The following is a 71,762-nucleotide window of genomic DNA, read 5'->3' on the forward strand; positions in this document are numbered from 1 at the left end:
TGACTTATGACAGCATGAATAAATTCAAATATTTAATGGGAGAAACTATACAGTTATGATGTCTTACACTATAAATCGCCACAGTATCATGTTAGTGACAAAGTGATTGTAACTTATTTTGGATGTTCTTGCACAGTGATTTATTAATGTATAAATTTTGGCGTGAAAAGGCTTGATGAAACAGTACATTTGCATTACATATCATACTTTCTAACCCTGTACCACTATCTGCACACCCATCTAAATTAATACAATTAAGTTGCGTGTTGCTGTTAAATAAAACTGTGTTTTTGTTTTTTATTGGTGCACTTGTGGCTTCATGTCTTACAGTGTGAACAGCTTTTCCCTGTAGCTTACAGTAGTTACTTCTCATTATTTAATACAATTTGGCTGAAAATGACACGAAACAATTGCTGAAGTGATATCAATAATCAATGGATTGATGGATCTACAGCTTGTCTAAACGGTGCAGCATTGGTCACCAATTATGCTGTAACTATTGGTAAAGTGTGCCAGCAATCAATAACAAGATTATCCTGCTGCACCTCTGTGGGAGGTCAACATCATCATTAACTGTCTGCCTCTCTTTGATCCTGCTGTGGTCTCCACCCCCTGCAAAGCCACCCGCTGTGTGCATTCCTGTGTTTGTGTGTCGACAAGGACAGCAATAGTAGCTCAGTCACCCGGTCAAAGATTAGATCTGTCCTTACTCGTATCCCATAAAGTCAAACAGAGTGATGGATGCCAACTGGGTAAGTGTGAGGGGATGATAGCCAGGTCAGTCAAAGGTGAACAAAGAAATATGAAGGTGGAGGAAAACAGTGTTGCAAATGTTAATTTGTTTCACTCCTTATTTATACAATTTATTTGCATCCTTGCTGTCCTTAGTTTTATTTAGCATTTTTCTTATATTGGGTTTTTGTTGTCACTTTCCATATTTACATCTATTTAAAATCTTATTTTATTGTGTATTTTTGGTCAGTTTTGGATTATTTGCTTCTTAGTCTGTTGTTATTTATTGTCTGAGGGCATTTTACACCCATTCATTTTCTATGGTTGGATTGTAGAATCCAGGAAGGAAACCCAGCCACTCCTTTCCTCAGAGGCACTCTCCAGCTCCACCTGAGAGATCCAAAGGCCTCCTAAAACAAAGGAAACATCATCCTTCCTTCTGGGTTTGGCCTCCAGAGAGGAACCCCCAGAAGGCATTCTAATGAGATGCTCCCACCACCTCAGCTGATTCCTTTTGAAATGGAGAAGCAGCCACTCTACTCCAAACTCCTGCCAAAGCTTCTCACCTTGTTTCCAAGGTTGAGCCCAGCCACTTGCTGTGTATCTAGGATCTTTCTGTCATGATCCCTCTGCAGAATCACCCTAATATGTTTGAGGGACGTGAGTAACCCCATGATCCTTATGGCTATCCTGTCTGGGATAGGGTCTCTGTGGTAAAATGGCCTCAGGGAAGGGGTCAGGCTAAAAGCAGTTCAAAAACTTGATGGAGGACCACATACATGCGAAGACCTCGCCCAAATCAGGGAAACTGGTGCACCCTCCTGGAGGCAGGTTGGGTGAGACTTGGCTCCTGGGGCTTGGTCGAGCTGAGTCCATAAAAACAACAGAAAATCACCTTAATATGTAAGCCAGGTGGCAGAAGGGCGGGGCCCTATATGCATGCTGACTCCTGGCATCATAAATTGGTTCTCATCTATAGCATTTTGCTTGCCTTAAATAATTTAGCAACCTTTTTTTTGTTTGTTTTGTAGCCGTTTTTGTCTCTGAACTGACGCTTTGTTAATGTTACTGCATTTCTTTCTCTCGCTCTTTTTTTTTTTTTGCATCGTTCTCTTATCTCTATAGTTTAATTATTAGCATTCCACAGGCATTTTATCCACTGTTCACTAAAAATAACAACCCCAAACTCCTGCTACACCCAGGAGCCCTCGGAGTCTGCACCCAGCAAGCAGCAATCAGTCAGAGATTGACATGATTATCAGCAAAACATTGGGCAGAGAGAAACAGCTAACAAGCAAAGAAGAAATGCAAACCTCGTTGATGTAGACGCTAACTTCCTCTCAGTGGCTCTTTTGCACACTCCTTCTGCTAAACTTTTGTGACACAAAGCGGATTTGCAAAATCCAGTAGACTGCAGCTCATGGATGTGTGCGTGCACGCACACATGGGTTGTAGATGTTAAGCTTTCCTTTTAGCATGTTTAATAAGCTGCACAGTGTCAGGTCAGGACTCAGACTCACATGTTAGCACACATAGCACACTTCTTTAATTAATCTTGTCCTGATTTTAAATGATCTGTGCGTACACTGCTTTGGTGTGCTTGTTCTTGTGCATGTGCGAAGGCTCATTTAGAGTCACTGGATTTTAGTGGATTAGCCTGGTTCAGGGCTGATGTTTTCATCACAGCGGCTCCCAAACATGTTGTATGACGCACATTTCATCCAAGTGCAGCCGATGACATCACCGTACATCTCACAGTGGCTGTTCTCTCTGGAGCTGTTTATCCAAATCTATATTTATCGTCTTATCACACTCAGAGGAACCAAGTCTTAACCTGCGCGGTCGATTACCTATATGTCATGAAGAGCCCAGGAGCAGCGTTTAGCTTTCATGAAGACAGTAAGCCAGTGAAAACCCTCATATTTTTTATTGCAGCCACAAACTTGAAGTATAGATTGAAGCAAACTGGCTCAAAGAAAAAAAAAATCTTGATTTAATCTATAATGTTCATGCTGAGACAGCAGCATCAGACTCAGATTCCTCTTCTTCAAAGGGAAGGATGGGAGAGCTATCGGCAATGCCTGAGTTACTTTTTCTGTTGTAGGACTGAAAGTTGAAGATTGTTTAATAGTTCAGCCGAACACTGAAATATTCAAAATTACATCAAAAATAATTTATTGCCTCCTTTTAAATATTTATTCAGTGGGGCCTAATATTTATTATTCAATGACAGAGTCCCCGTATGAAGTAATTAGAAGTCCACGGCACTGTGCAAAAGTTCTAAACCACATTTTTCTCTTTTCTTTTTCTTTCCAAGAGCCATACTTTCTTGTAATCTTTTAATGTGGTTCTTGATCAGTACCTCTCCAAGCGTCCTGAAAGTCTTTCAGAAGTTTTTATTTATTTATTTTACTTGCTTTTTTACTCAGTTTTTGTTTCATCCTTGTATTTGATCCAAACAGCATATTGTGCAGTATGTTCCTAAAAAATTAGGAAAGTAAACAAGTGAAAAACAAATTATGTGTAAGGCTAGAAACCATGTGTAAGAGACAAACAAAAAGCTGCTTTTTTATGTCTAATTGAGTTATGGGTCAGAAATAGCTTAACAAACAACAACAACAACAAAAACATTCTTGTGAAAATGGTCAGGCACAAAAACGGGACTGAAAATATTCAAAAAAGCAACAAAAGTGTAAAGGAAACCTTTGAAAGGCATTCAAAAAGCCTGAAGAACTATGGGTTCTTTTAGATTTAAAAGATGAAAAGAAAGTCTGTCTGTCTGGAAAGAAAGTATAAAGAAATGAGGCATGACTCAGGACTTTTACTGTATTAAACTTAGTAGACGTTTAGTGCTGCATGTCTTAATTTACTGATGAATGGTTGATTCCAAAGTAATGAACTCAACAGTTTTTCATTTTGAGAAACTCTGCTGAGTTCATTGAAAAGAGCAGGTTTTCAGGGTAATTCAAATATAAGACTGAAGGGTTTCAACATGTTGATCTTTTCTTACAGCCATCTTGATTGTTTCTTTAAATTTATTGTCAAGTCTCTCATTGTGCTGAGGTGTATCTTGTTTTCTGTATTTATGTTCTGCATTTGTGAATTGTAGGTTTTGTAGCTTTCCTGTTCCTTCTTTCCTGCCTATTTTTGATATAAGCGATCCCTTTTGCTTAAGTTACTTTTTGTCTCTTGGTCACATCAAATTTCTGTCATCAGTTTACCTCCTGTCTATTGTACTTGTCTCAGTGTATATAGTTTCTGGTCAGTCATAGAGCACAGAGTATGAAGAAAAGGGCAGGTCTTCCTTCAGATTGGGCTAATGGCTAGCCTAACCAGGGCCCGTTTTGTATTGTTTACCAGGCTTTTATAGCAAATCTTTCTCAAAAATTCCTCACAAGTGTGAAAGAAGCCTATATTAACTAATATTAAACAAAATACCCTTTTAAATGACACTGTTTGTTTAGCTTGTTGCGGTTTTCTCAACTGAACAAGGGTTGTTACTACTTGTGATGGGATCTTTTGTGAAGTCCCTAAAGCTGGCTCAGAACTGGTTCTTTAGGAGCTGCTCATACCTGTGGTATCCTTCACTAGTTACTAAGAATGTGTGTCACCTGAGAGTTGAGTAAACTTTTCAGCTGCCCAGAGGTGCTGATCAGGTGGACCAATACGTTCGGCAGCCTGAGGAGATCAGCATGTGTGTAGTAACACACATCTACACACCTTTCATTTGTGAAAATTCAAAATGTGGCAGAAATGTTTTCTCCCGCATCATTAAAGCAGCAGCCTCATTCAAATTTCAAAGCTTTTTCTGAAATGGGTTCATCATAGGAGGTAACGGCACTTTTCTCAAACTATCAAATCGAAATGAGATCCTGTTTTGTAGCTAGCAGACACATTCCTTTTCCATCTAGGAGAAGAAAAAAAACAACATGTTCGATATGAAAAGGTTGAAATTATTTTCAGTTACTCTGCACACAAAGGTACCAGCATAAATAGGATTTAGTTCATTACATTTCTCAGTAATCCCACAGTCAAACTGAACACTGAAGCTGACTCTACTGAGCCACTCAAACTGACCTGCACATCAGCACATCTGCACTCAGACATTTTAGTTTGACCCCATCCTCTTTGTACCTCTCTGCTGAGGTCGTATGAGGTTGCAGGACACGGCCATCCAGTATGACATCGGTTTCTATTAATCTAGCTGTGAGGAAAGTGTTAAAGGCAACAAAAGAAACCAAAAGAAACCTCCTGTTGTCCACAGAGGGAAGCCATACAGAGAGACACAGCTGGATAGTATGAGTCAGTTGAGTCTTATGGACCATTCAATGTGCTGAATTAAACTGAATGTCATTAAGTTTGTGTCCCAACAAAACAGACTTTTCCCTACCTTTACACCAAAAGGCTAATCCTTTTTGTGATGTAGGGAAGAAGCAAGGTGGCAGGTGTATCTAACAACAAAGAAAATACAATTTAAAGTTATAATAATAACCATAATAAGATCTAGTTTGATGTATTCCAGTGTATTACATTTGGTATCAAGGTCAATGTTCTTTAACAGGCATGAACAAACAGCACTGTATGTCAGTGTCTGTAGCCATCTTGATAACAATACGCAGCTTAATGGATCTCAGACAAAAACATGTCACATCTGTGTCTGTTTACAACAACTGATGACAGACTGACGTTTTAAAAGGCTGTCTGATTTTATAAAGGAATGTTTTAATGACCCTCACTTGAGCTACGGGGGAAACTAAAACCAAAACTGCTTTGTATTGAGCTCCACAATATGTGTGTGTGTATGCAGTTATATGCAGACAGCTGTATCTATGAAGGGACAGTATGACCTTGATTATAAATACTCAACTGAATGTGGTTTAGTTGCAACATCAGATCTTATTTTTATCACTTTCCACCATGAAGGGGGCAATCAAGTAATTGCCTTTGTGTGTGTGAGTGTGTGCATGTTTATTGGTGTTTACAACAACAATAATCAATCTATAGCTACTGTTGCTAGCTTTTTAGGTTTGTCAGTTTCAGATTTAGCAGAGGTTTTGCTGATCTTAGCTTCTGTTCTGCTTGTTTTAACTTTAACAATTCATTCTTCAGTAAAGTCATCCAGCACTCAGCATTCGTAACACATTTCTGCAGAAAATGCGATTTCACAGTATAATAACATTCCTGCCAGTTTTTATATTCACACACAGCATCACATTTGCCATTTCTGTGAACAATAAATCAAGCTGTTAAATGTAGAGGCTGCTTATAAATAGCGTGTTTCTAATGTCATAATTTCCAATACTGAAATGCAAATGTTTAGTGAACTCATTAACACTCAGCAGATGCAGCATTGTTTCTTTGTCTCAAAGTATTCAGTCCTCTTGGTCTCCATTTGCCTCCAGTTAACCCTCTGAATCATATTTAATGGTTTTCAGAATGTGAAGTCATTGCAACATCAGTAATGACACTTTACATAAAGACAGTCTGGCAAAAGCAAACACACAGTCCTTTATCTCTCTTCTTATGGGTGATAGCCTAAATTTTATACCACCACCATAAAGGTTTATCTAAACTATAATCGACAGTGTATGACTATAATTATTCTTTTTTTCTGCTAGCAATATAATCGCATTATTGCCTGAGAAGACTCCAGCACAATCGTTTATCACCACTTTCATCGTCGTAATTGTTATTGATGTAAGTGGCTGGATATTTAAAGCACATTGAAGCATTATTCATCCTCAGGAGAATCACTTAGTTTGAGGATATGTTGTAATTATGGCAACACAGTCACAGATTAATGGATAAACAAATCGTTTATGCCCTGGCTGAGTTTGCCGAGTCAAAAAACAACAGAACATGACTTAGACATGAATAGGGAACCTCTTATAATAATATTAATTAAAAAATCATTTTTAAAAAGCAACTTTGACAAATTAGCCACTCACCATCACAACAGTTATTTATATCGGTGTGGAGGACTTAAAAAAGGCCAGTTTTAGATTTGCTTTGCTAAAAATATTACAAGCTCGCTGACAGACATTTTGTCAGGATCCTGCTGAAGAAAACCCAGAGGCAGACTCAGAGACTGACAGTTCAGTTTATAGAGTTTATTGTGAATCTAAATCCAAGAGCTGATCCAGCTGGCAGAGCGTAAAAGATAATGGTTAGAGGGGTCCGTGGAAGCTAGGGCAAAAGGAGACAGACTAATAAGATTCAGTTTGCAAACATACATAAAAATCTGACGGCGAGAACTGGACTGAGTGTAGAGATGGGATGCTGGTCTTTTGGCATCTAAAACTGATTAACTTTTGGAGTCAATCCAATTCAAGATGGCTGCCACAGCTAATCAACATTAGCCAACACAAAAATGGTCTTAACTCAGACAATTTGGCAGATGTGGTGGCAGCTGAGACTCATTCAGAACACACACTCCGAGCGTGACATCTTACGATATCACATGAGATCGTGCTCAATGTTATTTTCAAAGTTTGACCAAAATGGCTATAAGTGTGTCACTTCTCAACATAAGATAATCTTAATCTAAAACTCCAGCAATATGCATTCTGTCAAGGAAAGCTAGGCTCCTAATGTTATGTTAGGTTTGGCAAAAACTACTCAATTAAGGCTTTAAAGTATTCTGTCAATTAAAGGTAAACATGCATATGTAAAATAACTAAAGTTAAAAAGGATTGTTTGCCACAGATTTTTCCTACAGACGCTGTAGGAATAGTGTGATACCAGCTCATTGGAGGAGTTGTTGAATCAAGGAATGCATAGAGATTGAGAAATAACACAGAGAAGAGCAAAGGGAATGGAGAGAACTGGGTGAAAAGAAGGTGCCTTTCGACTTAATTAGGGGTGGAAAATTAATTAGCAGCAGAATGTGAATTAATTAGAGTTCCAAAGGCGGTTTAAAGACAATACCATAAAGAGCCACTGCAGAAGTCCCATAAGACTTGATAGTTTGTTGCAGTCCAAATATTATCCTATTAATTTGCAATTAAATATGTCTCAAGTCCCCTTTCCAGCAATGTTTTTTTTTCTCTTGCTAATTTGCATTGCCTCTGCTTTGTCGCTATCACACATTTACATCCCTGCTAATAATATGGTAGGAGTTCTTTTTATACTTGCCACACACTCATTAATCACAGTTTGTTGTATGGCTTGTTATCATTGAAATAATTCACCTCTGATCTTTCGTTTCATCAGTGGACAAACAAAAGTTTTCCTATATCTTTATCGTCATATTTGAATTTCAATTCATCAAAGGAAGTATTATGACACTGAATAATGTTCATATTGATTTTAAAAAGGTTTAAATTCCCCATCCAACTCCAGTAGATTTCGCTTGCAGCTTTAAAACATGAAACAAGCATGTTTGAATGAATGACAGGTCAGGTCATGTTCACATCCACAATTATTAACAAAATAATACCCTGGTGGGATTTTACCAATACTGTTACCTAAATGAGGTCATTTTCAGAGTAATTGGTCATCAAGTTAAGCGGTGCGTATACCAGTCAGCGCGGCATTAAGTGGACAGGTATATATTTTAATTGGTACCTTTTCCTGCTGCTTTACAACAATTGTTTCAATCACTAGGTCTGTCTATTAGAAGCACCCACTCGATTGTTTTGTGATTGAGACGATGCTGCTTGTTTCTGTCGCAGAAGCTGGTAACATCAGCTCCATCAGACAGTATCTGTGCAAAACTAGATAGCTGCAGGTAAAACGATAACTTTTTAGGGCAATAAACTCACCTGGCAATTTACAGCCAAGCTGATCCAGACTCACTAAAATGAAAAAAGTAGCCTAAGTGATGACAAATATAATACCATATAATTTGTTACAATGCCAATCTTTTTATTGAGGAGTTGAAAATGACACTCTTACTTAATTTGTTGATTCAACTCAATTAGGAAACCCTATAGAACCGTTCCTTGCTTAAAGCTCTATTTTAAAGAGAAACTGACTGTAATACACCAGAATATAAGGAAACCTGAACACATCAGAATAACCTGAAGGGGATCATTCAAATCATTTAAAGTGGAGTTATGTGAAAAAGTTATGAACAGTTATTATCTTCTGTGGTCTTTAGAAATACTTTGATTCTGACTCGACTGGCATGTGGCTTAAAACAACTCCAATCTAAAATATTTTATAGGGGTTCATGCAAACTCTACGAAAGTTTTGGCAGAGCTATCTGAAGGGACACAGGCTGCACAGAAGGTGCTACAGCCAGCTGCTGTTGCCACTTTTGTGCTTGTAAACAGCAACAGGAATCTAAGTAAATAATTGCGTAATGAGAAATGATGTTGTAATATAAAATGTGATATAAAAATGATTTCCAAAGAGAACATGAATGTTGTTTCCTAATATTGTGAAAATATTCAGTCGGCTGAGAAAGTTTTCTCCATATGTGGAACTGCGTTAAAATTTAGGGAGTCATAAAAACCCCTTTCTATCAAATATCAACCATAAATGCTCATATAACATGACATGATGATTTGACTAAATAGAAGCAAGAGTGCAAACTGGTGAGCATGAAAAAAAATGTCTTCCAATAATAACTGGATCTTTATGAGCAATATAATCGATTTGGACACAAGTTATTGCAGCATAACAATTGCATGGCTGCCTTTTTATAATCAATAAAGTACAGTTTGTATTAAAAGTTTGTGGGGTTTTTTGCATATTGAAGTTCTGAATTCCCAAAGGTTTACATCCTCCACAACCCAGTCACTGCTTTTATATGAGCCTTTCTTGATATTTATCCTTTCTGGCTCTGCTCCTCCTCGATGTCAGGGTCAGAGTTGAGTCTGTTGTCTGTTTTCATCTTCCTGAAGAAGCGGGTCACCCTCTGCCCTCCGTGCCAAGTTGTGACCCGTGGCACTCAGTTACCATGACAACCAGGACAATCAAAAAGACATTATGAAATCAAACAAAAAGGATTGCTCAACTGATTCGAATCTCTGTTTTCTAAGTATTATCCTTGGCATTTGTTTCATTGCTTGTTTTCTATTCTGTAACAGCAAGATTAGCTTTTAGTATTTTTATTGTTTGTCTCCGTCTGTTTACAGTTTCTTTGTCTAAGAACGCACATTCTCTTGATGAAAGACGTGCGGAGGGTTAGACAGTGAGAAGTGAAGTCTTACTCACAGAAAGCAAAACTTTCATGTTACAGAAAAAGAAAGCGTTGCATTGTTTGATTTCACAACTAATGATTACAGTAAACATCTCTCCTGATGACATGACAGCACATACACTCTAGAGCAATTTTAGTTTGAGCTTTCACTGTATTGTAAAAAACATCTTCCACCTATAAAGCTCCTGTTGTGTTTAGTTATTGACGAAGCTCAATGTATAAGTTAGAATATATATATATATATTACATTTTATCTCAATTCATAATAAGTCTTGGTGGTGAACTTGTGGTTTCAGTTGAATAAAGAAAGAAAAAGTTGCATTTAATGTTCTTCCTGTTTTTTATTGGCTTATTTAAATTAAAATTAAATTAATTAAATTAAATGCGGATATTTCCTGGACCCTAAACAATGTTTTCTGTCCACATCAAATCAAACATCCACTGTAGTGCAGTATGTTTTTTTATGACTGCATCAGGAGACTTGTTAAACTGTTTAATCTTATTGTAAGTATTTGTTTACTTTCAGCCTAAATGAAGCAACTGAAAGAACTGGAACAACTTATAGTTTAAATTGATTTTTCAGATGCTTTAAAATAGGGTTTAATGAAAGATTATGGACAATTAATATCTAACCTGTTGTAGATAGCTCTACAGACCTCAGTTTGGATAAATTTCCTTTAATTCTGACCGAACTGACAAGCTAAAGGTTCAGTCTGAATGTAGCCAAGTCCAAAGTGGATGGCTACCTTCCTAAGATAACTCCAATCTCAACTTGTACAAAACGCTGTTTTGTAAAAGTTTATTAGTTTATTATTAGCTAGCCAGGGCAGACTGAGGCACTTTCAGCAGGAGTATCATAATATTTCTGCCAAAATAACCATGTCAAATGTAAAACTACCATCAGTGCAAAGGTTTGCAACAAGCATTCACATAAAACCTTTATGACATTTTGTAATTTGAGATTGGAGTTATTTCCAGCATGGTTTCACCCTCCCAAACTGGCCATTAGCTCATCAATTTGTTCAGAATTTGAAGACTGTATCTCACTATTGGTGACTAGTTGGAGGCACAAAATTGCAAGAAAAAGGGCAAACACAACTGATATGATACTTAATTTTAAATAAATGGAAACATTGGCACAGTATTTTTGTGAATGACAAAATTCCTTTTGTCACAGTTTAGTCATACATTGTATTATTATGTCTTAGTTTGATCACAATTTATTCTTTTTTGTCTAAAGTCAGTCACAATTTGAATACATAGGTCCCAAAACCCTCCTAAGGTTATCTCATGTGATAGTTTCCAAGATGCAGCAACATAAGTTGTTACAAAAATGAGTATACCTGAAAAAGGTAACAACTGTAGTTTTTTGGCAAGTTTGAAAAACATGATGGAAGCATAAAATTCAGTCAATACATAATATTTACATGGAATTTTGCAGAATGGGGTCTCATTCTGTTCGAGTGACACTAAGGCCACCAAAACAGGGAGATTGGAGGCGATGATAATAAGACGACTGGAATCAGCAATAAATCACAGACTGATAAGGTCAACTTTTGAATAATGAAGGCAATAATGAGATGAGTCCTATCAATGAGATAGAGCCGGTGGACAGTTTCCTGGACATAAAACCAGTTTGAGTGAAGCTGGTAAAGTATGAGCTTATATTGTGTGTGTGTGTGTTTGTCTGTATGTTGGATTTACAAGTGCATGGATGGGTTTACTGAGAAAGCTTTGGCAAACCATCCAGCTTCCCCAAAACCCCCCATTCAGTAAACACTAGCTCCTCGGCTAAATATAGAACGTCTGCATTTTTACCTCACCCTTTCTTCTCGCTCTGTCCCGCCGCGCTCCAACGCTCTGTTATCTCTCCAACAGATTACACAACTCTTAACTCTCACCATTTGTCTTTGCAATCTCCCATCTTCTTGGCTGCGATAGAGGCGTAGCTCCAGGGAGAGTTAGCCCGAATCTAACGCTTTAATCCTCCCGGAATGCTGTGAAATTTAGGCCAACCTTTATGATCACAAAGAGATGATTCACCAAGTTGTTAGCTCAGTTTCACACGAGTCAGCCACAACATTCAAACCGCCTGCTGGTTTTCGGTGGTCCACCTTGCACTTGTATCAGAGCATGGAAATAGAATCGGTGGAAGTACTGTTTGGAATTTGTGAACTCACATCATGTTCTGTGGATACACTGCTATTTATCTGTCAGAAGTTTAAAAGAAATGCAATGCTAGGTAAAGCACTCTGAAAAAAATCAATGACTAAAAGGTGACTGGAACTTTCCTTTTGAGCCTTTTGACTCCATGAGTCTTTGGCATTATTTCCATGTCTAACAAGACAATAAACAGTTTTATATATATATATATATATATATATATATATATATATATATATATATATATATATATATATATATATATATATATATATATTATAACGTTGTGCTTGTAGACAAAAATTATTAATTATTGATTAGGGTGACATCCAGGAAGCATTCAAATCAGGTGCCTGAACCACCTCAGCTGACTCTTTTCAATGGGGAGGAGCAGCAGCTCCCCTTTTAGTTCCCCCCGGTTGAAGGAGCTCCTCAAACTATCTTGAAGTTTGAGCCCAGCCACCTCAGAGAGGAAACTCACTTTAGGCTTGGATCTGTTTCTTTCAGAAAATACTTCATAGCTGATCAGACTTTCTTCTTACACAACAGGATCCTGACATTTGAACCTGTTTCCAACAAATCTTCTTTCTCATGGTCTCACAACCTTTTTTGAGTGCTGCTGGAATCAAACTCTAGATTTGTTTATATTTTCTTAATACATTGAAGAAATTGGAAAATCATATCCTTGTGTTTGTGTCTGTCAAATAAGGATTTAAATAATTTCTGTTTTAGATTTTTCTAGCAGTTTTTCTTTACTTTTTGTCATTTAAAAGGCTACATTATCATTCTGAAAACCAATTTAGTTTATCTCATTTTTATCAGTATAATATATATCAGTATGATATACATAAAATATCATATACACATGAGATATATTCTTGATATTTTATGTTTAAAAAGACACTATTAAAGCCAAGTTATATTTGTAAAAGAAAATCAATTGCATCTTAACACAGTCTGTCCTTGAATTGTGTCCTTTTTGGTCCTGCTTCTCTGTATTTTGTTCACTGCAAGCTCAGCTTGTCATAGCACCCAATGGGGTCACAGTGACACTAATAACTTTAATGTAAGTTTTATTGTTGCTCTACAATCAGCCCCGCTGCCTGTTACCCACACTCACTGTGTCAGCATTTTCCCAGCCTGCATGTTGCATTGGCACAGGCAAGAAAGGGGAATGCATCTGTGCACACGTAGGCAGAATCGTGTTCAATTTTATTACATGTCAATGTGCATTGATTAAACTGCGTACCATTTGCATTTTGTCTTTTGTCCATGTATTCTGATGTGGGGTTTGTTTATATATTATTACCAGTGCTAATGATGCAACACCAGACATGTTAAAGACAAAGTTAAAGACATCTAATTATTAGAAGCTGTAGAATATCCTTTTCTGTCTGTGGTATGAGCTGATGCGTACAAATGTGCTGATGCAATGAAGCTTCATTTTACTTCTATTGAGCACCGGACTGTGACAAATCTCATCTGGTCTCCTGGTCAAGTAACATGAAATGAGCAGCAACATATATTATCAATTTACACCTCTCCTATTGTTAAAAATGAGTATTTCTTTTATACATTATACATTTTATACTTTTTCAAAACTGGGTTAGAGAAATATGGTTTAATTCTGAAACTGTTTCTCACACAAGTATTGCATTGATATTGAACCATCTGCTTACATTACTTGTTTTAAACTGTATGCTGTTAATAGACACGCAAACATTTGAAAATTTGTTGATTTCTCATTTATCAAAAGGATTTCTATAGAACAGAAAGCATCAAATGGTGCAAAAATGAACACAGATTGTTGAAAAATTTGATGCGATTAGAAGCTGTTTACAGACTTTTTCAGGGAAAACAATTTGACAGCAACTGCAGAAAAAGATTTTACACTACGAGGATGAATGTACAAACACGGTATTATTATTTTTGTGCCCTGCAAATATGAAAAGGTTGACTGTTCCTTCAGTAATCAGTCATTTAAATCCTTTGTTACAAAACATTTTGCTGTGCACTGCTTAATGTCAATTTTATTTCTGTAGCACATTTAAACACTGAAGTTCACCAAAGTGCGTTTACAATTCAATCAAACAAAAGGTTAAAAACAAGCAAAAGGAAATTTAAGCGAGAGAGGGTCAGCCTGCTTGCTGACCACAGGAGTCCCTCAAGGATGTGTAATCAGTCCTTTACTCTTCCTTCTGCTGACACATGGCTGTTACTGACACATTACTGCTAAATTTTGCACAAGTCAACTCATTAAGTTAGTTGATGACACAATGATGGTGGGACTCATCAGCAACATTAATGAAACATTTAACAGAACAGAGGTGGAACACTTATTGAAGTGGCGTGGAGAACCAAAACTAAAGTCCTGTCCAGCTTTTCCTTTTACTGGAGCACAAGAGCATCATGACTGACCGGAGAGTGACTCATAGAAAGATCTTATAACATGTGGTGAGAATTGCAGAGAATCATTGGGGTCTCGCTCCCCTCTTTGGAGTCAATTTTTATGGAGCAATGCAAGAAAAATGCCCTCAGAATAGTTAAAAATTCCTCTCACTCCGCCCACAAGCTGTTTCATCTCCTGTTTCATCGTTTCAAGAACAATCAGAATGTGCAACAGCTTCATTCATCAAGCAATAAGGCAGCTGAATCTCCATTAACACTATGACAAACTGCTGGACAAGAGGAAGACAACTTAATGTACATGAAATTGCTAAATTAATTATGTGTTACTTACATTATAGTGAATCCTCCGGCATTCCTTTGATATATAAAATTCTAAAGTCCAGCTCCATTTTTTCCTGCTTAGTCCAAACACCAAGCACTTTTGAGGATTTTCCACACTATATCTCTAAGGTAATGTCAACTTTTCTTCCCTCATTGTGTCTCTAAATCCCTTTGCTGTTCCCTATCTCAGCTGCACTGAAGCAAAACATGTTTGACCTTTTCTGGTTGATTGCAGAGTGCACACTGCAGCCCAATTGGATGTTTTCTGTGCAGTCTATGGTTTAGATCTCTGTGTATCCTAACCTCAAACATGTTATAATTTCACCTTTCCTCCAGTCACCCTGAATTTCCCCTGTGCCAACACGACTTTGAAGCAGTGTCTTTCACTGAGCATGTTGAAAGTTGGAGGACCCAGTATTGGACCATTCAGGCAGGTGATGGGCAACATTTGATGACTTTGTTAAAAGAAGAAAAGAAACAAAAACTAAACACAGAAGTATGTGACAAGCAGTGATAGAAACACAAAGAAGGTTATTTAAAGTGAAGAATGAGATGATAAAAAAATACATACGCATTTGAAAAACCATATAAACAATTCCAAACTCAACACCTGCAAACCATAATAGTGTCCTAATATACTTATCAGTAATCTTGCAAATGTGCAGGAGTCTTACAGAAACACCCAGACATCTGTGGCGCAGTCTGTGGAGCAGATTAAATATATCAAACAAGACGTATCCTGTCTGCATGATGGCTTTCCAGACTTGATTTATGATTTCTTTTTTTGATACCTGCTTCATTCTGTTCAGGGTTGAAGGGGGCGGAGCCTATCACAGCTCTCATTAGGCCAGAGGTGGGGTGCTAAAAGATCATGTAAAATCTTTGTTGAAAACTTAGGCAAGACAAGGGTAAATATTTTTATATATCATCATTTAGTTGTATATTTTTACACTTCTGTTGGATAAATACATGTTTCAGGATGCATTTTTGTGGCACACCTATCAAACAATGTAAATGGTCTAAATAAAAACCTGTTAAACAGACATGTTATCTTGGATAAATGATCTTGAATGCACCCACACAGGTGAGGTGATTTTTCTTCCATTTTTTAAGTCCCTGTTTTTGAACTTCCCGTCAAGTAACTGCAGTTCTGTTTTTAATTCTCTTGGTTGAGATCTAGTTGTTGTATTGCACATGATAAATGAGTTCTAACTTAAGTGAAAATTTTAATGCATTTTTTTATTGTGAGGAAATCTACCTTGGAACATATTTCACAGCCAGACTATCACTGCATCCCACTCCGTTACACAGGTTTGCCTCCTCTGCTCAACTTTGGCACTTCACTTAGATTAAAAAGATGTGTCAAAACGTGCAATCATTTGATCTTAGTAGGCTGGCTCAACTGAAGGACAAATGAGTTAATGGTTTGAACTTTGTGCTGAACTCATTGCCCCAAATTTCACTTATATTTGCTAAACCAGCTCTGTAGGCTTTTGAACAAATCACCTTTCAAGTCATGCTTTAAAGCCTCCACTGCTCATTTGTGTAATATGTGAAAGTAAAGAAACGTATTTGGAGGTTGAGCAATCTGTGACACCTGTCTGAGCCGGCAATAGAGAATGAGTAATGTGTAAAATAGAAGTGCTAAAAGCGGTGCTACTGTGCTGCACCACAGCCAGTTGTGCATTAGCTGATGTGCTGCATTAGTGTTTTTTTCCTAATTCCATGGTTGCAAGTTAAACAGCATGCTGCGTGGCACAAATCCCCCCTGTCTGCTGACACACGTATTGAAAATCAATGTTGCCTGTGCTGGAAAACTATACAGGCAGCACAGTGGAAAGGCTTTTCAGTTTCCCGACCTGCTTCGTGTGTTAAAGAGATGAATACAGCTCCCATAATAAACAGTCTGTTTGGCTTCCACTCTTCTATGTTCACTGATGTTGGGAGTTGTGAAGGTTCAAACAGGTTGAAACTACTTAGAAGTAGAAAAATCTGGTTTAAATCATACAAAGGAGTTCATCTGTTGAATCAATCAAGACATGATCAAAAGTATGAATTAATGGTCCGTTCACCAGTTAACCTTAGCTATCTACTGACAGACCTGATCACCTACAGTAAATAATATGTTCGGTTTCTCTAAACTGAAGCCTTCTTCGAATAGTGGTAGCCGCAGCTAGCTTCTTAGGACACTTCTTGCAGGAATACCATCTTATTTTTGTGCTGAATTTACTGTTACTTTAGGGATTTTGTTTTCTCAAAATGAAAAAGACATTGTTTGAGTTTGATCTCAATAGATTGCAAGTTATCAATGATAGTGCAGACATCGGTAACGTGAAGAAAAATGTGAATATTAAAATATAGAAGAACATTACGTGAATTCAGGACTCAGAAAACACATATGAAAAAGCAATTATTACACTATTTAATGTGTGATCGAAGATTTAGACACCATTGACACATCTGGTGTCAATGAATGCTTTTTTTATGAGTGAAGGCACCCTATTTCAATGAATTAAGTTGCATAGCTTGGTTGCATTAGAAAAAGCAAGTGATTATACAAACAACCAGCTTTAAAAGCAACAACCAAAGCCTTGTAGGTAGGGCTTAAAACTTTTGCCCTCAGGAGGAAATAAAGCGATAAGGGGGAGAATAAGTTTTAAACTCCTCCTTCAGTTTGTTGTGATGGGAAACATGCATTTGCTGAACAGGAGGAGGATAAGCTCCCTGCCTTGATCTTTACTCTTTGGGAGTATCACAAATGCCTCCTAAAATGCTTGACTGAGAGAGGGGGAAGAGAACGCAACAGTCTCACTGATCACACCAGAGGATTTTCAGACACTGTGGGCAGACAGAAGGTAAAGCAGACACTCTTATCATTCCGTGGTTGAACGTCTGAGTTAATTTGTAGCAGCCCGTGGAAGCTGTGAAGGTGTTGGATCTCAGAGGAGTATTATAGAAAATGTGGGCAGGATAAAACGACTGTTGTACTGAATGACATCTCTACCATCAACTCTCGCTGAGTCGAATAAAAATTCCCATCATGTTAATCCTTCTAACAAGCTTGTGTAGAGCTTCAACATTTCTGTATTTTAACAGTTTAAAAAACAGCTACAGTCAAAATTGTACCTCTCTGAGCTGTGACTGTTGGTGACTCGTTGGAGACACAAAATTGCAAGAAAATATGTGAATTTTTACTTGGAATCACTCTGGAATGACATGTTTGCAACATTAACTTGCAACATTTAGGCAAACGATGTGCAGTTTTTTCCCCATTGCAATTTAGTAAAAGGTATCTCAGTTATGTATCAATTTGGTTACAATTTATTCTCTTTTTTTGATTTCAATCAGACCAAAAATTTTTTTTGAGAGATGTCAAAGTTGAGAGTGTTTTGTAAGGCCGTCTGCTGCAGCAAAGCGGAAGGAGTTACTGGCAAAAATAATGGAGGTTTTGGGAACGATGAACTTGATATATATTCCCTTGATGTAGTGTTATATTTTATGATGGATGAGGTGAAGTAGAGATAATGGATAAAACAACGTCTTACTCTGTATTGTCTTGTAGACAAAGTAAAGCTAGTGATAGAGCCGTCGGGTTTGAAGGGAAGGCCAGCCCACCAGTTTGTCGAGATTACAGTGGTGAGCTTGGAAAGGTGTATTGGTGGCAAAACGAATAGAGTGACAAAGAGTGTCCAATTTTATTTGAGGGCAGTGCTTGGTGCCATTTTATAGATGATGTCACCATGGTCCAGAATGGGAAATATTGTCATTTTGACCAGAGTGAGCTTAGCTGCATGAATAAAGGAATCATTGTTGTGAAAAAAGAAAGCTAGTCTGGCTTTAACTTTTGTCTGAAGGTTATTGATCATCAGCACGACTTATCTTTGGAGGACTTGAGACAGTGCTTTTCTGATCAAAGATGATGCATTTTGTCTTACTGACAAAATAAGACATCAATAAGACTGTTTGGTCTTATTGGCAACCTATGAAACTTCGATTTCATCGGCCACCAAAGTTGTCTCACATTTCATGCCTTAAGGTTACAAAATTGATAAGGATTCAAGACCGGTTCGAGACACCAAGGACCACTTTGTGCCTATCATGAGAGTAAATCTGTTATACTCTACGTATCCACTTTCATTTATTTAATCACACACTAAACAGTAGCTGTCATATTGTCCAAAGTCAAAGTAAAAAGAAAAAAACAAACACTTTGAAAGACCTTTCAAAAACTTAAAGTACAACTAATAAAGACAAATTAAAATATTTACAAGAAAGTCTGTCTCTTTGGAAGAAAGTGTAATAGAACACGAAGACTTGTTTGAGTTTTCTATATTTCTAAGGTTAAGAAATATATAAGCACGGACCTTTTATGGTTAGACAACAACACCACTTTATCACTTCATCACCCAATGTCATAAACTCTGATCCTGACAAAGCAACAGTACATTCCTGCTGATGAATTGTAAACAGACCACACAGCGCAGCTCGTTCTCTGTGATAATAAAATGCTGATCAAATAGAATGCTCTATTTCAATGTCTTCAGCTCCGCCCATTCGTGATTGTTGCCCCCCACCACACCCACACACATTTTTTTTGGTTTTCTGCTCTCCTCTGTGCTCTTAAGGGGGTGAGGGGGTGGTGTTGGTGGGTGGAGGAGCAGCGTGTTCCACTTAGGGAGGCAGGTCAGGCAGCACCTGCATCAGAGCCATACATCTTACAACTCCGAACTGTTGTGAAATAACAGATAGGGTGGAGAGAATACACCGCTTCCGAAGGGATATCGCATGCATTCACCTGCATGGAAAGAAATTAACCTTAATACGGTTTTCTAGTGATTTATGATGTTGTTTATAAAATATTTCTACCTAAAAATCTGATGATAGTTATTTTTAAAAAAGGTATAAGCTTGAACTGTAGAACTATGTAGACCATAAACAAATAAATAAAATACCCTCTCTACACACTACAGAGCTCAGGAAGTGCCAGATGTGGAAGAAAATACAGAGACTGAGAAAAATCTGCTTCATTAGTTTCGTTCACTGAGAAAAGATTTTGCAGTTTAAGTTGTTTGCACACATGTTTTTCTAAACCACACACCCAGAGGGCATGGTTTACCAGAGAGCTGGTGCTTCAGCGGTCAATGGGCAGGAAGTGAGGAACATCCCGGATCAGTTGTCAGTCCATCACAGGACCACATCAAGACAAACAACCATACATGCACACAATAACATCTAGGGTAAATTTTTAATCTCTAGGCAACCCAACTTGTTCATTTTTGGGCTGTGGGAGGAAACTTAAGTAACTAGAGACATCCCGTTCATGCAAAAGGACAACATCCAAACTCCACAGAGAGGCTCCAGCTGGGTGTCAAACCTGTTAGCCTTCTTGCTGTCTGATGATGATGATGATGATGATGATGATGAAAGATTTAATTTGTAGATGACCTCTAAACCCTTGCTTAACAGCTAGCCTTGTGTTAACTCTCTATTCAAATTTGTTCCTCCTTAAAAAAAACATACAAAAGTCACAGGTCAAAACAACAATAGCTGTATATACTGATATCAATATCAATGCAAATCCATGCATACAGTTTACAAAACTAGTTTTACTTGATCTTTGTTTTTATTTCTACATCTGGCACTTGCTGAGTTCTGTAGATCGGACACACTATTGCATTCTTTTTGAACATCAGCAAAGGCTCACCTTCTGCCTCTTTTACAAAGCAAAGCAATCTTTACAGCTGAAGGCAGTAACTTCATAATCAAAGGGACCAAGTCTTATGAGACTGAACAGAAACCTGAAAGAAGCCTGGAGAAGATAAAGGGCTCATCAACACAAAACAGATGGGAGCCCTGGATACAGAGCTCCTTGTCTTGATTTCTGGCAAGAGTTCAGCTGTTTTGTTGAGCTGAGGGAGGAAGTATGGTAGCTGTCAGGGGCCATTTGATGCTGCCTCTGCAGTTTACACATAAACACAGACAGTAAGATTGATGACGAGGTTACAGGAACATTAAGAGCTGTCCCAGAGGACATTCAATTGCAAACAATGAGGTTGAAGGTGAAGATAAAGCACATAAACCAGAGTGAGACTCATTTAATTTTGAATCTCTATGTGTTTCTACATTATCCTTGTAGCTTTCTTGTCCTTTTTCAGGTTCTGTGTGCTGTTTATTGTAAAGGTCAGTAATGTCTCCACCTTTTGGCTGACCTAGATTCAAATGCCCTTTTTCTGTTTGTATGATGTAGCGCACATTTGGATGTGAGTTAAAATGAGTGGGTGGCCTGACTCTGTCTCTGTATAATCCCTCTGGTAGCAGAAGTCAGGGAACAGTCAGATTCTTCGTTTACAATACGCCTGACCTACATCGGCTGCTCAGCGTGCTTATAGGGACGACGCACGAAGTCACACTTGACGTATCCTTCTGCAAAATTTCTGCTGTCAAGATTGCGGTTGAGTTCTGCTTAAACACACACACACACACACACACACACACACACAAATTCAACAGTTTAGTAGCGTTAGTATTTTCATAGAAATGCTGCTGTCACATTACAGCAAGGATTTTATTCTTCTTAAGCTTCTCTCACCAGGCTGCCTCATGCTAGGTGGTTAACATGAGACGTATAATCTCTACCACACACATACACACAGAAAAAAAATTACTATCACTGAAATATAAAGATGTGCAGCCTTTTCAAGGCAGTTGCACAAAAAATGTCTTTTAAATACACACTAGAAGTAAAGAAAATGCCTTCTGCATATAAATATTTATTATTGCCAGTTACACTCACGTTCAAAAATGCTACGTACCCTGAAAGAATGATCCAATTTGGACATAGTTTTGTCCACATGCAGACCAGTGATGGGTAGTTTGCAAAGAGCTGACACGTCCAGAATGGGCACCAGTGAGCATAAGAGGGTAGTTACTGCAGCATTCAACAGTCAACCAAACAATAATGAAAGGTCACCAGACTGAGGATACCTCATTAGCAGCACTTGATGGAGTTTGACAGGAGTGGCATTGTTGGTTTGGCCAGGTGATTGTATTGTGTAACTGTCTAAACTGTGGCGTGTTCAGATGTCACAGTGGCCTAATGTTGGAACCAATGGGTATGCCATAACACACGGGTCATGAACGTTCCTGTCGCCTGAGAGAGACAACATCAAGAGAGGGTCATTGTATTGTTGACCAAGCTTACAGACCTCATGACATCTGCCATCCAGACACAGGTACTGGACTCTTTACAGCACCCCATGTGTCTCACAGCATGTTCTGATAACTGGCATTGATTGGACTATGGGTGTACCTACCCCTTCACGTCTGGGACATGCTGCGACCTCATGTCGTAACCCTCCTGAGACAACACTCTGGTACAGTTTTCAACAACGTCTTCCCACACATGGCACATGTGCTAATGAACTGCCTGCATCATGTTGAGATCCTCCTCTGGTCAGCCACGTCCCCTGATCATTCCCTAATTGAACATCTGTGGGGAACAGCTTGGATCTCTCTTTTGACTCAGTGCCGACCTGTTGGATCTTGACGGCCAGTTGCACAGCTGTGAGCCAACATGCTACAGGACAGGATACAAAATGAATGATGCCGTTCTGCACCATATCTCTGCTTGTACCCAGGCCAGACGGGGTTCCACACCCTACTAACATGGGACCAGCAGTTGGCCTGTACTGCCAATTCTGCCAATTCATTCAATCTGATATTGCAGTCATTGCAATACAGTCATATGAACTTTCAACATTTAATTTTTACCACTTTCTACACATAGATGAATGCACACACACTTTACGCATTGTGTGCTATTTGGAGCAGTAGTTAGAGGTGTGACAGCCAGATAGGTAGAGGTGATGATAATGAGTTTTAGCTATTTCCGTTATCCCCCTCCCCTCCTTTTCACATAATTTTTCAACTCTCAAACACCCATCTCATTTTAGACTGGAGCGGAAATTTCCCTGAATACACACAAAGACATGAACACGCAAATACACTTCAACACATATGCCTTTTTTTCCTCACACGCTCCTCTTTCTTTATTCGTTTCCTGTTCGTCTCCTACAGCACTCTCTCGCACCTCGAGTCTTTGCTTCAATTATCTAAACTGCATTTTCTTCCATGTGTTAAACCGAAGTGATGCCAGTGTTTCCTGCAGCATATATACATTTTCAATTACATCTACAGTTTTTCCAAGAAACCTAAAAAAGAAAACAAGCTACAGTTTAAAAGTAATTTAAACCCCACAGACAAACACACACCCACACAAAATGTCAGCATCTACTGAGGTGATGCCACAGCCTAGCAGCTTTTTTATTCTGCTGTGAAATGGAAACAAAAATAAAGAGTTTTGTGAATTTTCAGAAGATTTAGAAAAGAAAGGGCATCAAAACTACATCTAAAATTTACATTATTTTAGATTGACAAACACCTGATATAAGGCCTAACATATTAAATTCCTAAGCTGCTAAAAAGATCATAAAGAATATTAATATTGTAATTTGTGTTGATTTGCACATAAAACAATCACGCTGCAAGTAAAGTTGAGTCTTCTATCATCTTGCAAAAACAACCCATTTTTTTTTCTTTTGAACAGGATATATTTAAAATGTTCTGTTTTCTGTTGACTTAAAACGAAGTATTGACTTAAAACTTGATTCGAATGAGTTTCTTTTTCTCAAGTTTCCCTAATAGTCATTTTTGTTTTGAAACTGTGTATCTGATTAGTTTGATCTCAACACATCTTAGCTTTCAAGATCACTTTAATGGGTGCTGAATCGAAATTCCAAACATAATACATTAAGGTATATAAATATATTTCGCTTTTGAATATTTTATTTCCCATAGTAGGAAAAGATAAGAGGTTTTGCTGATCTCTTTATTTCAACCAGCAGCTGATCAGAGAAAATACAAATCAAACCTTTATCACCTAAAACCAAGCTTGTCCGAATATTTTAGTCATTAACTTCACAGTTTTTTTCTCTTCTGTATTCATCGATAAATAAAACTCTGTCATGACATGCAGCAAAGAGGCAGCCTCGTTCAGTTACACTGGAATCAAACATCAAAGCAGCATACTTGGCTGACGCAGTAAACACATTATGTACACTGGTCTTCGCCTAAGCCTCAAACTCTTCTAGTGTTGCCTCGAGCTTGGTCATCTTTGATTTGCAGTTTTCCTAAAGCGACTTGGAACAGGAGACGCTGGGCTTTTGCAATGGATAAAAATGCCTGGTGGATTTTCTATCAAGCTTTAACCCCAAATCCAGAACTAGCAAAAATGGTGAAATCATGGAAGTAGGAAAGAGATTCTTAATCACATTATTTTTCAGCCTTGAAACCCCCATGACAGTCACTCCTGGACTTATGGTGGCCCATCTTAGCATTGAAATGGCTGTCATGCAATATTGCAAACAGAGCAGCAAAAGATACAAAACATTTCTGACACCAGCCAGACACCAGTCTGCTAAATTACAGCTATAAAACAGTTGTTTAAACTGGATTATTAGGGTATGTGACACTTTGAAATGTTTTGCTGAAAAGTACTAAACTCAAGGTGTTCACCAATAAAATCACCTGTCAAAATATTCTTCATGGTGCATGCAAATTAGACACTTTACAGCTAGTTACTATATGAATACTCTTGACAATAACAAAAATCCTGGATAAGCCTCTGAAAATGTATTTGCATTCTAGTCAGTAGATACATCACCTGTCAAAGATTTAGCAAAATATATTTATTTGTACTGAATGGTCAGACACATTAAAACTTTTACCTGGCACTGTATGTTATGTACTGTATGACAGGCACGACCGGTCTATAAGGGCATGTGGGGCACCTAAAAAAAAATCCTTCCCCTTACAAAGTAGTTCCTTTTCATAAATAATGTAAATTCCTCATTACTTGGCTTGCTGTGTATTATTTTGTTCTGCATGTTTTAAAACTATTTGGACAATTTTAAATGGAATTTAAAATGGTTTTTGGTGATTCATTTTCAGTTTTTTACTTATTTGCAGCGATAGGGTAGGGCAGTTCACCGCCCGCGTCCATCAGTAGATTTATCATACCGCATGTCGGCAGTGACCAGAACTGCAGGCAGCTCCAAAAGCACTAATACATTTGTAGACTTGGTGCTGAAAAGGATGAACTAGCATCTGCACATGATGAGCTTAAGGTGGAGCTGAAAAGATGCTCTGCACAATCTTAGTGAATCTGCTGTCAGTGCAGTATGACTTGGCTGGAAGGCTCCTGCCCTTGACCAAGACATTCATGCAACGACAACAACACAAGTGACTAAAGGACTCAACATTTTATTGAGCCTTTTCTCACCACTCTTGCATACATTTTATACAGTATATCTGATTTATAATGTTCAGGGCTGTAGGGGCTTGGCCTTTGCTCTGAGTGAAACTGGTGAAGCGACATATTACGGTCTGAACAACTTGCCAGTTCATTGCTGGGCTAACTACGATATAAGCACACATGCTCCAACTATGGTTACATTAGAAATTATGCTTTAAATAATAAGCGTAATTTAGAGGTTCCAGAGAAAACCCAGGCACACTGAACATGCACATGAAAATTTCACCAAGGAAGGCCTCGGGCAGTTGTCAAGGACTTTTCTTTTAGCTGTGAAGTGAGAAGTGAGAACCCCCCCAATATCTCTGTGTGACAAAAAAGAAAATCATGTGTGCATCGATCGTGAGGACAGCTGAGAAGATCACCGGCACCTCTCTCCCCTGCCTTCAGGACCTCTACAGCTCTCGCCTCAGAAGTAAAGCCCTCTGCTGGGTGGGTGATCTTGCCCACCCGCTACACTGCTTCTTCAACCTGCTGCCATCAGGGCGGAGACTGCAGAGCCTCAGTTCTAGGACCAGCAGACTGAGGGACAACTCCATCCATCAGGCTGTGAGGATGCTGAACTCTCTGCCTGCTCCCCCACTTCAGCCCCCTCTCCCACTTCTGCCACCCCGCACACACTAACTCAGCTTCCTGACACCCCCCCTCCATCCCCCTTCAATACTGCTCTGGGACATTTATAACCATCAATACACAACTGTGATTTTTAAGAATAGTTTATGAACTCGGTCACTTTAACCAGCCTTCAAGCTCCACTATACTGTATATTGCATTATATTTTGCACTACTGTTATGATCATCTCGTCCTGTTTATTCTGGTATTGTCACTTCCACTTAATCACCTCATCAGTACCTAACTGTGACTCTATATAGAACCGGTATGCACACCTACACTTTACTCAGTTTTCTCAGGTTTATACTTTATATTGCACTATTGTTTACACTGGCCTTGCACATCCATTATCCTACCTCTCATCATGTTATTATTGTCTTCAGTCAGCGTCCCTTTGTCTCCTGTTTGTCACTATTGAGCATGTTGTATCAGAGGTCCTGCAGCTGTTTCTTTCGTATTTTTATATAACTAGTTGTATTAGTCTATTTTGTTAATGTTGTTGCTGCAACTTGGGTAGGAGTGTAACGTAATTTCAATTTCTATGTATGTCCTGTACATATGCAGAATTGACAATAAAATCAATAAAGATAAAGATCTTTTCTGTTTCCAGCTTCTGTTTCGATAAATGCTCTGTTTATGGCATGTTTCACCATTTGGCATGTGTATTTGACAACCAGTGTCAGCAAATTTGTCTGTCCGTGCAGCTGGAGCTGAAATCTGCCTCTACGGTATGTGAATGTGAGTGTCTTTATGTGACAGTATGAACATGTCATCGCAGCAGGTTTCCTTCCAAGCGATCCAGATTTAGCATATCATCTGTCATCTGGAGTGAGGCTGCTGTGACCTTGAGGATCTTACAAAAGATATATGTTGCACAGCGCTCTGCTCTGCTGATCCTCTCCTCTCCTCCCTTCATCCCTTTGTTTCCCTGTCATTAAATTTCCCACCTCTACGTGTGTCTCTCTCCTTCTACCTGAATAGAAGGCTGCTTTGATAGCAGATATTCTTAACCATGATTTTTTTTTAATCATCTACTTCGGAGGCTTCATGGTGTGTGGACTAAAATGATCTGAACTTTCAAAAGACTGTCACATTTAATCTAAAATAACAGGGGCTTCACAGCCCTGCTAAATGCTTTGTTCCTGTTCCAGCTTTCACATCAGGAGCTTGGTTGGCTTAATGTGTGGACACATCTAAAGACTGCTGAGCATGAATAGGATATGAATACTTTTTGGGAGGAATGACTCATTGTCACAGGCTGAGTCTGACTATGTCTGGGTCAGTGGTGTTTCTAGTCAGATAAGTTGAGCAGTTTCCCCATTGTTGTGTTTTGAGCATCTTATTAGGATGCCTCCTGATTGCTTCTCTCTGGGTTTTTTCCAGGCTCATCGTTCTGGGATGAGACCAAGGGGCAGACCTTTAACTTGCTGTAAGGATTATATTGGGCTGGAAATACCTCAGGCTTGTTGTAGGTGTTTTATTTCATAATTTTAAAAAATGGACTCAAGAATTGACAGCTGGTAGAGTGATTTGATCATACATGGTTTGGTCAGTCTTGCAATCTGAATCTCTCTCTCTCTTTCTCTCTGGGAGTAGCAGCAATGACACTTATGTTTGGTAGTTATCTCTAAAGTAGGAATCAGACACAACACCAAACACAGACTTTGTCTTCACAAACCAGCATGTTTGCGTAACAGTGACAGACATTCTGACTTTAAGCAAGGTTTCTCTGGAACACTGTGGCCTTGGCTCACCATAACATTGATAATCATGACATTTCAGTTTCATTTGCAGTTTTTGGCCTCTACAGAATCTCTTAGGTGGAGCTGGAGCGTGTCGATGGGGAGAGGGATGTCCGGGCTTCTTACCTTGACCTGCTACCTCTGCAACCTTAAATTAGCAGTTGAAAAGAGATGGATGGATGGCTTTGTCCCTTCTTCACTGCCCATGATAATACAGTCTTTCAATTACAGTCTCTTACAAATTTCAGCTATCAAAGATGAAACAGGTTAATGTGTGCTATTTTGTCAGAGTGTGCTGTTAATGATCTGTTTTTGTGACAACAGAAACTACTGGCATAGTACTAATTTATTTTGATACCTGAGAGCTGGTGCCTGTTTTCAGGGGTCAACAGGCAAGAAGTGAGGTGCACCTTGGACAGGTTTGCCAATCCATCTTAAGGCAAGTAATATGACTAGAAAAGATCCATCCATCCATTTTCTTTACCCGCTTATCCATTCCGGGTCGCGGAGAGCTGGTGCCTATCCCCGAATAGAAAAGATTCCTTTATTTAGTTTGTACATTTATAGTTAATATTTTTTAAACTTATATTGTTTCCTGTCGAGGTTTTAACAAATCTTGTGTGTAAAACTGAACCAAATTTACCTGAGGCAGTTGTTATTTACTGACCTTCCCATCAGATGGTCAGTGGTTAGATTCTTGGTTTTCCCACGCAGATGTTCATAATCACAAGTGTCTGATTTATCAATTTGTATCAACATGTCATATCTCTAGCAGAATTCCCTTCCTCTCCGATGTTAGTAAAATATCCTTTGGCACGAGAAAGATCAACCTTAAACTTTTGAATCAAATGTTGAATGTGTGAAGTTTTGATGATTTGAATTGTGCATTAAGGTTTATTTTTTGCCATTTTTCCAACTTTTTTTCCTTCTTTTAAGCAGAATCACAGTTGCTGCATTAGAAAGTTGATGTTTAGTTTTATTTTTACCAAGATTTTAACACAATGCAACCAGTCCACTTTCTTTCACTGATTCCTGTTTAGATCAGTAATGTAGTTGTAGTTATGCAATACTATAACCACGATAAACAATACATAGTTTACATAGTATAACATGTGAAGTTCATGTCCTTTTTTTGGGACACTTTTAGTATATACACACTGATTATGTATTTATGTATGACTCTGTCACCATGGATATATGCTTAATCTATTTAACCTACTTTCACCTATGAGAGTTTTGCAAAAACATTTATGCATGCGTATTTTAAAGACTAAAGCGCCTTTTTTATGCATATCTGAGCACGGATATTTGTCTCTCTGTGTTAGCACGCTTCTAAATCACAGACAGACCTCCTGCTGCAGTGCTGAGATGCATCAAAGCATCCGCTGAATAACTTCAGGCGTTCTAATCGCAAAACTCCCTCTGAGCTCCGTCCAACATTAAAATGCTGGATTTAAGTGTGTGAATATGTGTGTGTTAATTAACTCATGTGTGTCTGCGGATGAGCTTGCACCTTGCTGAGGCGCAAATCGTGCGTGCACCCGCCAGAGGAAATGGGATCACATAAAAGTTTATTTGGATCTGACTTTTAAAAAAGATATCTCTCATAAACACTCTCAGAGAAGAAGATATCATTTAGCCTAAATAAAAGCACAAACTGAACTTCAAACTCAGCACTAGTTCGTCTTTAAGTGCATTTCCTTGAACCGGTTTATTACTCCATAGACCTTTATCAGCATTTAAGTTATTGTAGATCCATTAGGTGGAGAGATTGTGGAGATGCACCACCATTATGCTCTCATTTTGACCACACACTTGCGTCTGTGTGTGTTGCTTTTACAGACTATGTGTGTGAAAACATGTTAAACTGCTTGCTGTTATACTTCCTCATTGTATGTCACCTTCTCTGACTGTGATTATGTGAATTCTTTAAGATAAGCAGCAAGGTGAGAAAATGAGCTGACATGCAATCAGACATTATCTTTACTAACACAATAAAATAAATATAAAAACCAACAGCAGATTGCAAATGCATGTCAAGGACCTTGGACAAATTGGTTTGCCTTAATTCTTAAGGAATAGCTCTGATCTTTTGAAGCAAAGTCCTGTGGAAAGGCTATTAATAATTAATATCTTACCTGTTATAGTTCTCTCTTTGAAGGACCTCAATTTGGAGAAACTGGGTTTAATTCTGAGCAGACTGACGAGCTAAAGACTAGTTCAAATACAATCAAGACCAATAGGAAAGCTACTATCCCAAAATATCACAGCAGTTCATGTAAGTGCAGTTTTATAAAGCTTTACACCACCATTTGCTTTTGCAAATAACCATAAAATTCCATCTGAATCATTAAGCAACGCAAAATTCATGTTGACCAATAAGATTTTAAGTTTATAAAGAACGAGTTGTTTTCAAATTTTTGATGCTGGTGTTATTTTAAGGCACTTGCTGTCCCTGGCCTTGCTCAAACTAGCTTTAGCTTGTTAGTCCAGTCAAAATTAAACTTTTTTTTTTCCAAACTAAGATTATTATAAGATCTGTATGGAATAAGTAAAATATAAATTGTCCCTAACCTTCCAACAGAAATGTACTTCACAGTAGTTAATGTTTTTGGTTGGCTAATCCATCAAAGTTTTAAAAGATTAAACATAAATATAAATATCAAGCAGTTTTATACATGCACTAGAATCATCAGTATCAAGGCTGTGACAAACTTTTATTTCATTGGAAAGTGGCATGCTTTAATTTTGTTCCAATGTATAATTTAAACAGTAATAACAATTGTTTTTTTGTATATCAGCTGTTTTGTTTGTACTGTTTACTGTTAATTAAATGAAAGGGAAATTGCAGAACCATTTTAGTACCTATAACCCTAATCGACCCAATTATCTGAATAAATTGGGTTATTAAAACTTGCTTGCACAACAGAAATGCAAAACTGCATGCATTCAAAACACGAGTTACGAGTTCATAGAATGCAATTTAATGTGAGACACAAAGTAGTTTTGTGTTTATGATATTAACATATCTATCTCACTGTTGTACAATGAAAATGTTCAACATTGTGACTACTTTTATTTTATTTTTGCCTGCCCTCTGTGAGGATCTGGATATTTGAGAGTCATCTCAAACACATACTCTAAGCACTGAGAACAGACTGTATAGGATTTTTGTTTAAAGCTTTGGTAGCGAGAAATTTGTATTCCTTAAAAGTCTAATTTTTTAAACGAATATCAATATTTTAAACAAGGATCTTGTTCAGAATGTGTGATGAGGAAGACTTTCCGCTACTACCACACCAAACTGTGGTTCAATATCTGTAAAATTGACTGAGTTACATACATTTTTGTATTTGCTAACATGGATTAGTCATGGGGGCCATCTTGAATTGGTGTGACTCCAAAAGTTAATCAGTTGTAAATGTTCATCCCATAATTATTTTTAAGAATTTCAATACAACTTTCATAATAAATGGTAAAACTTTACATCTAGAAGAACATTACTTTTAAGGTACATTAAACAGAAACATAGTGTACCTCAAATACTCCCCCAGGTAGATTAACTCAATGTTACAGCAAAAAAGGTTCTAAAAAGGTCTTGTTGGTTAAAATGCCTAAAAACATCAAATTACTGCAGTAGAAAAAGTGAAACAAATGAAAACCAACTTTATGGCAACACAAAAAAATATTTTATTATATCTAAAATTTTCTGTTTACAGTATGTCTTTTTAATATGTTGAGATATTTCATGTAATTTACAGATTGCTGTGTTTAGCAGACAAAAAGTAGCTGCCAGAACAAAGTCAGAAAATTGAGTTTCCACAATAAAAGCAATAAAGCAGGTACAGTTTCCCAGGGGGGAGCATGTCAACCTTTAAAAGACAAGATAAGTCACTTACTTCTATGAAGGCCACAGCAAAGACAATTTTATCACAAGCAGCAATAGTAAACATGAGTTAAACACCAAAAATACTGTAATAAATAAAAACTAAAAAACATCTCTCATTGCATATGTTCAGTGTTGACATTTCTTGTTTAACAGCAGTTAAAACACAAAAACTAAAAAGTACTGATGCAGTACAGACAATAAAAATTCCAACAAACGACCCAGTAAAGTCTTTAAGTGGACAGGATTTTATCAAACTGAGTTCTGAAACAATAATCTATCAGCCTGCTGGAGTTTCCTTTTGAAAGTTACTGAAACTGCAGGATGGCAGTTTGCAAAAGCCTGGTAATCATCTGGTATATAAGGTTAAGCATCAGAAAATATCTATCAAATTGTGCAAGTTCAAGTAAGAAAGAAAACTGAAAAAAAACCACCTTCAAAATTACCTTCAGATGACTTCATACATCTAAAGATTTGAACACATATGACTCATGAAGACTAAACTTGTGTTTAAATGCAATAACTTATTACAAAATATATACATTTTATATAATTTACACAAGCAGGAATACAGTTATGTAACATGAAAAATCATAAGCTCTTTGGCTTCAAGTGACATTGTCAAAATATTAAAACATCAAGTATCATTTAACTTTAGATTTTAAAATGTGTCACATTTGTTGGACCATCTGAGTTCACATCCATGATCCTTTCACACAACATGGGAAGCGTTTCAAATGTTTCAAGAAGCTGAGGAGTCTGAAGTAAAGGTCATCAACACTGTTCTGCCTAAAAATGTGTCCCCCATTTAAAATCAGCAATGACTGATAAAAGCTGCTTAACTTCTTATGTAGGAAATAAGAAAAATGAGTGATGCAATCATCACAGTATTCCATTTTGCCTAAAACATGGAAACGTTTACATTGCAGGTCTCGAGCTTCAGCTCCCTCATATATGGAAGTTATGGCCACCCGGTATTTTTGCTCTTTAGAAGCACAGAGTCCCCTCAAGACTGATCAGACACGTTAAAAAGGCAAGAATAGAGCCTGAAAATCATTTACACTCTCTGAAAGAGTGCTTTAAAACTGATAATGCCAGAGTGAGAGATGATGCAGGGATTGGGGTCAAGTGATAATACAGTTATACGGGATACTGAGATGTCCAAAAGTAGCAATAGCATTGCTTTGAATAAAAACTGCACTGGGAATTTATTCCTGGCTGTGCATGAAACTGTAGTTAAGTTTGTTTAAAAGGAGTGTACTTCCTGTAAACTCTTCTTCTGCTGTGTAGCTGCATTGCTGTCTCTGTAGCAATGCCTAGTCTTTAAGACTAAAAGAAGAGTAGTGCATTTCAAAGAATAAACAGCAATTTTACCCAGATGTTGGTAACAGGTGCTGGTCCAGTTGTACCTCTATCAAATCATATCTCCACTTCCTGTATACTTCTTACCAAGCCATTACATTTCCATCCATAGTGGTTTATGTTTCGTACTAATTGGGATCATACCAGTGATCTGAAGTACCAACACCTACTTCAGATCATTAAATCATCTACAGTGGTGGGGATATAATCACTCCTGTGTCTGGTGCAGACTCTTAACAGTGCAGGTGTACTGGTGCAGATGCTGCTTGCATGAAATACAGAAAAATTACAATTTAGTCTCCTTGTATTTTCAGGCAAACATATTAGAATGTCAAATCGTTTAGGAGTTTGATGCGTGATTTGAATAGTACTGAATTCTTTTTTTTCACTTATTTCTTTTAAGATCTGGAGTTAATCAGAAAGCATCTGAGGCTATGGCTCCAAATGATCAGGCCTAACCACGCTGAGGGTAATAATACCAATAAAATTTGTCCAAATCTGCCTATTTAAATTTCAGAAGTGCTCTCCAGTAAATAAAATGGTCAGCTTCGGGACAACATCCAATGTGGGTACATCGAGTGGGGGACAAAGATAAGAATGAAGGGATCTACCAGCAGACGACTTCATTCTGTATCCCAAAAAGTATGGGTATGTGGTAATTAACACTGCAAAAGTGTGATTTGGTAGAGATACAAACTGACCTGAAGTTTGCTTATGGAACAACTCATTTGCTCTCTTACCAATGTGGGATCTGTTCATTAATAAAAAAAAAGAACTAAAAATGTTTTTAATTATCAGTTTTATACTGTATATTACATCAGCTAAATCTGTTAAAACATGTTGTTGATCTTTATTATCTTCACCAAAACAAGTTAAGTTGGGTAGTTAGTCACAGTGAAAAACTTGTGGAGTGGAAGAAGAAGCAGAAGCCGAGCTGACCTCATACTGAAGTGAGCCTGTGATCTACAAGGATGATGGAAATATGACATCTGCTTCCCTTTGTGTGTGCTACAAGAACACCTTTGGATTGGTTCGAACAAAAGGTTCCAGCAGATATGTTGTTGCTTAAATCACTGAAGTAAGGTTGAAAATATATTATAGAAAGCCTTAAAATGCCCTCAAATCATATGATAATAAAACAACATTACAAGCTCCTTTAGGCAGACAGTAATAATGTATATTTTGGTTTAATTAGGCAAAAGTTTAACATAATAAATAATGAATACCACCCAACCCGAGCAGGCTTACTGCTGTGTTCAAATACTCAAACTTTAGGTATAATTACAAGTTGCTCTTAGCAAGTGGAGCTGAAAGCAATTGGACTTTTTTCTTTTACTTATTCTGTAGTACACCGGGGTACTACATGTTGTTGTGTGCAGCTCTGTGTTTTGCTCCAGGTTATAAGCTGGAGTCCCAGTGTGTGTGCAGGTCAGAGCTATCCAGGAAGTCTGCCGAGAACGAGAAGACACTGAGGGGCGTTTCAGGAGCCAGCGGGGCCAGTGTGGCCCTTTCCTCTTCTTTCTCCCCACCCATGGCGAGACCCAACCAGTCTGTGCTGTCCACCCCTAGCTCCTCCTCTTCCCCCATGGGAGCCGAGGGATTGTCCACGATGCTGGGGGTGCAGAGAAGTTGGCTGTGGAGGTCATCGATCAGAGTCAACATGCCACCTGGCTCCACGCCCAGGAGAGGCTTCCCGGTGGTGCTTTCCAGAAAGTCCTCCAGGCGTCCATCTGCAGAGCGGCTCAGGTGTTGTTTCTCTTCTGCGGTGTCGGCCGGAGCCAAAGGCTCAAGGGGGTCAAGCTTCTGGGTGTCACAGCTGGGAGGATCGGGGGGAGACATCGGGAACTGGAGAGGTGATGGAGGAGAGGAGGGAGGAGAAAAGTCTGGACTGGGGTGATCCAGAGGGGGGTCCAGGGGAAGTCTGAAGATGGTTTCTAGAGGAATAAACAAAGACCATCTTAAAAGCAGTGACTTTTAAATTAGTCATACTAATGTGAGTGCCTTTTCACACTTTATGAAATCATTAAATTGTTAATTAAATTTCCAAAAGCAATTATAGAGTTTTATTAAAGAGCTAATCGAAAAGACAATTATTTATTCCGGACCATTACTGCACCGTACCTCCTGTCTGCAAAATGATGGTGATGAAATCCTCTTCGTTCACTCTTTCCTAATGAAAGACAGAAAATTCACACTTCAAAACTGCACAATTTCACATAACATAACGAGTAAAAGCGGCAGCTTCATGCAGTGTCTAATTTAGAGGCAGCTACAGTAAAACCCTAAAAAACTAAACAGCAAAACATGAGCACTGGATTTGTTTAAGAAGCTTAATAAAATATCTGGCTTGCAAAATGACACAATCAGACGTGCTGCATCATACTTTATCATCCGAAAGATAGGTTTTTGTCTTAACTGGAGACAGAGGACTCAACAAGACATCCAGGTGAGGACACATCTCCTACAAGAGAAAAATAAATATAAATGGTTGCAGTTTCTCTCTGAAAACAACCTGAAAACAATTTCTGTGACTGTGGGGATGCTTACAGTCTGAGGAGAAGGTGATGAGGTGTTTTTTCCGGTGTGAGCAGACTGCAGTCTGGGTGGTGCTGACAAACACTGAGCTGCTCCCTGCTGGAGTCGCTCCACAGTCACTTGATGCGCTCCATTCTGTGCCTTCAATGACATAAAGTAGAAATAGACTTAAAGCCACAGTTCCAATCATTCAGAATGAGGTTCTGAACAAGTAATATATTACCTGCTGCAGATAGGTCTTTGAGCAATCTCATTTTAGAGAGATGGAGATTAAATCTGACCAGATTGGCGAGTGACGATTACTCTCAGCTGTCTTTAAAAACTCCAATTACAAAATTTCATAATGTTTCATGCAAACTATGTTTAATAAACCTTTAAATCTCTGTCAACTGTACATTACACAGTTATATACAGAGAATTATATGGTTAATTGCAAGCACTAATAGCGACATCAGCAGCTAGCTATAGAGCTTCTAATATAAATATCATAGTTTTTCTAATGGAAAAACAATGTAATGTAACACTGTTGGAGGTGGAAAGGTTTAGAAACCAGTGTTGACATGAGTTGCTATGAAATTTTGGAGACTGGAGTTGTTTTATGACAGAAATTAATTTCTCTTTTGAACTAGCCATTAGCTCTTCAAACCAGTTAGAATTAAACTTTATTTATACAAACTGAAGTTGTTCAGAAGCTACATGCAACCTTTATTATTTTATATACCCTTTATTTAACCAGGAAAGTCCCATTGAGATTACTGAGAACTACAATTCAAAAGAAATGAACTATCTGTTAAGGACAACCACAACAGGTTTTCAGACTTTTTTTTTTTATAAATTTGGGATTTGTTTTGAAAAACTGTAAAATACTAATCCAGGTGTTTATAAGACTTTTTCAGGAAATAATCACTGCGTGTACATCAATAACTGATTAACTTTTGGAGTCAAACCAATTCAAGATGGCTTCCACAGACTTGACCTCAAGAAACAAACAAATATTTCCGTCAATTTTACAGATACTGAGCTAAAGTTTGACGTGGTAGTAGCTGAGAGTCATTTCCAGTGCATACTCTGATAAAGAAATTTTCACGACATCTCATTTAGAGCCATCATTTTACATCTTAAGATGATCTTAGTCCTAAACTCTGGCATGAACAGCAGTGGGCGGCATGCATTTTTTAAGGAATGCTAGACCTTTTATTCCAGTAGACATTGATGGAAGTCAGTGCATATTTAATTAGACAATGCCTAATTTGCTTAAGGGAGGCTGCTCTTCTAGAGGTAGAGCACGTCTGAGTTTACTGGCTCAGTTAAGTTACAAATACCACTCCATTTACCGATTTATGGACCTATTCACCTCATTGTCACGTAAACAATATGTTACAAAGTTCACCTATTTCTTGGCTGTTCACGTGCTTGAATCTAAAGCAAGGATGGCCAATCGTGGTCCTCATGGATCCCTATCCTTCATGTTTTCCTTACTTCTCTGCTCCAACACACCTGATTTGAATCAATGAGTGATTAACAGGCTTCAGCAGAACATGAAGAGGTGATTTAACCACTGAATCAGGTGTGTTGGAGCAGGGAAACAAGGAAAACATGCAGGATAGTGGCCCTCGAGGACCAGTATTGGCCACCCTGATCTAAAGCTTTTATATCAAATCAAATCAAAGTTTATTCATGCATAGCACATGAAAACAACAGCTTTAGGAATTTCACTCCCTTCTTGTAATGATAACTGCAGAATACAGAAAGATGAAATGAAAAATCACTAAAACGATCAGCACAGTATCCAACAGAATCCTAACGCTCCCAGTCAGCTTTTGCCCCAAAGTGCTTGAGAATTCAACGAGAGATGCTGTACACCTGGAGTTTTTGTTCCTCATCTTTTAGCACCATAAATCACAGTGATGGAGGATGGTGTTGGAGTAATTAGCATCAGGCCAGTATCACACACTTATCAAGAACTGCTGTCATCGTCTCAAACGTCAATAATTTTACAGCAAATTGACTCAGTCTTTGTTTCTCTGTACCATTAACAGACAGTTTACTGCAGATGAGACACCAAATGAGTCTCTGGGGCTCTGTGATTCACCACAAAACAAATTGTAACTCTTGGAAACGTATAATAGATGTTATAAACTGTTAAAGGGAAAAGTGGAGTTAAACTTGACTGCTGGTTGAAGTTTGGTTGAGACCCCTGTACAGAGACCAACAAAACATTTGGATTTGTGGGAATTTTGCAGAATATTTATTTCCAGCTGTTACATTTGTTCTGTTTTAGTACCTGTTGATGCTTGGGATGTACATCGGTCTGTAGCTGGATGTGTTGCAGTTTAGTCTGGTTTTGCTTTTGCTGCTTCAGTCGAATCTGTTGCGTCTGCTGATGATGCTCAGGCTGTGACAGCTGCCTCTGCTGCTCTTGTTGTCTGAGCTGCTGGTTTTGAGTTTTCTTTTGTCTCTGCTGACAAAGTTTCTGTTGAGTTTCTGGCTTCTGACTGTGCTTCTGCTGTAGTAGAAGTTTCTGTATGGCCTGTTGCTGAACCAGCTGCAGAGCAGAGCCCTGGAGACAAACGAGCTCTCGTTTATTCGTCAAACTCTTCGTCTTTGGCTTGAGTTGCAGACGAATCTGATTCTGCACCACCTTTATTTTGGTCAAAGACCGCTGTAATCCATTTGACGGCTTCACAAATGCCTCAGAACTGCCTATCTCTGTCTCAATGGCTTCCTGTTTGATGGTTACTTTAGTACCATCCGTTACAGCGGATGGTGTTTGAGCGGAAAGAGGTGGAGATCTCGTTGAACGAGCCACATCAAAGTTATCAGGTGGCTCCTCTTTCACTCTCAGAGGAATTTGCGGCTCTGGAACTTGTGCGTCTCTGTTCCCTTTTTCCAGCAGCATCTTGAGCTCCTCCACCAGCCTCTGCTTCTGCCTCAGCATCCTGGTAAGCTCTGCAATCTGCTTATCTTTCTCCTGCAGCATTCTGTCTTTGTCAACAGAAGGAGCTGCAGTTGGAGCGGTGGGAGCAGCGGAGGCAGACTTTAAAGAGAACTGACAAGGTGGTGGGGTGGAGCACAGAGGCTCCTCTTTAATGTTCGCAGGAAGCTGAGCCACTGAAGATGGCGGCGAGAGCTCCGTGAGAGGAGGATTCATCTGCGGGAAACAAAAAGATGTTTTCAGGGTTAATAATGGTACTATTTAAACACAAACCAAAAATGGGTTGGTTTTAGTCAAAACTCATCATTGGATCTTGAACTTAGACTACAAGCTGTTATACATTGATAAATATCTAACTACATTCATGATCTGGTTTGTCAAAGAATAGTTTTTTTTTTATTTTAGTTGACGAAACTTTTGTTAACCCTGTTCAAATAAAAGCCAGTGGGGTGCATCATTATTGCCCGCCGTCATAAAATGCAGGCGATCATGTAATTCACTGTCTGTGTGTTCCACTGTTTGTTAGCAAAATATCTCATGAACTTTTTAATAAAAGCCTCATAAAGTAATCATTGGATGTAGCTTTACAGCTGATTAACTTTTCGGTTTAACCACATTCAAAAGGACTGCCACAGCTATTCAACTTTCACAAACACAAAAATGACTAAAGCTCAGTCACATTTACAGATCACAAACTCTGAGAGCTAATAGATTGCACAAGATCCTGACAAATGGTTATGATAAATTGATATGACATTAGCTGATCTTGATGAAATGAAATAACCGATAGTTGAAAATGAACATTTCAGTGCCAATGTTAAGATATGAAGGTAGATCACTGTGTTTCAGCAGCGTCTGACCTGTTCTCCAAATGGACTGGAGTTTGAGCTCTTTAGACTCGTGGTGTCCAGCGAGTTGCATTGTGGGATGTGGAGTTTAGTGTCGCCACCATGCCTCAGGAACCGCTGAAGAGTTGCTGAAGTTGCACTGAAACAGCTTCCTGCATCAATTACAGATAGGTTCATTTAGGGGTGGCCATTAGAAATACAGAACTAAGGTCAGAAATTTATACTTTTTCTGTCATTGATTTGTTATTTAACTCTTTATTTAGCTATTAAAAGTCAACTGATAGTAGTCATATATCAGACATCACTCATTTACAACATGAAAAACAAACATGACTAACATATAATTCTCATCAGGCCATTAAAGTGCAGAATAAAAAATAATGTCCAATTTTTAATCAGCTCATGTACCATCAACAGAAGATGTGAGATGGTGCTGAAACTGCTGCCCTTGTGATGTGTTGTTGCTGTAGCTGTTGGTGTTTTTCAAGGCTTTTCCAGCTCTTTCAGGCCCTGGCTCTGCGGTGCCCCCTGTTGTCGGAGAGGAGGCAGTGTCGCTGCCTCGGTTCAGCTCTTGGTGAGTCCTCAGCCTCTTGATGAGGTCCTTCCTGGTGCCAGAGACGGGCAGGCCGCGCAGCTTCAGTTCAGACTTCAGTTGTGCCACCTGACAGAAGACGGAGTGAGAGAAAAAGTGAGAATGAGTGAAAAACGGGTGGAAAAGAAAAAACAAACAAAGATTAGGGTAAATGCGAAAGGAAAATTGCAGGAGGATTAAAGAAGGAAAAAAAATCAAAGAGACTGAATCAAGTCGGCAAGGCACAAAACATCTTTTTTTTTCAATTTCTATCCACCTTAATAAAGCTCAAATTCAATAAGGAAGCTTTGTTTTTCCTCATTCTGTCTCCTGTATTTTATAGTGAATTAAAGCTATTCCTGCAGGACTGTTCTCCACGTTGCTTTAGTTTCCCCACACTGTAAAATCATTCTCATCCAATATTCTTTCTGCCTGATTTCTCCAACTCAACATCCTTTAAATATCATACTTTTTCACTTTACACTTTTTTTCTGCGGCCCAACATTTGTTTTTGTGCTGTCCTCATATACTCTGCATTTGTTGTTTTTAATCCCCCGCTCATTTAAAGTCTAACCAACAAAATATTTCTTGCCCATCCCTGCATTTCAAACTAACGGCCTAACACTCCATGCTGGAATGCACATCGCCCACAACCTTTAATAGTAGAGTTTTAAACTGTTTTGGTCAAACCTTGAAACTAACATTAAGTGCAATCCCACGCCATATTGTGAGACCTCTCATGACCAGTTAGTGCTTGAAATATGTCTTGTGAATTACTCTCAGCTACTACCACATCAAGTTTTAGCTGAATGCCTGTAAAAATGACTGAGTTATAGCTACCTTTGTGTCAGCTGTGTCAGCCATCGTGAATTAAGCTGACTCTATACAAACACTGACAAAACTATGATTGCACACCTCTTGTTGGTGAGCAATAATAAGGATATCTACCTTAATTTTGATCTCCTTTTATGAACTGCATTCACAGTAAAATGATTCAACTGTATGTTCAGCTAGAGCTCCTACAGCTCCTATAAACTGGGATGAGAGTGTAGTTTCCTCTGAGTTTGCAACCCCAAAAGGTTTGAGTTTCTTTAACCTTCATTCCATCCAGATTTGGCTGCGACGGCAGTGTCTCTCGTAAAGGAGCAGAGCTGAGACAGATGTAGTTGTGCCGGTTAGAAAGGACCGATGAAGAAACATCAGTGGGTTGAGGTGGTGAAGACGTGGATGTGGAAGAGGAAGATGGTTTCTGGTCTCTGTTGGTGAGAGACAAAGGCAAACTAAAGCATACCTTCAAGGTAACAAATAGCTCCAAACACCTTTTTGTATATACTCCATATTAAAAAAAAAACAAAACTCCTCCATAGTAACTAATTGTGGGTAATGGCTGATTTTCAGTGTGTGTAGGTCTGATCCACTCACTTGGGTGATGTAGACGGGATGGTTTGGTAGGTGTTTTGTTGCTGCTGACTGAGGATCTGGAGCTGTAAGAAGAGCTGCTGCTGGAGGATCTTGGAATAGGATGAATCCAGATTGGAAGGAGGCTCTTTATCTCCCTTCTGATTAGGAGGGATGTACTGATGGTACTTTAGCTTCTTTAGCTAAAGGGAGACACATTCACAGCTTTGTCAGCAAAAGCATTTTTATATTTAAAAAAAAAACAGAAACAAAAATATCTACCTTTGGTTTGGTGTCCTTGGCTTTCTTGTATTTCTGGGTGAGGCGATCAGAGTTTAATTTAGGCTGGAAATAAACAAAAAAACAAGTGTTGATAAGTGTCTTTGTTTGCATTATTTGCATGCATTTGTCTGATTATGCTTTGCAGACATCCTGCTAACAAAACATGAAGCAGATAAAGTAAATTAATTAGTTCAACATTTGCTCTTTTTGTTTCCCTGTAAGAGGTTTAATCCCCACCAACTGCTGAGAAGAATATCTAGTATTAGCTCTTAATGCTACACAAAAGGTTATTTACAAGCTATTTACTAACTTCCATGTCTCAAAACCAAAACCATTTCAGTAAAAACCCTTCAGTCATCCATAAATTGTAACAGCTCTGGGACTTTATGTTTTAGGTGTGTTATGTTGGACAAAAATGCAACACTTTAAGCCACCACCGCCACATCAGCTTTTAAGAAAAACCTCTACTTTGAACACCACTGAATCCAGACAGAACGCAAACCTGTTTTTAATGGGGAACATTCTCTGCCATCCAGGGAATAGTTATCCTCGCAAGGCAATTGTATATATTTTTTTTAACTCTGTGATTGAAATTGCTAGAATAATCTTTTTTTTTCCCCACTTCCTTTTTGGTCCAGAAAGGTCTAACAGTTTTAGACCTTTGCAGTTACCTTGATATGAGAAATAGGGCTTGTCTTCTGCGCAGGTTTGCTCAGGTTTAGAGGCGTAGAGGAGACTGACTGAAAAGGAAGGGCTGATGGAGGGACCTGATTCAGAGGAAGAAAAGTCTGGGTGATTACTGACGGCCACAACAATGAGACAAAATGAGAAAATTATTAGATGATATATAAAATGATTAAAAGTGTTCCAAACACATTTAATCTCAGTTATCAGACATTAGGGAGGGATTGATGATGTTGCATCATCTTTTTACCCATCTATTTTGGATTCTACCTGAGAAGGAGACGGGATGTGGCTTCCACACATTTTTTCAATTGAATAGCTCCTGGGTCCCAGGACAAGAGGACAGTTCTGGCTTACTGGTTGACCTGGAGACAGACTGTCATTACTGTCTTCATCGTATGACAAGCTCTCCCTCGAGGCCTTTTGAAGCTGTGTTCCTAAGAAAGAGAGAAAGGATTGTAGAGAGAGGGGGAAAGGAATCAATTTTAATTCAACCTTCTCGTATACATCCTTAAAATGAAAAGCTACACATTCAGATATTAGTGCTTCCACTCACGTCCTCCTTTCAAATCAAGTCGTGCAGCCCTTGTTAATGTTCTAATAAAGTAGGAGCTTTCCCAAATTAAATCATCTTCAATCAACTCTGGGTTCCTAATCAGTTTTCATTTTGGAGCCCCATACTTCCCCATACTGAAATGTTCAGAATTTTGGTTAATATTTGAATAATTTTTGACACCAAAATGCAAATTTAATGTAATTTACCTAGTCTGTACAGTTGTGCAGTTTTATCATCTAAATGCTTATGTGACATTATTAAATATGGAAGTCCCCTCCCCATCAATTAAAATATTTTTTCATTGGTGCAAACATCAGGGTCTGGTGCGTGCGTTCATTAGTCACAGAAAATGTTCCCACTTGACTAGTAAATGGTTCCCTTTAGGACACAGCTCAGATAGGATGAATGACACAGAAGATTGTGGCTTTTGTTTTTACTTTATAGTGACACTATTAGTCTAAAAAAGTCCTACTTTGCTGCATTTGACCTGCTTCTGTCAGGATCTGGGGTTTTTAGGTTATCATTGTTTTCTGCTTTGAAGTTCTTGTGTTTTCAGGTAATATTTTTTTGTGTGTGTTTCTCTGTGCCACCGGTACTTTTCTCGTTAGCCAACGCTTCCCCCCAGTCAGTTGTCCTCATCTGCTCCTTATTACTCACAGCCGCTCCCATTAGTAATCACTCCTCTCAGTTCCTTTTAAACCCAGTTCATGTCCTCACCCACTGTTCCTCTATTGTTGTTCTCTTATGTCATGTATGAGTTGCCAAAGTGGTGCCTGGACTTGTAAGTTCAAACTAGTTTATCAGCTCAAAATTCTGAATTTGTAGTAAACATAAAGTGCGATTTATGATGAGTCCCTTCTTTGGAAAACATCCCCTTTGCAAAATGTTTACCAGGCAACTAATTAGCATCACCGAAAACAACAGAATATGATGTGCCTGTTAAACACAGTACAAAATGTCCACATTCACAGACTGTGGGATGGTTGAGCCATCCCACAGCACAGCAATATATCCAAGCCTTCATGCCCCAGCTAATTTTCCCCTCAGGCTTATCATATAATCATCCTATTATTATGCAGACTTATGAGTCTTCACTAGGATTTAGGGAATAATAGTGCCTGCTAGGATCCCCTGGACCGGTGTGGAGGTTTTATTTTATTTTTTAATAAATGTGTTATTTAATTACAGGAGCTGTTATGTAGAACTCACTGCTGGCCATTAATTTACCATCAGCAGGCAAGGATAAAAACACAACATGGGGCAGATTTAATATCCTCTGATCCAATAATGTGATGAGTTACCTACTGTTTGCCCTGTGTGTGTGCTGGGCTTTGTATTAATGTATCTTTGCCCGTCCTCTTAAAATTGGCTATATTACAACTGTGGCAATGTTGCAATGTCAGAGATGAATATGCTGCCAAAATATAAAGATATTGAATCTTTGCGCTCTAACTACCCTACATCGGTCAAGTAGCTGGACTCGCTGTCCGGTGTCGTCATGTTTTGTGTTTTTTTGTGTTTCCAATTTAGATAGTACTGATCCCAGTTAATTTTGACATGTTGACATTGAAAATTCAGAGGTTGGGGCTAATTAACTGTGAGACTTGTCACTAATTTGCTCATTAATTTCAATTGGCAGCTCTACAAGTAGCGTGTGATTCTCCTAACAAAGGATGCTGTCTGTTATTCATGGACTCTGTGGTTAGTTGAAGCTGTCAGCAGAGATGGAGCTGATGTCCTCACCCCTGGTTTGTCGAGTGAGGATGAGAGTGCATGAATGATTTACTGTATTTCCCTTTAACCTTTATAAACCCTCAGAGGTTGACTTTTAAAGAGGCACAACAAAAATCAGATGGTGGGAGTTTGTGTCTGGACAAAATGGTTGCTTTTGAGTCAAGTGCTTATTGTGAGGTGAGTGTGTGTGCTAGAGTGTGTGTGGTTGTGTTCTGGTAATTATGGTCTTTTGGGGCCAAACATTGATTTACAACACCACATAACAGGGACCTTTTGCACTAATGGGAAACAAAACTAGGTCCTGCTCATGAGGGATTTATTATGGTCAATATTGAATTGAGGAGATATTTTTAGGAGTGAGCTACAAACTCTTTAATTTGCAGGGTTTTGAGTTTTATAGACTTAATGATTATTGTACTGTGATTTGGCTATCTACTAAATAGCAACTTAATTCTTTTTGGTGCATTAGACATGAGTTATATCCTCAAAAAAAAAAGTGTAAAATAGTTGAGGAACAATTTCAGATGTTCCCTCTTGCAAAATTGGTGGATATATTCTTTTAATAAAAGGTCATTTAAGTGACAAATTGTGTTCATACTATATATACAAGTTGTAACATATCATTTTTAATTTACTGACCACTACCCATGACTAGTTGTGACTTACCTGTGATGATTTTTTTGTGGATCAGCTCCATGGGACCTGGCCAGTGTGCGATCTTATTGTTTAAATCATCAAAGAGAGCTTTCTTCAACTGTAGCTGCTTGGTTTGAAGCAATGGTTCTTCTGGCATCTCTACAAAATTCACAAATTCCCTATAAGTTTCAGCTGATTCCTGAAAGTTAATTGTTAGTTTAGCCGAAAGGCTAACGACAGGTAGAGGGAATGAAGTGTTACTTACTGTCTGAGATGTGCATCTTCATCAGCTTAGATTTCTCTGGCTCACTTCGAATCTTCCTTTTCAGATCGTCTTCAGTCTGAGGAGAGAAAACAACAAAATGTCCCAATCACTCACTGAACGTGAACAGATTACATAACCTGCCGCCAAAACGTAAAGAATGGGCAGTGATGTTTTCCTCTGTTTGTTTGAGAATGTGTGCTTTTTGTCTGTCATGTAAGCAAACTATCTCATGAACCCCAAACCAGCTTTTCATTGAAACCTTCAGAAAGTAATTATTGGATGTATACATCTAGAACTCAATAACTTTTCGCATCAGTGCAACTCAAGATGGCGGTCACAGGTAATTGACCTTAGCTGACACATAAATGTCCATAACTCAGTTAATTTTATGCATATTTACTAAAAATTGGGTGTGGTTGTAGTTGAGTCATCCCCAACACATACTCTGAGCACTAATAGATCACATCATATTGTGTGGAAGTGTAACAGCCAGTAACAGTTTATTCACCACTACACATTTTTTTTATGTATTTGGCTCAAAAATGAAACTTCCATTTATTTGTTTTTATTGCAGAGACTTTCCACTTTCCATCTCATAAATACAGATGAAGTAGTTGTGGGGAGATCACTGATTTAGTGGATACTTTTGCATTGTGCCTCACACTCCGATAACAGCATTTATATTCTGAGCAGGCGGTGACTTTTAGCTCTTGCTTGTCTTTTCTAGTATTTCTGCATTACAGGATTATTCAAGAGCTGTTGTAGTGATGTAACAAGTTGTAAAGCCTCTTAAAGACCGAGAATGAAAGTATTCTTGAACCAGTTTTGACTCCGGTGACCGTTTTGAGGGCGAGACACTTACCCGAGCTTGTTCCAAGCTGCGTCTTTGCTTGTGGAAGGCAGCTGTACTTTTAAGTGCTGGAAGAATAAAAAAAAGGGAAAACAGAATGAGAGAAATTTACAAAGGGGATTAACACTGCAGCGTGTCCTTTTATGCTACAGAGAAGATAAAACAGCTTCCAATGACTCCTTTTTTTATCATTTAAATATGAACAGATGTACACTATTATTCCTTTTAATACCACCAATTTTCCCAGCATAATAATAATATTTTGTCTTTACAGTATGTTACTATAAATGCAATGCATTATGGATATATCTTGGGCAATTGGTAGTAGGTTACTCTATTTCCCTGAACTAGTGGTGATGTACTGTAATCACATAGCCGGTATATTACTGCTGTTCTCTGTTGAACCATACAATAGTTTTACAGTAAAACACCACAAGGTTCCCAGTAAATGCATTGCATTATAGGATGCCTCTCCTGATATGAGCATAGTAAATGCCTGCTCTCATTGTACAGCCTCATGCACTTGTGCACCATGACAGAACTAAATGTGTAACAGCTTGAGTAGTGATCCTGAGAGCAGCTCCCAGAAAAGGCCAAAAATCACTGAGTCAAAGTAGAAATTTAATAGGATGGAGACTGAAGGCTCTCAGTCCAAAAAGCAGAACCAATGTGGGTGAATTTCTGAAAACTGTTCAGCGTTCACAAAATGACTTCAACACAGCTTCCTGCAGGTCAATGGTTATGCAAAATCCCTGAAATTGGTGGTGAAGCTTCAAGCCTTAAAATCTGTCATGACACTGAAGCGCCGGGCGAACTATAAGCTTTTCAGTACGGATGTTGTAGTTTGCTTCTGAACAGTTTAGGTGGAAAACAAAAGAGAGTTTAAATTGTTCGCTTTGAATCAAGGTCTTATTTTCAATAGAAGTAAGAGTGACTGCAAAAAAAGATAAGGAAAGGTCCCAGCAGAGTTTTAAACCTGCAACCTTCTTGCTGTGAGACAACAGCGCTCACCACTACCCACTGTGTTCAGGGGCTTAAATTGATAATTCATATGTTTTGAAAGGGAGTTCTGTGGAAAGATTATGAACAATTAATATCTTACCTGCAGTAGAAAGCTCTTTAAATGAACTCAGTTTATCAAAATAAAGTTTAACTCTGACCAGAATGACAGTATGGCCAAGACAAGGATTGCTGCCATCTTAAAACAACTCCAATTTCAAAAGCTATCTACAACACAAAGAATATTAATTGTACATATTTTTCCACATAACCCCCTTTAAAAAAATCTAAATTAAAACTACTGTTTTTTACTTTATATTTTTTCTGTACATTTTTTGCAGTCTTACTACTTCCTCATACTTTGTGCTATTTTAGACATGATATATCGAAATGTTTTGCTTGTTCAGTTGATAAGTGCTGTGACTTTTCACTTTGTTAATTTTTATACTTTTCGTAATATTTACAAATATTTACCCCATAGAATTACACTGAGATCGCTTCAGTTTTTGGTAAAACACTGTTCTCTTTTAAATCCGCTCCAGGATAATTGCTATATTTTTATGTTCTTATCTCCTAGTGTTCTGCTTCTTTTAGCATTAACAAGTCATGATTGGCTTCGTCAGCAAATTTCAGCAAAGTCAGTCGACCCTCAGCATTCATGCTGCATTTCACATTCCTGACAGGCCATGACGGCAGCAGTACACGGTCAGCAAAGATACCAAGTCATCAGTGTAATTCGTTGTCTCTGTATTACGTCAAACCCAGCTCAGTAGAGCTCAGATAACAGAAGATGTGTTTCTGTCCCAATCTTTCTGCTCTGTATGCTCACACGTTCACAGTGATATGACTGGATTAGTAACCCTGAGAAAGACTCGCGGTACCTGCTCAAGCCTCAGTTCACGCCACTGAGCACTGTCACACTGATGGTTCACCCTTGCTCTCCCACACCCTAGAGACAACAGCCCTCTCAGACCTCCCACCAGCCTACGCAGCCTCCTTAAGGGGGTTTGAACCTGGCTGTCAGTCAGCGACTTTGGAAATGAAAGGTGGGATCAAGGAGGGGATGAAGGGATAGATGGATGAGCGCAAAGTTTTAGGAACAGGGAAAGTAAAGAGCACAGAAGTGCACAGGAAGAAAAACAATAAAACAGATGGAGTGAGGACAAATGGGTAGAGGCACCTGAAAGAGACATACAGCAGACCAAAGGGAGACTAAAGAGGACAAAACTGAGTGGTGGGATTAGGTCAAAGAGAAAAGACCTCATTTTGTGCATGAGTGGCTAACCAACATCACTGCTATTTAAACTTTGAGCACAGCATCACTTCCTCTGGCGTTGATGGTATTTTTATGTTCACTCTGCTTAGTTTTCCCCTGTGTTTTAACTGAAAGCTTTCTCTGCATTTTCACTTTACTTTCCCACAAGTCAGCTTTTTAAAACCACCTTACATATTTGTAAAAATCACAAAATACAAAGAAAAGATACTGGATGCCACGTCCCTTTTAGTAACTGTGAAACTATCATCATCCACTGCCAAAAGCAAAAACACAATAATGTTTTGCCTGTGTCTGTTTCTGTGTGTGTCTCTGTTTGCACAGATTTTAATGAAACTCTCAGACAGTAATTGTCAGATGTGCGTCTACAACTAATTAATTTATGGAATCAACAAAATTCAAGATGGCTGCCACAGCTATTCCACATCAGCCAACACAGAAATTGCTAAAACTCAGTCAATTTTATAGATACTGAGCTAAAATTTAATGCAGTTGCAATATCACATGAAAATGTGCATTTTGTTATTTTCAAGGTTTGATCAAAACATCTAGTTCTCTGTCATTTCTTGACTTAAGACGATCTTAGTCTAAAACTCTGGCGTGGCGATATGCATTTCTTCAGGAGATCTTTAATATTTAGTACAATTTCATCAAATACAACAAAAATCTTTAATCAAAATAACTGACAGTCATGCTTCAGATGTGCCTTCTTTGTATCAGTTAAAACAGCAGATGTATTCACCTGTAAGGTTTAATTTAGATTATCACAAGTAGCTGAGTGTGAACTCACATCTCATTTTAGCATACCAATAAACTTGTTTCTTTATTAAGTGTAAAACCTGTAAACTAGGTGAGGAGTCACAGCCAATATTTAAATGAGACCTCGCACAAACTCTGAAGTCAAATATTCAGAAGTGCACTCACAGAAACACAATCTAAGGTTGGTAGGCTGCTTTAAAATTAGTATAAAAAATGAAAAAGTGTGGTATATGTATTTATAATGCAGTCAAAGCATGTACAGTTTTGGGGTTTATAAGGCTACTATGTGAACATTTTTTGTTGTATAACATTACAGATGGAAACTGAAGGTACAAAGTTGGTAGACGGTCATTATGATGATGAAACAAAAAGGAGAAACAGTCAGTAAATTGATCCTGACAAAAGAGCTGTGGGAAGACATTAATAGAAGTACTCCCACTGCCAAGAGAGTTTGAGGACTCTTTGAAGAATAAACACTCCAAAACTAAGGGAGGAAGGGGGATTTCTCTGTTCTCTAATCTGATGTTTTATAAAAGAGACTAAAAGAATGAGTTGTGGAAGAAACTTGCTGACTATGGAAGTGAAAATGAAGACTGTATAAAATGTGTGCAATGTGAGTAAGTATTCAAGTGTATACCTAAACTTTTTAAATGGTGGAGTGTATCAAAACTGAGGTATTAGTACACTGGACTTTTTAAAACTAGGCTTAAGACTTTCTTTTTTTGATAAATCCTATAGTTAGGGTTGGTTTGGGTTTCCTGAAGTATCCCTTAGTTCTGCTGCTATAGGCTTAGACTGACGGAGCATAAATAGGCCACATGTCCTCACATGCTTACACGCGCTACTCTCCATGCTTGTATTTGCAATTATTGCTGCCATAAATCTGTTTTTATTTCCATAGAAACTGCACCAGGACCAATTCTTCTGTGTTTCTGTCTTTGTAATGTCCTCTCAACCTCCAGGTGGTTAAGGTTTCCCATCCTGAGTTCAGTTCTGGTTCTGCTAGAGGTTCCTCTTTGTTAAAAGGGAGTCATTCCTTCCCACTGTCACCTCCGTGCTCAACATGCTCAACATGGTGCACATCAGCAACAAATTACTGTTCTATTTTAAGTCAAGTCAAATATATTTATGTAGCACTTTTCAGCAACAAGGCAGTTCAAAGTGCTTATTTTACTTGTATTTTGTTATAGTTTCTTTTATTTGCATACTTGTGGACTTTTAATGTGTCAGCTTCTGTTGATTTTAAAAGTACCTATAAATAAACGACTTAGATTTTGACTCACTGTGATGTCAGTATTTGAGAGTGACACCACTGACGAGGTCTTAAACAGCAAGTATTCCTTGCACCAAGAGTATTCCGGCAAAAATATTAAGATTTTCTGCCTTAAGTACAAATAATTGTGCTTGCAAATGACTGTAGAAATTCTATGTATGTAACTATTGATTGTGAAACTGATAAAAATAAGTAAATAGTGTTTGCACTAACCACTACGAAAGCTTTGAGATTGGAGTCATTCTAAGATGACAGCAATCCAATTTGATCTTAGTCCTGCTCAAATTAGTTGTTAGCTCACTAGTTTCTTAGTTTTACAGAAAATAGCACATGGTAAATGCAAAAAAGGTTTTGGTACAAATTTGCTTCAAAGCCACCTTTCATAAGGCGTTTATATACCAAAACAAGACACGTTACGCCCTGAATCCTCTTCATTCGTCCACAAGTGTCAACCAAAGAGAGCAATTTCTTGTCTACAATGCAAACTTGGACGCCATGACAGTAAGAATCATGGCACGCCGGTTCTCAAAAACCCCATTAATTCCTACGTGCACGGAGTTGTAACTCCTGCAGGGGGAGGTTGACACGAGCGACGAGCCTTTGGTTTTAAAAGCAGATAAGAGCGAAGGCGTGCAGCAACAGAGCGAAACCATGTGAACCAAACGGTTTCATTTCACCGCGGCCGGCTTCTTGAAAGAGGCAGCTCAGAGGAAAGGCAGACGGATAGGAACTGAAATGACACTAACGCTGAGCTCACTCAGCCTCGTCCCTCTTAGTCTGCGGCTCCGTCTCAAGTCATTCTCACACCCACATGTGGTGTTTGCTCAATACCCAGGCGGGCGAAAGAAAAATAAATGAAAAAAAAAACTTAACGACGCCATTTGTCCGCTCATTGTTAAGAGCGGCAAATTACATTTTGCACATCCCATTTTCAAGCTCTCCAACCAATCTAAGCACTTATTATTCCTGCAGCCTGCCAGTTAAGATAAGAAACAGCCATTGTGTTCAACTGTAACGCCATCAAATAGTAAGGGGAAAATAACTAGATTGTGAATTTATTTTCTTATAGTGAATATCCTCCTGCTGTGGTGAGGTGACGCATAAAGACCTTGCAATAAGACGTTGTGGTGGAGCTCCTCCCTTGTAACACCGCAAGATGAAGCTGACATTTAGTGAACTACCTAACAAAAACGTGGCTATAAGTCAGTCCATTTTATAGGTGTTGAGCTAACATTTGGTGTGGTTGTAGCTGAGAGTCATTCCCATCCATCCTCTGAGTGCTAACTGAGCGCTAAAATCTTTGTCTAAAACTTTGACATTAACTTTAGGGTCAGCCCTGCCTGTCTGTTAGCAAAATATCTCATGAACCAGTGGACGAATTTTAATGAAACTCTCAGAAAGTAATTACAGGAAGTGCATCTAAAACTGATGGACTTTTGGAATCAGCCCACTTTAAGATGGCTGCCCCAGCTGATTGACCAAAGGCTTTCACAAAAATGGCTATAACTCAGGTAATTTTGCAAAAATTGGAATGAAATTTGATGTGGTAGTAGCTGAGAGTCATCCCCGACATATACTTTAGGTCAGTGGTGTCCAATACTGGTCCTGGAGGGCCTCTATTTTGCATGTTTTAGATGTTTCCCTGTTCTTCAGCAGGTCTTCAAGTTCTGCAGAAGCCTGTTTATCACTCATTCATTCAAATCAGGTGTGTCACAGCAGAGAAACATCTAAAACATGCAGGACAGCGGCCCTCCAGGACCAGGATTGGACACCCCTGCTTTAGGTTAACTAATCAAGCAAGATCTCGTAATGTAGTGTGTTTGTGCTTAACCTTACAACCAAGATTTGACAAATATGGCTAGAATTCCTTCGGTTTTCAAAATAAGATGATCTTAGCTGTAAACTGGCATGATCGCATTCCTTCAAGGGATGCTAGGCCTTTACTTTCTCATGTGTGTGCAAAATAAAATGCCTAAGAACAGTTAAAAAATAAAATAAAGATTTGTTCTCTAAAGTTCTCTACTGATGCTTGTCTCATGGAGCCAAACGCACATGAAACATCCATTTTGTTTTAGTGCAAAAACAGCAATTCGTGGAGCTTTTTTTTGCAGTGAGACTTTCATATGCAGCTAGCTATGATTTGTTAAACAGCAGTGTTGTAGATTCTTGTTTCATTTTTTTTATTTTATCCTTGGTCGGAGGATTGAGAATGAATGAATGAATGTTAAGTTGATAAAGAGAGACTTTATCTGTAACTTTTCTGAAAGATACTCATTTGATCCTATCTGTTGTCCTTCAAAAGATAGGCGCTATAGCTATAAGGAACCGAATCTTTTAAGTGAGACGACAATGGAAGGTAAAGTAAAGTTCACATAGACGGTTCCCTCTTATGTAACGTGTCAAACTTTGCGTTCAGTGAGGTAACTTTTACTTACGTGGCATGATTCCCAGACTGATCAGTTCTTCTCTGGTTCTTCTCTGCTGTAGCTTCAGCTGCAAAACTAAACAAAAAAGCAAAAAGGAAACGACTCAAAACTCTGTGGCTGCTTGATGAATGAAAAACCTCCCCGAAGCCGGCAGAGGATCATCAGCTCTCAGCTGCACAAAAACACACAAGTACAGACGTTGCTATTATGTATCGAGCAATGTCTCCGCTTCTGTCTTCTTGTCCACGAAATGCAGATTTAAAACAAAACAAAAAACCCTTAAAGGCAGTAAATCTTACATGAGGGCTCTGTTGAGAGGTTTATCTCTACCCAGAGAGCTGCAGCTGAAACCTGTGGTTGTCTTTGGCTCAATGGTTGTGTCACACAAAACAAAGGGAAGTCTACAACACGCAGAATGAACACACATACGAGCAGTTTCCTGTTCCGAGTATTTAGTTGAAACGGCAGTGCGAGGACAAACGGCTTCTGATTTTCACAAGGAAGTGAGAAAGAAATAGAAAACGTCACATCTCGGAGAAGCCACTGGTTAGAATCTGATCGGCAGTTGTTTGACGGGAAAACTGGACCGTCATGATGTGAAATTATAAGTGAGCAGAAGATGACTTTCTGCATGTGATCAGTTCTATTTGTGTGCTGAACGCAGCTTTGGGGTATAAATAAACGTGAATATTTTTACTGTTGAAGTTATTTTCACACAGCCTGAGGCCCTGTATTGGTTCCCATCTCTGATCGAGCAGATGCACAGTTCCTAGTTTTTCTTGACGTGCATTGTCACTTTACGTGTAATAACTTTTCTTTCTGTTGAAAAATACCCTAATAACTTTTCTTTCTGTTGAAAAATACCCCCCCCCTCCAAAAAAAAAAAAAAAAAAAAACAAGGTTCTTATATGATCTGAAGGGACAAATCCATAATAAGAATTTACAGCTGTACCTGTTGAAGTCTATCGTTTCCTTTGACGTTCAAACACAGCTCGTCTTTCCTCAGCAGGCGTGATCAGCAGTGAAGTGCATATAAAAAAAGAGGAATGTATTTATCGCCCAATCTGTACAGTAACTGCACCCTATAGGAGGATCATGAAGTCGTAAAGGAAGTGTGGGGATGATGTAAAGAATGAATTAGTCTGAATCGAGTAGTTTGGTGATTTGTTTTGAAAGAAAAACATCTGACTGAAGAGCCAAAAGCTTATCTTTTACGATTTTACACCTAAAATCTCACCCAGATAGCAACAGGAAGAGTATCTACATCTTCCTTTTTTTTTTTTCCTTTTCATGCGTATCATTTCTCGTTACAGTAGCAGAAATGTGTATACTCCAACGTGTTGAAAAAAATACCCCTTTCTCTGTCCCCAGAATCTGTGTTTAGTCCCTTTGCGTGTCCCACGGCACATCTGAGATTCAAAGCAAACTCAAAGCTGACGCTTTTGATTTCTGTGGAGGCCGATGCGTCGCCTCCCGTGGCAGCGAGGGGAGATTTAACAGTCTCCTGCAGGCAAACACGAGCAGACTAACAAAACAAACACGGTCCCGTCCGCTCATTTCAAACACGCCAAATCTACTATTTGCAGTCACACTGAAAACAGCCACAGCACTGTGCATTACAGAATACACACTTTAATGCCTGAGCAGCACAGAGGGAACGTTTACACACAGACTGGCACAAAACACCGGGGTTTTGGGACAAATGATTTGCACCCGGAGACGACAAGAAAGTGATGCTACTACAGAATCTGTCCTGGGAGGGTGTGCTCACCAAATGTAGATTCGTCAATGAAATGAAATGAAATCGTCAATTAGGCAAACATGCTTTCATATTTGCATTTTGGGAGGGAACTGTGAAAACTAAATTCACTCAGGCTCAAGGAAACACGTAAACTTCTGCGCACAATCTTTCAGTGAGCTTGAACGTGTTGAGATTAAATGCAGCTTAGAGCAATACTCTTTATGGTAAGAAGTTCCATTTCTCTACAGAGCAAAAATGTAAGAAGTGGCTAAAATAGCGTTTCAGCATCCATTGTTATTGCCATGCCACAGAAAGGCAAAGGTGAATGATAACATGCGTCTGTTAGCAAAATATCTCATGAACCACTGGAGATATTTTAATAAAACTATCGTAAAGTCATCACTAAATGTAGAGCTGCAGCTGATTACCTTTGGGAGTCAACCTGATTCAAAATGGCTGCCTCAGCTAACTAACCTTTAAAAACCCAAACATGGTTATAACTCAGATATTTGTACAGATATTGACCTGAGGTTTGGTGTGGCAGTCGTTCGAACGAATCCCCAACATATATTTAGAGCACCAACAGATTGTGCAAGAGCTTTGTTAAAAAAATTACTATTGACTATTTGGAGTGAACTCTGTCTGTTTGTCAGTAAAATATCTCTGCTGGACAGATTTCAATAAAACTTTGGGGAAATAAACATTGGATGTGCTTCTACAACTGATTGACTTTTGAAGCCAACCCATTATAAAATAGTTGCCATTGCCAACTGAATTTACAAACACATAAATGACGAGGACTCACTCAGTTTTACAGACATGGAGCTAAAACCTGATGTCATTCACAACACATACTGTGAGTGCTGACAATATCACAGGACGTTGCATTTATTATTATTGTTTGAAAACATAAATAACTCCATAATTTCTTAACATGAGATGATCTTAGCGCAAAACTGTGGCATGAAAGATGGCGGGTGGTAAAGCCCTTTAATTATAGTAAGAATTTCCTTTTTTCTATTAGATGCAGTTTGAGTTTTAGCATCCATATTTTTAAAGGTCTTCAGACATTTCAGGAAGTATGTCTGCTTTTGCACTTGTTCTAACACTTAAATATTCTGAGGTTTATCAGAAAAACGAGCAGGGGAAGTCTTGAGCACTTATATCCTGTTCATTTAAAAATTGACACATTTCTGTGAGTTCTGTAGCTGTGTAATTCTACTACAATGCTGTGTTTTTACACAAGTATCTTTATATTCAAAAATTTGTCATAGCATTCATGTATTCGATAGAGAGATAAAAAAAAAACAGCCTTCATCAATCACAGCATATTTTTTAAAGTCTTTTAAAGGACTAATGTGCTTTACACAAAATGTCTCACTTTCAGATTAAAATAGATTTTCCCGAACACGTTCCTGTTAAGAGATTTATTTAAATGTCCTCAGACTTTGAAACATTTTTATTTTTCTGTCAATGTGCTGTTTGACATCATTTTTAAAAAAACACAAGACAAACTCCTGTTCCGTGGATTTTGTCAGCCTCATCTGTTTTCGAACCGTAGAGCCGTGAGCTGTTTCTGTCCTGCTCCTCTTTCCTCCCTGCTCAGTTTTCTGTTTGTGCTCGTCCTGTAACTTCTCAGAACTCAGGCCTCTCTGGACGGCCTGATGAAATGTAAGGAACATTGCTGTGAACTGCCCGCACGTGCGCACGCAGACATACTGAAAAAGTGTACTCTGTCAAATGATCAGGCAAAATGAAGTAAATGCATGAATGGACAATCACTGTACTGAATCAATGTTCCTTAGAACAAGCGTTTAGGCCTTCATGTTTACTATGAACTGTTAAAATCTCTTATTAAAAAAAGGCTCTTTTAAATTAGATTCTTAGTGGATGTTCAGTCCAAGCTCATTCGACCTCAATGGAAGTATTTTGAAGTTTGTGCTTTCTCATATTGGTCAGAAGTATCCCGTCCCCAAGGTTCAAGGCCTTTACAGTTGCCCCACAAGTTGCTGGGTTCATGGAGTCCAGCTGAAGTCAGTGCAACTCCAGCTGAAGCCCAGCCACATGTAAAAAAACATCTCAACGCCTCGGAACAGAAAATAAACTTGAACCTGGTCAGTGCAGGTGGTCATATTAATACAAAGGGTTTGTTTCTGGCAAACTGCGGCCCATTTGGTCTAAAAGACTACACTCATCTCAACGCAAGTGCCAAAACAAAAGGAGTTCCTTGAAGGAATGCTTATTGCCCGCCAACGTTTTACGCCAGAGTTTTAGATTAAGATCATTTTACGATGAGTTGGAGTCGTTTTGGTCAAATCTTTACATGAGCAATCCTGCAATATTGCAGGATCTCATGAGATCTGTTAGTGCTTGGAGTATCCGTTGGGGATGACTCTCAGCTACTTCCAGACCAAATTTTAGCTCATATAACCATTAAAGTTGCTTAAATAGCTGTGGCAGCCATCTTCACTCCAATAGTTAATGCGAAGGTTTAGGCAAAGATTAGTTAGCTCGCTGAGTAAAGGTTGAGAATGACTCTCAGCTACTACCACAACAAACTTTAGCTGTAAAGTCGACTGAGTTATAGCCAGTTTTGGATTTATTAAAGTTGCTTAGCCGTGGCAGCCATCTTGAACAGCGCTAACTCTAAAAGTTAATCAGTTTTAGAGGTACATTCAATGGTTATTTTCTGAAAGGTTAATTAGTCTCTCAAGTGGTTCATGAGATATTTTGCTAACACAACACAACACACACATCACTCGTTCAGCAGCAGGCGATATTGAATCTTGTGCTGTGAGTGAAGTTTGAGGAACGGCACACGTCAGACATCCCACCTTTCCTGAGACTCTGACAGGCCCGGCGCTCCAGCTCGAATCCTGCTGCTCTCCCATCCACGTTTCCTCTGATTGGCTGAGGCCTGAAGGGGGCGGGGTTGATGCAGATGGGCTGCAGGTGCTCCGGCATGGCGACCGCAATCAAACTAATCACCAGTCAGCGCGTGTCGTCCACCGAGGAGGCAGCTTCAGGTTCGGGCGCGGCTTGATGCAGCAGCCAGACGTCTGTTCAGCCCTGAAATCCCAGCAACGCAGTCGTCTAACAAGGCTAAGTTGCTGGGTGAAGAAAAATAACCTCCTTTAAAGCGAAGAAAACATTTAGGAAGGAGGTCTTCGACAAAGTTTTAAATCCAAACTATCTGAAGTTCTGGGCAGCTTGAGTCTTGCGCTGCACACTGACTGAGCCTGTTGGTGTGTGTCAGATGTCACAGCTGTTGCTCCACTCAGTCACTCAGCTGCTGACAGACACAAGCAGGCACACACACACACCTACACACACACACACACACACACACGGTCCACAACACATTCCTTTCATTATAGCCCCTCTGATCTGAGCTCAGTGTGATTTGTCAGGGAGATTCACGGGTGTGAGCGCCTCTCTGATGTCATTTCCTCAAGGCAATCATCGAGCACCTGCTGCCTGTCTGACTTTCTAATTCTATCTGCTGCGTGAACGCTGATTCAGCTTTAACACTATGGTTTTCCTGTTTTTAGTGGGGGTTTTTGTACAGTATTTGTGATCTAACTACTTCTGCATACTTTATGCTATTTTAGCCGTTTATACATCAAAACATTCGGCTCATTCAGGAGATGGGTGCTGTGACTTTTGGTTTTTGTACCTTTAATACTTTTCACAAAAAAAAGACTATCTACAAATACATTTCCCATAAAAATACAAAAACATATTTTTCTTTAAAATCTGCTTCAGCGTACTTTTCAGTTTTTTTAAATCTTCTATATCTACTTTGAGTTTTTAACTAGCTGCTTTTAGCTCTAGACTATTTCTGCTTTTTTGCTACTTTTATTATTTAGCTAACTTTTTGCTGCTTTAAGCCTCTAGCTACCATTTTGCTACCTTTAGCTTGTAGCTAGACTTTTGCTTTATTTAGCTTTTAGCTAGCACTTTGTTTCTCTTAGCTAGTGTTCTGCTTCTTTTAGCTTTAAAAACTGTTTCAGCTTCTTTGGCAAAGCCATTCAGCTCTCATTGTTTTTGTTTTTGTTTTTTGTTTGCAGAAAATGCAATTTCTCTTTGTTGTTGTTGTTGTTGTTGTTTATTTGTCTACCTGCTTACGTGTCTTTTTATCTTAACGACGTTCTTTCAGAGTTTGGGCAATGTTTGGAGAGGTTTCAGGTTGCAGGAACCAAAACATTTTGTTTAATTGGATTTATTTTAAGTCGGGCAATGGTCACCACTATAAGTTTGTTGACGTCGATCAAAAGAGCTATCTACAACAGGTAAGATATTAGCTGTTCATGACCTTGCCACAGAACCCCACTTTCAAATACAGCACCTGAACTGTCTCTACCACATGACAGCACCTATCATCTTGACCAGCTGTTAAGCAATCTGTGCTGGTTTTTAAGGAGCACAAACTGAAGAAACTGCCAGAACGAGTTTAGTGTTGAAAGAAGATGAATGTTGTAACACCCCCCCCCAGTTGTCAAGCTCTGATATGTTTATTAGAACCTTTAAACAGTTTATTTTTAACATGGAAGTGATCTGCATCTGCATCTACGTCATGTTAAAGGCTTTAAATAACAGACAAAGTCCAGATTTAGCTGACATTTAGTTGACAGTGAGCATGTGGGACGAATGTTAGTTTTTGCAGCTATTTGTGCAATGAGGACATGGAAGTGACAACAGGATACAGTTTGAACCATTGGTCAAGTGTAGTTTAGCAAACAAACCAAAGAACACAGGTGAGGACACCATAGTAAGATACCGCAAACATGCTTGAATTTAATTTAATCTGTGACAGGAGGGAATAATAACCACTGCAATTACAATTTTAGAAAATCACATACATTTTTTTTAATACTTCTTCAGTACTGAAACCTACAAAAAAGGTCAAAGTAAAGACCTGGCATTAATTCAAGGAACACGTACCGCTTGCTTGCAGGGTCACAGAGAAGCCGGTGCCAATTACAGCCGTCAAAAAAAAAAGAGGGTACAATCTGGACAAGACGTCACAGGGAAACAGACAGAAGATTAAAAGTTTTCTCAAGTCTTTCAGCAAATTGTGAGGTTTTAATGAGCTGCTTTAAATGTGTTTATAATACTCAATTCTTAGCGCGTTAAACCCGCCTGTCTGTTTTTTTTCCCTGCGCCCTGCCTGTCTCCACCTCTTCACGTTTGTCAGTTTAAAGCGCCTGCTGACTCGTGCTGACAGTTTGGTTCATCTCTATTATTAAGGCTCAGCCCCAGGTGACATCACCTAACGTGACGTGGCATTAAAAGGTGACACAAGGTTCTTTCAAGGTAATAACCTAAGTACTCTCCTCACATCTGTCAGTTAGCCTTAGAAGAAGTCGGCGGTTCTTGTTGCGTTCAGGTTAGACTGATGAATTAAAGGCCTAGCCTTGCATAGGGGAATGCATACGGCTTGTCGTCTTTCATGACAACGTTTTAAACTCAGATCATCCCATGCTGACAAATGACCGATCGAACCTTGAAGAAAACCTCGACACATTAAGCTTTTAAATGTCACACTCAGAGTATGTGTTGTGAACAACTCCCAACTACTATCGCATCAAACTTTACCTCAATATCTGTCCAAATGACTGACTCTTAGCCATCTCTGTGTTTGCTAAAGCCATTTAGCTGTCAGGATGTGGGGTTTTTTTGTGTTGAGTTAATTGTTTATTTAATTCTGTTATTTGGTTCCTGTGTTTTGCTTTGTCAGCTGGTTCTTCGCTCTCTGTGCTCTTGTCATACTCTCTTGTCCTAAGTCATTTGTTACCCTGCCACGCCCATCTACACCTGCCCTGAGTTTGTAATCACTCACCTGTGCCCGCTTCTCCTGATGTCCCGCAGCTTTTAAAACCTGCTCATTTCCCCTCGCTTGTTGCTGGTTCATTGTGTTTCTCTCCTGAGCTTCCTGGTTTCTCATTGTGTCTCATGGTTTTGGAATCTTGATTTGTTATTTAGTTTAGTTGCTGCCTCGTTAGCCCTTTGTTTTCCTTTTGTAGATAAATTTGTTTACTTTTGAGTTCCACCTTGTCTGTCTGCCTTTTGGGTCCGACCAGCTCGCCACGTATCATGACGTTAGCTGCGGCAGACATCTTGATTAGACTTGACGATTTTAAACGTACAACCAAGTTTCATTAAAATCAGCTCAGTCACTCGTTAGATATTTTGCAAACAAACAGGTTGACCCCCACCGTTAATGCTAAAATATTAAGCAAAGATTTTGTCCAACAAGTAGCCCTTGGAGTATGTGTTGTGAATGACTCTAAGCTACTACCACACCAAATTATAGCAGAATATCTGTAAAACTGACTGAATTAATGACATTTTTGTGTTTTTAAGGTCAGTTGGCTGTAGCAACCAACTTGCCCTGTGAAAAGTTAATCAGTTATAGATGCACATCTAGTGATGATGTCCTGAAAGTCTCATTAAAATCCATCCAGTAGTTCATGAGATATTTTGCTAACAGACAGACACACAGACATGCACAAAAACATTATTGTCCACTTTCACTTTATGGTTGCATGTGTGTGTGTGTGCGTGTGTGTGTGTGTGTGTGTGTGTGAGAGAGAGAGACTGTCCCCTGGCAAAGAAATTCTGTCTGACAAGACAAAAGAAACAAACCGCTTGCAGCTTATGTGTTTGTTTGTGGCCAAGTGTGGCTGATTTCTCGACAATGTCTGAATGTGCAAAGAGCTCCACTGTGCATCTGAAAGTGTGACTGCACGTCTTTGTTAGCGTGCATCACTTGGTCTCAGACACCATAACGTATGTGTCTAGATAATAAAAACAAATACCTCAAAACAAAACAAAACCAAAAAAAGCAGAAATCATTTGCACAACTATCTGTCTTCTCCTCCCCCAACAACAAAACTGCCCAGCAGTTTTTAGTGAAGGCCCAGGCCAATTCGCTCAATTACAGATATAGATTTCTGAGTAAAGATTTGGAGAAGTGAAATTCTTATGTTTAGAAAAATGTAGGTGACCTTTGATAAACTTCCTCTAGCCCTTCAAAGGAATAGTCTGGTAATTCTCAAATAATCACTGGTAGTTAGCACCTTATTGGAAATCAGTCATGGAGGATAAAGAAAAAGGGAGACGGTTTCTAGATGCCCACGACGCCTTTTACTGTTTCGGGATAAAATTTGTTGCGCACGATCTTTAAACATGTTCTGAATTCCAGCGACGCTTGAGGGAGGCCCTTCAATTCGTGCAGGAAAATACTTTCTCAAACATCTCGAGACATTGTAGAAACTCCCTTTGCAAAAGCCGTTAACAATGTGTCGCAGCCCAGCGAGATGCTAGCTTTGAACATGAGGTCCTCTGTCATTCAGGAGCAAAATTAGTTTATATTTACACTGCATCCTTATTCCTCTCTACAACGACGATGTGGTGTTTTTACTATGATGCAAAAACTGCCTGTTCAGCTGTTAAATCTTTTAAACTGCAATAAAATTTGACCTCACACAGATCAAGCTTCATGACATTAATCTAATGTAGGTAACAGGATCAAATGTGGTGTTGTTTGTTGAGGAGATGCATTTATTTTAAAACGATCTTATTGGGTTTATGGAGGAAAGCGTGTCATGATATGGTCATATTTCAACAGGTGAATCAGATTCACTCCTGGTGGGCTTTACGCTTTAATGTCTCAAGACTGAAGCAATTATGCAAGCAATCTAACCACGTTGTCTTTGGTTTCAGTTTTCTGCAACAATATAAAGCTGTAAACAAGTGTCAGATCGACCGCAAGTCTTATCAGCTGCTTGTTGCTTCCCTGAGACTGTGATCAGATCACGCCTGTCTCCAGTTTAACACTGTGTTATTCCCCTGTCATGACGCTGAGAAAGTTACTGATATGATCGCCTGTACCGTTACCTTTTGGAGTCAGTCACATTCAAGATGGCTGCCAAACATCTGAGCAACCTTAGAGAACAAAGGAATGGCAATAACTCCGTCAGTTTTACAGATACTGAGCTAAAATTTGGTGTTGTAGTAGCTGAGGGTGATGCATAATACTCTGAGCGCTAACGGATAACATATCACAACATTACATGAGCTTGTGCATAAAACTATACTCTTTATTAGATGATCTTAGTTAAAAAATTTTACAATGTTGCTCATTCAATTAATTTATTAATGGGCTTTTGATTGGTGTCATTTTTGTAACATCTACACACTTTTTATGCATGCCTGTTTTTGCATTCAGGATTCTTCACTTCTTAATATGAAGTTTAATGATTTTCTACAGACATTTTTATGGATGTACATAAGCCAGTTTGAACCCTGTACAAAGACAAAATGCGTAAGGACACCTCAGGTCAAATCAAGCTAATACGGTTTGATTTGACAGCAGGATGTAACACATTTGATGTTTTGTTGTTGTTGTTGTTAATACACTGTATTTAATACATTATCTCTACCGAATGTTATTTATCTTTAACATTATCTGGTTTCTTTCTGACCCCTCCACTGTCACCCTATACCCCTTACCCCCATCCCTCCCTCCTTTTACACAACATCTCCTATAACCTTGAAGCCACGGGTTTAAATAGAAAGACCAACTGGTCACATCAACTGTGTCCAGAACTTATTTATTTGAACTCAGTGGGTCATGAGGTTAAGATTACACACACATGCACACACACACATAGATCAGAACAGACTGGCACACACTAAGAGGTTACTCGGGGCTAAAATGGTATCTGAAGTGATTAGTTTATATGAACCAGAAACAGTGTATTAATCCGTTTGTGTCTCACCAGCTGCAGTACTTGCGCTGACCAGCAGGCGGAGACATAAACCAGAATGCAGCACGGTGCCTTCCCGTCCAGGAGGTGCTCATTTGATCAGTCGTTTCAGATTCCTGTGTGTACTTCACTGTCACGGGTGCTCTGAGCTAGCTTGGGCCTCTGAATCACAAAAAAAGTATGACAGCCCTCTGCTGACAGATGGAGGGAAAGTTGTGGATAAAACAACGGAGGGATTCATTTTCTTGCAGTGACTTTGTTCCTCCCACTTGCCATCAGCTGAAAAACACAAGGCAGCAGCAGCAGCAGGTCCGCGGCCTGCCATGTGAAATGTGTCACATGTCGCCAAGAAGATGTGCAGCGAGTCATCCTCCTCCACAGTTCATATATATATGTATTAGATGTGTCTGCACACAGTGAAAGAAAGGCTAAAATAAAAAGATATAACTACCAAATATACAGAAATCAGATTGTATAGGTCCATGGTTTGTGCTCTGACTCAACACACTGTGTGCTTTTTGTCATTGCCCGTTGGGATTATGGGATGCTTCGTGGCCTCATCAGCTGCACTCTCCTCACAAAATGTTGTGCACTCAGGACAGACAGGAGGACAGTAGTGTGAAGTGTTCTTTTAGTGGCACGACGAGAAAATGAAATCCCATGAGGTGAGGCACGACTTCTGAGTGCTCTGTGACTCGAAACAAGTTCAGTCGAAGAATTTACGTCTTAAGGTGAAAGGAAAAAGTTCAGATTGTTTGAAGGAGGGTTTCGTGGAAAGGTGACGAACAGTTAATATCTTACCTGTTCATTGAACGGCCTCAATTTAGAGAAACAGAGTTTAATTCTGACAAGAGAGATGAGTGTTTGTAAAACTTGAGCATTAACTGTGGGACTCAGCTCTGTTTGTCTGTTATCAAATTATCTCATGAAACACTGGATGAATTTCAATATAGATGGATTTTTTTTTTTATCTTTTGAAGTCAGCCCAGTTTAAGATGGCCACCACAGTAACTGACATTAACCAACAGAAAAATAGCAATAACGCAGTCAATTTAACAAATGTTGAACTAAAATATGACGTGTTAGTAGATGAGTCATTCACACAACACATAATCTGGTTGTGACATCTTGCAGTATCACATGGTATTGTGCATAGCGGGGTTTTTTTTTTTTTTAGTTTTGACCAAAATTGACAAAATGGATACAACACTGTCATTTCTCAACATAAGATGAACTTGGCCTAAAATTCAGTGATGACAAGTGGCAGGCAATATGCATTATTTCAAGGACTTTTAGGTCTTGTCTGTCTATCTGTCTATCTATCTATCTATCTATCTATCTATCTATCTATCTATCTATCTATCTATCTATCTATCTATCTATCTATCTATCTATCTATCTATCATTTTACTTGACGGTCAACAGGCCACCGCTAGATGGCGACAAACCCAACAGTTCAGGCGCTTATGGAGACTAGGAACGGAACCATTCTGTCGGCTGCAGAGAAAGGGGAACAATAATTATGACGGACCAATATGGCAGGAAAGCGTTTGGCAAAAATATTTAAACATGTAATGTTTAGTAAACCTTAACCTAGATTTTCTATGTGGTAATATTCCAATAAAATTATTAAATTGTACCACTTATGACGACACATTCAGCGCAGTGAGGGTCAAGGTAACTTGAAAACTAATTTCAACACGTCCTTATTTGTTAGTTTAGGCACGTTAACTGCTAAAAAAAAATACTGGATTCACGTTACTGTGCAAGTCGACACCTGTAGTTATGTGGGGTGAAATCGACCCTCCAGTTAAAACACCACCGATTCCGTTTGAGGCTGAAACCGGTGAAACGTCGGAGGAACCTCCCGCATTTCCTCGGAGATGCGAGCCGAACCGACCCGTGCACACAGAACCCCGGGAGGCTCCGCGAGAAGAAGACTCCCCGCCGGTGAGGGGGGAACAGGCGCAAAGGTCGGCATGTTGTCGTTTAGCTCCGCTGCCTCACTTGACAGAGCTCCCGTCCGCAGGCGGAGTCCGGCTGTGTGAGGGTGATGGTGGAGGCCGTGGCGATGAGCGGCAGCCCGGTGAAGAGCCAGCAGATCGGGGAGGCTGAGCTGACCTTCGGGGAGCGCAGAGTGGAGCTGCTGCAGCAGTACCGGAGCAGACCGCTGGTCTTCCTGGAGAGGTACCATGTACGTGTCAGGAAAAGCACACCTTCATACAGTCAACCTGACTGACCAGCTGTTTATCCTTTCTGCTTCCTGTCAAAGATGTGAGCACAGAACCTGAGCTAGATTAAAGATCAAGCATTCCTTGATCCTTGAAGGGAATGCTTGATGTTTCTGTGTTTTAATCAACAAAGTTTTAAGAAAAGATCTTGTAAAATGTGCAGTGCTCTGAGTATGTGTTGGGGATAACACTCAGCTCCTACCACATCAAATTTTAGCTCAACAACTGTAAAATTGTCTGAGTTATAGCCTTTTTTGTGTTTCCTTTTGTCAGTAGGCTGTGGTGGCCATCTTGAATTGGGACTGTCTCCAAACCCTAATAAGTCGTAGATGTACATCCAATGATTAGTTTCTGAGAGTTTTATTAAAATCCATGCAGTGGTTCATGATATATTTTCCTAACAGACAGACAGCGTTACCCGTCACACCTAATAACAAAGTTTGAAGAACAGATCCAGCACAATCAGTTTGAGCTTGGAGTTTAAGTTGCCGACGGCTCTCAGCTACTGTAACATCATATTTTAGATCAATGTCTGTAAAATTGACCGAGTTACCGCTATTTTTGTGTCGGTTAAGATGGCTCAGTTGTGGTGGCCATTTTGAATGGGGTTGACTGTAGAAGTTCATTAGTTGCGGATCTCAACCAGCATTGCCTGGTTTAGTTTTGTGTCATTTTGCCGTGTGTTTTTAATCACTGTTACTTATAGGTTTGCAGTACTAGTACTGGGTTGGGTACAGTACTGTTCCTGTTTTATTTGTCTTTAAAACAAAGTTTCTTCCCACACAGATGCTGTCTGTTGGTTGAATAGTAGAAAAATTATGTGCAATTCTTCTCTTTAGTTGTGTTTTGAAGTACATTTGGAAAGAGACGTTAGTCCCTGGATTCACAATAATTCATCTGTCAGGGTTAAAAAAGCAAATGTGGGGGGGAAAAAAATCTGAATTAGGACTCCTGTTGTGTTCTGTTCCCAGGCTCACCTGAAGCCCGAGCACCTCCCTGCGTTTGCCCATCTCCGCTCAGACCCGAGGGCCCAGCACTACAGCCGCGTGGTTCGGACACGGGCGTCTGGCTGCGGCTGCAGGACCAGAGTCAGAAACCAGCGTTATGCTGCCCTCAGGGCTCTGCAGAAGGGTAGGGCTTCAGAGCGTCAGTGGCAGCCACTGGTTCAGCATGAATCCTGTTGAACAATCTGTTTGTCTTTATACTGATGAAGTCACACAAATCACAAACACGTCAAGTCTTGATCAAAAACATAGTTTTGGTTCTACAACCAAACAAGTTTGGTCAGTATAGATAAATGCTAATAAAAAGGTGGAGGTAATGTTTTTACTTGTGTCTGTCTGACTGTACCTGTTTGTATCTCTTGAACCACTGGACAAAACATAAAAATGGCTCAAACTCTGTCCATTTTACAGATGTTGAGCTGAAAATTGTTGTGGTCGTAGCTGAGACTGACCCCCCAGCACACATTCTGAGCCAGTCAACTCTGTTCTGTTAGCAAAATATCTTCTCCCCTTTCTGTTGTAGAGGGCCAGTATTTCAGTGAGGAACAGATGCGAATGAGGGAGCCTCTGCTGTATGAACAGTACATCGGTCAGTACCTGACTGACGAGGAGGTGAGTTTTATTCACTCATCACCCATTAATGGAATTTAATTTGAAAACAAAAGTTTTTATTTAGTTTGCGTTGAATCGTGGGTTCAGGTGCTGGAGCGCTCCCAGGAGGCCATGCTGGGTGGTGCAGAGGAGGGATCGGGGGGAGGAAGCGCAGGGGGGCTTGCCCACCTCCTCCTGAATTCCTACCAGGAGCGGCTCATCCAGGACCGCCTGCAGGAGGAGCAGGACAGGGAGGACGCTGCTCAGGAGGAGGAGGAGGAGGATGACGAGGAGGATGGTGAGCGGGGGGGTTTTAAGCTGAAGGAAAATTCTGAAAAACGTGTCAGCTTTATGCTGACGTGCTGCTGCGCCTGCTCTGCTCTCATCATGCAGCTGTCAGAGTTCAGCAGAAAGAATGGGAGCCGACCACAGAGGAGAAGGCTCTGCTCAGAGAGGAGTTCATCAGTCAGATGCACCAACGCTTCTTGGATGGAAAAGACAAGGACTTCAACTACAGGTGAGCAGCATCACCACAGCTGATTACTGCCATTCAGTGCACCAAACTGTTCTTATGTCAACGTTGACCCCTGAGTGAGCAGGAGGTCAGAAATACTGTTGTTGGTTCTTAGAATTCAAGATGGCAGACATTCAAGGTTTTTAGCTAAGAATCTGAAAGTTAAGATGGACATAAGAATTAAGGCTGAAACGATTTATCATTGGAAAAAAATGGCCAGAGCCATTCTTTGACTTCGTTCTGCTCGGCGCTCACCGTGTTTCACAGGGACCTTTATGAGCGTTGCACAACGTGCGTTGTGATACGTTGAGTGCGATGGAGGAAGACCTGGAGACAAATACCAGAAAGTCAGCCGGCAAGCAGCTAGGAACTCCTGAGTCACGTTGTAGAGCATTAGTGGTTAGCTTCAGTATCACGAAGACCAAGGAGCACAACCAGGTCAGGGACGCTGTGACAAAATGTGGGGAAAGTTCAGCTGGTATGAAGACGTTTTAAGACACGTCGAAGAGCTCGGTGTGTGCCTTCATGCGCAGATCTGCACGCAAAGAAAACATCTGGACAGTCAGAGGACAAGACACACTCAGGCCGCCAAAACACAAAGTTTGATATAATTCAGGTTGAATTGTTCAAGATCATTTTACTGCCTTTTATTGTTTGTAAAGAAAGTTATTCTGGTTAGGATTTCTACTAAGTGAACACTAAACACCTGCTTTAATCCTTCATGGTGTGCCGGCACACAGACACACACAAGAACACACACACTTCTGACAGCCAACAGTGGATGTGCAGCTTTAATAGGAAATACAGTTTGGAGACTTCCAGGAAAAAAAAATTGTGTAGCTTAAATACTCCATTACTCAGTGGAGTATTCAGTAAAGTAGCTGATTACTAAAACACAACTACATTAATCTTAGTAGAGCCTAACTGATGTTGCTGTTTGTGTTGCAGCGAGGTGGATGACAACCCCGACTACGACAACCTGGACATAGTCAGCAGGGACGCGGAGGATAAGTACTTTGATGAAGACGATGAAGAGGAAGAGGACGACATGGACGAAGATGAAGAAGAGAACATGATCGGATAGTGTGTTAATATTAGTCACAACTCATTTGTGTTGTTGTTGTTGTGTAAATACAGATGTATGCAATAAAACATGTCAGCTATTTTTTGGATTTTTACACGTGACTCTGAATGCGACCTGCTGTAAAAGTCTGAAACGTTTTGCTACGAGGAGCGATCTGTGTGTGTTTGTTTGTACTGTTAGCGAAATATCTTTTGAACCAGTAAACATATTTTAACAAAACCTCAAGGAAGTGATCAGTGGATGTTAATCAACGACTGATTCACATTTGGAGTTCATCCGATTCAAGATGGCCGCCACAGCAAAACAGTCTTGGCAAACAAAAAAAGCTGTAAGTCAGTCAATTTCACACATATTGAGCTATAATTTGGTGGGGTAGTATCTGAGACTGATCCATAGTTTCTAACCTAAGGGGTTAATTGATCGCACAGCATCAGTGTTTAAAACTTTGCCATTAACTACTGTCTATTAGCAAAATATCTCATGAACCACTGGACAAATTTGAATGAAACTCTCAAGCAGCAATTATTGATTGTACAACTACAACTGATTAACTTTTGGAGGCAACCCTATTCAAGATGGCCGCCACAGCTAATCGACCTTATCCAGCACAAAAATGGCTATCCTCCAGTGAATTTTACAAACTCTTGAGTTAAAATTTGTATTCATAGCTAAGAGTTGTTCACAACACATACTGTAAGCACTAAGTCATTCAAGAGTTCGTTTTTTTAATTTTATTTATTTAAAGTATTTTATTTCATTCAACATTTTATGGTAACGTTTGACATTTCAGTGCGTAACAATCATGTAATCACGACGGTTAGTTTTCATGCATTTGGTTTTTTCCCCAATTCCTTAAGTTTCAAAGTGTAATATTCCTCAATAACTTTTAAAACCCTCAATTGCATTTTAATTTTTTCTCTCTTCATTTGACCCAAGTCTGTTGTGTCCGCATGGCAGTCAGCTGAGACCCTGGACGTGGAGGCCTCCATCATGTCTGACTGATGAGTGGAGGTTGGGCTGTAAGTGGGAAAAACCAAAATCGGGTGAACAAATGTGTTAAACATATTTGTCGTCTGAATAATGCGTCTGTAGCGTCTAACCGTGTCTCTGATGTCAGTTGTGCTGAGTCGTGGTCGTCTGTTTGACTCGCAGATATCCGCTCATTCAGCAAACTCCCGGGTGCGGTGGAAACGCCTGGAAAATGAAATAAAACCACTTAAACAGTCATGCAAAAAAAAAAAAAAACCCATCTCTTTCAGTTCTTACAGTAAGTTTGACCTATCAGGATGCAATAATAATGATCTGGTCTTTACCCGGGTCTAAAATGATTCAAATCTAATTTCAAGTGCACAGTGACACAGAACAGGTTCCACCGTGTCATCATTTATTAAACAAAGATGAAGCCAAAAGGTAAAAACTAAGCCCAACCCATAATCCAACATCCTGTAGGACCAGCTTTAATAACAAGAACTCTCAGGACTGATTCACTGGCTGACCTGGTCAGTCTCACATCAATGTGGAAGAACTTTGGCCTACTAACTTATTTATATGTTTACAGCATGGCTTCAATTCACTGAGACATTTTTCTTTTCTTGCTGTCAGATCATTTTTCTTATGCCCTGATATGTAAAATTCTCATCCTTCTTAAAGACAGTTTCACTAAAACTTGCCGCTGCATTTAGCTTTTGAACTCACTTTCTTGCTCGAGGATTTCCGTCTTGAAAGGTGGCTGTTTAGGGTCCGTGTTTGTGGCCTTGTCTACATTTTCGGTTGCGAAAGGTTGCTGGCTCTCATCTGACACGGGCATGTCCCAGTCCTGGTCTTCTCTCTTCCTCTCTTCCTCTGTTCCACTGCGTCTCACCTCAAACTCTTCCTCGTCTTTGTAAAAGACAAAATGTTATAAAGAAGAATGCTAAAATGCAAATATCCAAGATCTGCACAGTTAGTTACTTTAAAACAAAACCTTGAAAACCAACCTGTCGTGTCCCTGATGTCATCAGAGGAGCCTAACTGAGAAGGAGAGGAACTGAGGCTTAAATCGTGACTGTAGACTAATCCATTTTCTTCTGTTTTATTTACAGGGATGGAGGAAACCATCTCAGTTTTGGTTCCTTTTTGTCCATCCTGGTTTTCATCACTTTGTAAAATCTCGTTGTCTCCAGTTCCTCCCCCAACACCTCCAGTGATGCCTTCGTCTGACATCCGTGACGCCTCATCCTGTGTGGCGCCTACGATGGATGGATTACTGGTTGCCGTCTCCTCGTCACTGTCGGCAAGCTCATCCAAAGTGTCAGAGCAACTCTCTGTGAATAAATTACGCAGCCCAACGCAGACAGACAAATCAAAGTTTGTGATGTTCCATTGTCCTGAGCATGGACCACTTCTGTCCCGTCAAAGTAAGAACTTGTGATTGGTCACAAACCTTCTGTTGGTTGCTCCACGCAGCCTCTCTGAGAATCGGCCTGGGATACAGGAGGAGAAGTTTCAATTCGACGGGAATTCTCCACAGGCTGAGGAGACGGCAGTCAGAAAACAATGGTTTTCACAACATTAATTGGATTAGCAATTTGTCTGTGTTGGAAGTCATTATAAGATTAAGATTAAAAACTCTACGTTTCAGTAAAGTTTTGTCACTTTTTTTTTTGTCTCTTTTTACCTCAAGTTGCCAATCTCTCCTACTGCTCAATTGGATTCACTTATTAATCAACAGCCAACACAAGTTAATGCAAAGTCCGTCCGTTCGTCCGTTCATCCATCCATCCATCCATCCAACCATCATCTGCCATTTATTCCGTATCATGGGGGCAGCAGCAGGGAAGCCCTGACATCTCTCTCCACAGCCACCTCTTCCAGCTCTTCCAGGAGAATTCCAAGGCATTCCCAAGCCAGCCGAGAGACATAGTCTCTCCAGCTCATCCTGGGTTCTCCCCCGGGGTCTCCTCCCAGTTGGACATGCCCGGAACACCTCCCTTGGTAAGCGTTCAGGGGGTAAACCACCTCAAATGGCTCCTCTCAATGTGGAGAAGCAGCGGCTCTACTCCGAGTCTCTCCCGG

General features: G+C 39.3%; 3 protein-coding genes across 10 annotated transcripts in view; 1 reads left to right on the top strand and 2 right to left on the bottom strand.

The window, feature by feature from the left end:
- Positions 1-31,170: 31,170 nt before the first annotated feature.
- On the bottom strand, positions 31,171-59,674 carry LOC108236058 (myocardin-related transcription factor A-like). Of its 5 annotated transcripts, XM_037978850.1 has the most exons (18): positions 59,455-59,674; positions 57,345-57,620; positions 52,779-52,844; positions 46,052-46,107; positions 45,190-45,265; positions 44,955-45,083; positions 42,269-42,435; positions 41,986-42,081; positions 41,315-41,377; positions 41,057-41,235; positions 40,731-40,890; positions 39,472-39,724; positions 39,076-39,215; positions 37,565-38,431; positions 35,293-35,421; positions 35,129-35,206; positions 34,867-34,915; positions 31,171-34,679 (listed from the first exon to the last, which is right to left on the bottom strand). In XM_037978850.1, exons 2-18 carry the CDS (start codon positions 57,472-57,474, stop codon positions 34,144-34,146), a joined length of 3,174 nt encoding a protein of 1,057 aa, XP_037834778.1. In that variant the 5' UTR covers positions 57,475-57,620; positions 59,455-59,674; the 3' UTR covers positions 31,171-34,143. The 5 variants fall into 5 exon arrangements, with proteins under 5 accessions (XP_037834778.1, XP_017271977.1, XP_017271979.1 ...); XM_017416488.3 differs by lacking the exon at positions 59,455-59,674 and having other exon boundaries at positions 57,345-58,086; XM_017416490.3 differs by lacking the exons at positions 57,345-57,620; positions 59,455-59,674 and adding an exon at positions 53,722-54,914.
- Positions 59,675-64,780: 5,106 nt separating this feature from the next.
- On the top strand, positions 64,781-68,927 carry ccdc97 (coiled-coil domain containing 97). The gene is made up of 7 exons (XM_017416564.3): positions 64,781-65,234; positions 65,314-65,478; positions 66,487-66,646; positions 67,043-67,131; positions 67,219-67,408; positions 67,504-67,627; positions 68,573-68,927. Exons 1-7 carry the CDS (start codon positions 65,070-65,072, stop codon positions 68,706-68,708), a joined length of 1,029 nt encoding a protein of 342 aa, XP_017272053.1. The 5' UTR covers positions 64,781-65,069; the 3' UTR covers positions 68,709-68,927.
- Positions 68,928-69,491: 564 nt separating this feature from the next.
- LOC108236125 (helicase SWR1-like) overlaps positions 69,492-71,762 on the bottom strand; it is an 8,871-nt gene continuing 6,600 nt past the window's right edge. For 3 of the 4 annotated variants that reach the window (XM_025006005.2, XM_025006006.2, XM_017416581.3), the window contains 5 exons: positions 71,131-71,218; positions 70,685-71,011; positions 70,404-70,586; positions 69,809-69,902; positions 69,492-69,725 (listed from right to left, as the gene is read on the bottom strand). In XM_025006005.2, coding sequence (XP_024861773.1) covers positions 69,533-69,725; positions 69,809-69,902; positions 70,404-70,586; positions 70,685-71,011; positions 71,131-71,218 — 885 coding nt within the window. In that variant the 3' untranslated portion in view covers positions 69,492-69,532. The remainder of the gene's footprint in view (positions 69,726-69,808; positions 69,903-70,403; positions 70,587-70,684; positions 71,012-71,130; positions 71,219-71,762) is intronic. The other variant, XM_025006008.2, reaches the window with a different exon arrangement.

Source organism: Kryptolebias marmoratus, linkage group LG12 (assembly GCF_001649575.2).
Source record: "Kryptolebias marmoratus isolate JLee-2015 linkage group LG12, ASM164957v2, whole genome shotgun sequence".
Lineage (NCBI taxonomy): Eukaryota > Metazoa > Chordata > Actinopteri > Cyprinodontiformes > Rivulidae > Kryptolebias > Kryptolebias marmoratus.

Excerpts from the sequence above, each read along its gene's own strand:
- ccdc97 (XM_017416564.3), top strand. The coding sequence starts at position 65,070 with ATGTGGGGTGAAATCGACCCTCCAGTTAAAACACCACCGATTCCGTTT. Across the intron at positions 66,647-67,042 it reads CCTCAGGGCTCTGCAGAAGG|AGGGCCAGTATTTCAGTGAG; the intron begins GTAGGGCTTCAG and ends TTTCTGTTGTAG. Across the intron at positions 67,409-67,503 it reads GGAGGATGACGAGGAGGATG|CTGTCAGAGTTCAGCAGAAA; the intron begins GTGAGCGGGGGG and ends CTCATCATGCAG.
- LOC108236058 (XM_037978848.1), bottom strand. The coding sequence starts at position 53,402 with ATGCAGAAAGTCATCTTCTGCTCACTTATAATTTCACATCATGACGGT. Across the intron at positions 46,108-52,778 it reads CAGTCTGGGAATCATGCCAC|CACTTAAAAGTACAGCTGCC; the intron begins GTAAGTAAAAGT and ends TTATTCTTCCAG. Across the intron at positions 34,916-35,128 it reads CCTATCTTTCGGATGATAAA|GAAAGAGTGAACGAAGAGGA; the intron begins GTATGATGCAGC and ends GTCTTTCATTAG.